We start from the raw sequence: 60,948 nt of genomic DNA, 5'->3' as shown, positions 1-60,948 counted from the left end.
TCAGAGAGGAGGAAGTGGTCACATTTGATCTTTAAACAGCAGGATAGGTTTGACTGTTGTGTTCATGAACTGCAGTGTGAAATAATATCATGACAAGTTACAGTGAGAACATTTTAAGTGATGTGTCGAGCAGCTTTCATCTGGTGGTGTGAAAGGATAAAGCACTATGAGGATCAGAGCCAGGCTTTTACATAAAACTGTAGTTTCTCTTGGAAAAAAAATACTATTGCGTGTTTTTTTGTGCAATTTTTTTGTTAGATTAGATTATTATTTTCCAGCTCACAGAAGGCAAATACGATGGTAGATCATAAACAAATCAAACAAACGAAAACAATTAACATTATTATATTTTGTCAGCTGCAACACATTTTTAAATACAAAATCCCCAAAGTAATTTTATGTACAGGTGTTCATGCATCTGTTTTACATGTGTTAATCATCTTGTGTTTAAATATTTTTATGCTACACACTATGTAATGTGTGATACAATATGTGTAAATGTCAGAATAATGAACGTGTTTTTTTTATTAATTGGTTTGACGTGTTTACGTACACGTGTGACGCAGCAGCAGCGTTAGTTCCGGGTCAGAAAAAAAAACGTTCAGCGTCCTTGGCACGCGCTCGATCCTGCGCTGCATGACGTTAGCCGCTAACTGACAGCTAACGTCGGTTTGCTGCGCAGATTGTTGGAGTCGCAGCTACACTGAAACTTTTTCTGAGGCAGTTAATCGGGCTAATCTATCACCACAGAAGAAAAAACACCGGACCAATATCGGTGGAGCGAAATCTGCAAAGTTTGGGCGGTTGGGATAACGTTAGCGCCGCCGGTTGCTGTGTGTGTGTTTTGGCGAGGTTAGCTAACATTTTGTAGAAACTCGGCCGCCGCCATCGTCTTGACTTTCAGAAGAAGACTCGGCAGCAGCTCCTGAAATAAAACAGGTGAGTTATCGTGTGTCGAGTCTTTATGAGCTGATGTGAATGTATAAATGTGAACTGTCACGCTGATTTGTCCTCAATTTTATTTGGCACAGTCAATGTCAACTGCCGAGCCATGTTCACGTTAAAATGGCGTCATGGTCGAAGTACGTTAACGTCAACGTTGTTGCTAATTAAGGTGGCTAACGTTAGCATCTTTTTTTCTTTAGTCGTGTATACATCTGGATAAAATGATCGCTCACATTAAACAAAACCATTGTCTCTGTTGTAACAAGTGATTTTGCTAACACAGAACTGTGCTGCGGATTTCAAAATTCTGTGCAAGTTACTCTTACTCTCTACTTAATTTCACATCTGGGGACTTCAGAGACTGAAGACCAGTTTCATTTATATTTTCGCAGTAAAGTAAATGTGTAGTTAAGGATTGTGGTGTAACGTTATGTCCGTTGTAAAGATATTCCTCTTATATTTAATTTCTACAAATCAAATTTTAAGAAGTGAAAATGGCTTAAGACTGGCTAAAGCTTTTCTCCAGAATGTTATAGTGTGTTGGGGTATGTAACCTGGGAGTATCGTCTTTTTTCAACATACACTATATTACCAAAAGTATTCGCTCACCCATTCAAATGATCAGAATCAGGTGTTCTAATCACTTGGCCTGGCCCCAGGTGTATAAATTCAAGCACTCAGGCATGCAGACTGTGAAACAAGACATTTGTGAAAGAATGGGCCGCTCTCAGGAGCTCAGTGAATTCCAGCGTGGAACTGTCATAGGATGCCACTTGTGCAACAAATCCAGTCGTGAAATTTCCTCGCTCCTAAATATTCCACAGTCAACTGTCAGCTCTATTATAACAAAATGGAAGCGTTTGGGAACAACAGCAACTCAGCCACGAAGTGGTAGGCCACGTAAAGTGACGGAGAGGGGTCAGCGGATGCTGAAGCGCATAGTGCAAAGAGGTCGCCGACTTTCTGCACAGTCAATTGCTAGAGAGCTACAAACTTCATGTGACCTTCAGATTAGCCCAAGTACAGTACGCAGAGAGCTTCATGGAATGGGTTTCCATGGCCGAGCAGCTGCAGCCAAGCCACACATCACCAAGTGCAATGCAAGGCGTCGGATGCAATGGTGTAAAGCACGCCGTCACTGGCCTCTAGAGCAGTGGAGACGCGTTCTCTGGAGTGATGAATCACGCTTTTCCATCTGGCAATCTGATGGACGAGTCTGGGTTTGGAGGTTGCCAGGAGAACGGTACATTTCAGATTGCATTGTGCCAACTGTGAAATTTGGTGGAGGAGGAATTATGGTATGGGGTTGTTTTTCAGGAGCTGGGCTTGGCCCCTTAGTTCCAGTGAAAGGAACATTGAATGCTTCAGGATACCAAAACATTTTGGACAATTCCATGCTCCCAACCTTGTGGGAACAGTTTGGAGCGGGCCCCTTCCTCTTCCAACATGACTGTGCACCAGTGCACAAAGCAAGGTCCATAAAGACGTGGATGACAGAGTCTGGTGTGGATGAACTTGACTGGCCTGCACAGAGTCCTGACCTGAACCCGATAGAACACCTTTGGGATGAATTAGAGCGGAGACTGAGAGCCAGGCCTTCTCGACCAACATCAGTGTGTGACCTCACCAATGCGCTTTTGGAAGAATGGTCAAAAATTCCTATAAACACTCTCCTCAACCTTGTGGACAGTCTTCCCAGAAGAGTTGAAGCTGTAATAGCTGCAAAAGGTGGACCGACATCATATTGAATTCTATGAGTTAGGAATGGGATGGCACTTCAGTTCATAGAATGAGTAAAGGCAGGTGAGCGAATACTTTTGGTAATATAGTGTAGGTAAAGCCAAACAAATGTTAGGTGTTTTTCTCTGATGGTGTGGCTCGTTGCGTCACAGGGCAAGCTGGAATATAAAGCTGTGAACCCACTGTCGGATAAAAAAATACAAAAACAAACGGCCTATTACTGTTGACATAGGTCAAAATATTATGGACTTGGCTGATTATCTGAGCCGTTAATTCAAATTCTTCAGATGATCAGAATCTGTATTTTTCTATTTATGTATCATGTTTTAATCTGACAGCTGACAAATTAATAATTATAAAAAGAAGTGCTATTTTGCTGTGATGCAGCATGTCATCTGCAAAATAATTAACTAAGTTTATCAAACATATGTAGCTCTACTTTATTTTTAACATTACTCATTAACAACATTATATACAACATTAAACAATCATCCTCAGGCTCCTGAGAAAGATGGTGAAGGTTCTCACCTGTTTCTTACTTAAAGTTGTTACTGTTACAGTCCAACATGGAAGCACACAGCGGATGATGCCATAAAAATTAAAAGTTGTATATGCTAATAAAATCACACATCGAGCGTTTACATTTGAATGATTAGTAACTTTATCCTGAGTCTCAAACATATCCTTTTATGAAGCGTGGAGGTTCATTTCTGTAGTTTTACCTGCATTCAAGACTATTGTAATACCTTCAGCAGTGTTTTGCCAAAATAAGCAATTTTAAGTCAGCATCTTGGGCATAACATAAGTTTTATTGATCATGTTTATTAAAAATATTTTGTCAGAGGAATCTGTAATAAAATGTGTTGCAGCCCTAATCATGATTAGTCTTCGAGAGGTTCTGGAAGTGAGGGACAATGTTGTGTTTAAAGCCCCCTTCAGTCAGGTATTCTTCTGTCCAATGGGCAGGGGTGTTTCTTAACCAAAGAGCGGGGGCTTGGTTAATAGTCATACGCCGTGATTACCATCGCAAACACACAGGCGTTTTAGCAAGATCAAGCGATTATGATAACATTGATATTAGCAATAATAAGCAGCATGAATATCAGCAGGGATGTGATCAAAATGTGACCTGAACTGTGTGTTCACAGCCACTACAGAACTTCTGCTAAACTTTCCCTAACACCAGTCTGCTATGAACACTTGAAATACATTAGAGTGGGGCTTTAATGTTTTCTTTGTTTGTGTGTGTGTTGTTTTTTTTCCCAGATAACATCCAGTGTGTTGATGAGAGATGATACCTCACAGGTAGCTTGACTTCATGAAACTGCCAAAATGTCCTCAATCAAAGGATTGCCTACACGAGGATCAGATGTAACTATTCTCATAACAAAGGTTAACTTGCATCCCCTTTGTGTCCTTGTGGAGTTCTGGGGAAAATTTAGCCAGGAGAGGAAAGCAGATTATGAGTCCTTGGCCAAAGACATTCAGTCTCCTGGAAACGCATTTCAGGAGCTTGAAGGAAATCCTGGTGATGAGTGCTTGGTCCAGATAGATGGTACTTGGTACCGGTCTCGCATAGTCTCGAGGAATGGTTCAAAATACAGTGTGTTCCTCATTGACAAAGGGGTGTCAAATACTACCATCACAAGTAAGCTGGCATGGGGTGAGAAGAAGCATTTCCAACTGCCACCTGAGGTGGAATTTTGTGTGCTAGCTAATGTGTTACCCGCGTCACCTGAGAACAGATGGTCTCCTGTGGCTCTTGAGTTTCTGAGATCTCTCTCTGGAAAATCTGTGAAGGCACATGTGCAAGATGTACTGGTACCACACAGAACATTTATCCTGCACATTCCTTGCATATCTAAACAAATGTATGAGATGGGAATTGCCAAGATGTCTCCAGACATGTTCCAAGACTTTGTTCTCATGTCGCTGCAGTCACAAAGTGGAGTCGGAGTGTCTCAAGACAGAGGTGGTGAGCGACTGCAGAAGAAGGAGCTCTTCCTGTACCCAGAGCTGCCAGCAGGAACCGTGGAGAAAGTCATAGTCACAGATGTGACAAACCCACAGAGGATTTTTTGCCAGTTGAAGGTGTTCTCACAAGAGCTGAAGAAACTCTCTGAACAAATCACACAGTGCTGTGAGGGCAGAATTACCACTTGCATTGTTGGTCCAGAAATGATTGGGTTTCCGTGTGCTGCAAGAGGAAGTGATGGCAGGTGGTACCGCTCTGTACTACAACAGGTTCTCCCAACTAACAAAATGGTGGAAGTTTTGAACGTTGACTATGGAACCAAACAATTTGTTCAAGTGGAGCATATTAGACCACTGGCTGCAGAGTTCTTCAGGCTGCCTGTTGTGACTTACGTCTGCTCCCTCCATGGAATCATTGACAAAGGGGTTGGATGGACAAGCAGTCAGATTGACTATCTCAGGAACCTTCTTCTGTACAAGACAGTGATTGCCAAATTTGAGTACCAAAGCATCTCTGAGGGTGTTCAGTATGTCACACTGTACAGTGATGATATCAAAAACATTAACAAGTTGTTTGGGTCTAAGGAGAACTGTTCGCTGGAGTGTGAAAAAACACTTGCAGATTATGCCATCTGTAACACTTCATACAGCCATCAGCATCCAGCGCAGCAGGAGGCAAATCAAAAAAAGATGTTAACTCCTGCACAAACTGTAGGGGAAGTAGCAGGGCAAGGAAGAGTGAAGACGTTGCCAGCTGAAGACCTCCCTCTCAGCTCCTCTCATGTGTCGGTTGTTCAGCATGTTTCTGATCCATCAGAGTTTTGGATCCAAACAGAGAACTATGCAAACGAATTGGATGAACTCATGGATAGTATCTACCATTTGTATAAAGACTCGGAGAATAAACATTTGGTGAAAAATCCAACAGTTGGGCTCTACTGCGCTGCCAATTCAGAGGATGGTAATTTCTACAGAGCAACTGTGGCTGATGTTGGTAAGACACAAATTAAGGTGTTCTTTGTTGATTATGGAAACACTGAAGTGGTTGACAAAAATAACATCAAGGCCCTTCCTGACGAGTTCAAAAAGCTGCCATGTCTTGCACTGAAATGCTCCCTGGCTGGCATCAGGCCAAAAGATGGGAGATGGAGTCAAAGTGCCTGTGAATTTTTCATCAAAGCAGTCACAGAAAAAACACTAAATGTACGTGTGACGGCCAAACATGAGGAGGGCTACTTTGTCCAACTAACAGATCCTAAAGCACAAGGAGAGAAAGATCTCAGTACACTGATGTGTAGTTCTGGCTTTGCTGAACCTGCTGAAACACAAAGACAACCCAAAGCCAAAATGACCACACAACCAGCTTTTCTGCCTCCCACACAGCTTCCTGGTGCCAGACTATCAGGTGTATCTAGGAACAAAGGAATGTGCCACATCCTAAACCCAGTTGGCCCTGCCAGTAATGAACGGAGAACTCCTACTTTCAAGGAGCAGATGTTTTCCATCGGAAGTGTCCTTGATGTTAATGTGTCCTACATTGAAAGCCCAAATGATTTTTGGTGCCAACTAGTTCAAAATACAGGACACTACAAGTTGCTCATGCATAAAATACAGGCTCACTATGCAGGCAGCGAGTTTCAACCTCTTGTTGAAACAGCCTGTGTTGCTCGCCACCCAAATAATGGAATGTGGTACAGAGCCCTTGTAATTCACAGACATGAAACACCTCATGTGGATGTGTTGTTTGTTGACTACGGCCAGATGGAGACAGTCTCACTCTATGATCTGAGGAGAATTCACCCTGAATTTCTCGAACTGCAAGGCCAGGCTTTTCGATGCAGTCTGTTGAACCCCATTGACCCCTCGTCTGCCAAAACTAAGTGGAATGAAGAAGCAACGTCACGGTTCCACAGCTTTGTGGAAACTGCTGCATCCAACCTTGTGATTTTGAAGTGCACAATATATGCTGTTATGTACAGTGAGCAGAAGATTGTTTTCAACATTGTGGATCTAGAGACTCCCTTTGAGAGCATCTCTGCCAGTATGGTCAGTCTGGTCAAAAGTGCACCGCCCAAGGTAGGCGCTGGGTCATCTTTCCGTTTGGACACGTACTACTACTCAACGCACAACGTCAAAACTGGAACAGAGGAACAGGTCATGGTGACATGTGTAAACAATGTCAATCAGTTCTACTGCCACCTCGAGAGGAACGCTGATGTGACAAAAGATCTCAAAATCAAAGTGAACAATCTCTGCCTGCAGCTTGAGAATGTTAAGCTTCCAACAGTCCTTGGAACTCTGTGTTTTGCAAGGTACACTGATGGTCAGTGGTACAGGGGACAAATCAAGGCCACAAAGCCAGCTATTCTGGTTCATTTTGTGGATTATGGTGACACTCTTGAGGTGGAAAAATGTGACTTGCTTCCAGTTCCCAGAGAGGCTAATGACATAATGGCTGTGCCTGTACAAGCACTCGTGTGTGGTCTCTCTGATGTCCCTGCCAGTGTTCAGAGTGAGGTCAACAGCTGGTTTGAGACAAATGCCACAGAGTGTAAATTCCGAGCCCTTGTAGTCGCTCGAGAACCGGATGGGAAACTCTTGGTTGAGCTGTATGATGGGAACACTCAGATTAATTCAAAAATCAAGAAGATGTTCCAGATTGAGATGCACTCAGAAGAGCAGGTTGTTTGCCAGAGTTGGAGAAGACCTGAAGCATCTGACAGCCATGCAAGAAAAACTCCAAAAACTGTGGCAAAACAAGCTGTAGAGATGGAAGATAACACTCAGACCATCAAGAAAAATGTCTCTGCTCCCAAACCAAGACATCAAGTGAGGGATGCCAATGTGAATCTGCAGTCTGCACCAAAGCCTTTGCGCCACGTTTGTGAAAATGGTCAGAGGGTCAAAGGTGCTTGGTTACAGCCTTACAGACCTCCAAACCAAAGGCAGTCATGTGAAAGCAAACCAAGCAATAAGGAGAATGGTTCTGAGCTGGCAGGTGCCCTCATCAAACCAGAAAAAGAGAGCCCTTTGTCAGAAACTAAACAAATCAGTAAGTCCAAATCGCCTGGCAAAGAATGTGTGAAGAACAATGATGCTGATAAACTCCCTCAACTGGCAGACCTGCCCTCAAAATCTATCACATCAGGTATGGCAGCAGATGTTTATGTCTCACATTGCAACAGCCCACTGAGTTTCTACGTCCAGCTTGTCAGAGAGGAGGATGAACTGTTCTCCCTTGCTGAAAAGCTTAATGACCCTGAATCCACCCCCAAAGAAGACATCAAAGATGTGCATGAAGGTGACCTTGTTCAAGCAGAGTTCCTTGATGATTCCTCATGGTACCGAGCAGTTGTAAGAGAAATTCTCAGCAATGCAATGGCTCTTGTTGAGTTTATTGATTTTGGAAATACAGCAGTGATGCCAATTTCCAAGATAGGCAGACTCGATTTGGATTTCTTGAAACTTCCGATGTACAGCACACACTGTATGCTGAGTGATGCTGCAGCTCTTGGAAAAGGGAAAGTGCTTGATCCAGAAGTGATGTCAGCTTTCAGAGAAGACATTGGTGGTAATGGAGAAAAGGTGCTCAAATGCCGGTTCATCAGGCAGACAGGATCTGTGTGGGAAGTAAGTGTTAAAGACAGTGGTGTGAATATCAAGTGTAAAGTACCTGCTAGATGTTCAACTGATGAATCTGAAATCACTTCAGAGAAACTTGCACAAGATAAGGAAACACCTGCCCAGCACTCTGACATCAGGAGAGTACCAGAGAACTCACAGTCATCACTCTTGAGCTCATGTTCTCGATGTTACCACCCGCAAGAGTTTTCAGAGGGACAAAAGGTAGAGGTCTACATCACAACTGTCAATGATGCTCAGACATTTTGGTGTCAGCTTGCAGATGCAGAAGAGCTTGATAAGTTAACATCAAGTGTCTCAGAAGTTGGGGATGCAGCTGATCACAAACCTATCATCCCAGGCTCTCTCTCCCCTGGCTGCCCATGTATCGCTCTTTTTGCAGATGATCATCTGTGGTACCGTGCAGAGGTCATCGACAAAGATGGAGACGAGTTGTCAGTTCTCTTTGTAGACTATGGAAACCAGTCCCAAGTCAATGTTACAGATGTGAGGGAAATGCCTACCAACCTGATGGAAACTCGTCAACAGGCATTTTTGTGTGAGCTTGAAGGCTTTGATGCTTCACATGGATCCTGGGACAGCGGTGCAGTAGATGAGTTGTCAGCACTTACAACAGACAAAGTGTTAGAGCTGACTGTCACTAGAGTAACAAGAGAAGAAGGAAAAATCAAATACGTTGTTCAAATGCAGTGTGAGGGCCAGGTGATAAATGAGGCACTGAAAACCTGGTGGAAGAGCTCTGCAATAGAAAACAAACCTGGTGATCTCGGACCCACCACTTTATGCGAAACATCGTCTTTGAAAGAGACCGCACCACCCAAGGATCAGCTAGACTCTGAATGTCAAGAAGAGGTTACTGCTGTTGTTGGTGATCACCCTCAGAGACAAGGCAGTGAAAAGCAGGGCGCTGGCGAACTTGTTGACACTCAAACAACAGATGACATCCACAAACCAGCAAGTAGTGTAGAGCACAGTAAAAGCTCTGAAGATAATCTTCATTCTGAGTCTTTTGTGGAGTCCCAAGAAGAAAAGAAGGATCAGATTTTGTCAGAATGTGTGACCACTGAACCTCAAATAGAGAGAATGACAGAGAGCCTACGAGAAACTGCTTTTAATGAAGGGGTGAAAATAGTTGGCACTACAATGGTCCCTCAAACCAAACCTAAAGACACTGTGCCTTGTGATAGTGATGAGACCAAGCTACCACCACCACCCAGTAACCAAAGTGACCAAGGTATTTTAACCTTGAGTTGTGACGAGAGTGAGTTGGAAACTGACAAAGGCACCGAAGAGGAAGGTGCCTCAGAGATGGACACTAGTGGGCCACATGCCTCAAGTTCTCCCTTGGATGAGAACCCTACAGAAGCCAAAGATGAGTCCAAGATCGCAACGACTGGCTTGGAGTCTTTACCTGGAGAGATAAAGGCCTGCAGCATGGATACCAGCCTGGACAAGATGACTGTATCTGGTAAGCAACATATTTTATTTTCTTCTTTTTCTTTGTTTCTAGAGAGTAGAAAATATTATGCATTTTTTCTTCATCAAATGAGAAGCTAAAGTGAATATATATATATATATATATATATATATATATATATATATATATATATATATATATATATATATATATATATATATATATATATATATATATAGTAAATGTGGAAATTGAAAATTATAATTATCATTCATGTACTCTATCTGCTTTTAATATTTGGTCGAATCACAACTGATGGTCACCTGTTAAGTTGTAGTCAGTAATTTAGCAAGCTAATAATTTTGTGTTTGTTGGTTTTTGTCGTTGCATAGATCCACATGAGCAGGGAGACGACAGTGAGGTTGCACTTGTAAGGGATAAGCCTCCTAGCGTGACAACAACAGTGAAAATGGTAAATGTGGCTCAGTGACGTTATGCTAACAAATAGTACTGCATCTACACACTGCTACCTCTGACTTGAGTTCAAATGGGTAGACTTGAAGAATTCTGATAGAGTATTTTGTTCTGAAGGTTCCCCGTGAAGCTGTCTGTCCCAGGGAAAGCTTGGATCTGGAAACAACTGATACCAAATCTGAAGACTTGTACATGTACATGTACAAGGTACATAAACATTTACCTAAGAATAAATACTTGATGGATGCATGTTATCAAAGTTTTTGAGGTATTTTGTCAAGATTTTAGTTGCATGGAGATGAGAGCTGCAACTCATCTCCAGACAAGACATGTATTGACATTTGGCCTTTTTGTGCTCCATGTTTCAGATCATATATGATCTGACAGAACAGGAAACTGAAGCTGGAGATGGTGTCCCAGGGGAAGAGGTGCCATGTGTTACTGCACACGTGGAGGTATTCTCATTGAAATGTAGTATCTCCGTAGAACACATTTGGAAAAACCTGTAATGGAGTAGAATACTTGCAAGGACAAAATATTTTAGTTCCCTGATTTTACTTTCATATTTTGTTATATTTTAGATTCTGACTGAATTGGAGCTGCCTTTCTCTGAGCTTTCAACATCTGGTGAGGAATTCTTACTTTTAACTACACAACACACGTGTACTTTGGCTACAGAATGATCTGTAAAAGGGAATATTTTTAAGGGTTAGGGTATTTAGACAGTTGGGGAAAATCATTTTAAGTCCCACTCCGCAAATGTTGGTGGAAATTCATTTGTTGGGCTAAAATAAGGGTAAAATGTCACACTGTGTTCTTCAGTGACTGTATTTTGATGATGGAGTGTGATTGTCTTCGTAGATTCTGTGACACAGCAGGGAGTGGAGGCAGGAGATGCTGTCCCAAAGGAAGAGGTGCTGTGTGCTGCCACACATGTTGAGGTGATGTTATGGAAATGCAGTGTTGTGGATGATGGATTTGCCAATAGTAACATAAAAGTGAGCAGAGTGTAAAACTGTGTGTGACAGTTTCACATCATTCATTGATTGACACTCTGCATTAGGCCCTCAGGTCAGTGATGGATAATCTGCTTTGTTTTTAGAATGACGTGATGGATGAAGGGGACAACTTGGCTTGTCATGAGGATACATATACAGGTTTGATGACGTCAAGTTGTTGTTGTCTGAGTTGTTGATCTAATGTATAATGTGAAATATTTCAGTCTCATTCTCTCATGCCAGTCAAAGAGGCTTCTTGGTCATCAGGGAAACACTTTGTGTATCTACATGATCTGTTCTTGTGTTTCTGCAGCCCTGCATGCTGACACTGACACAACACACAGTGAGCTACACACCTGCACAACTCCCGCTAAAGAATTGGTAAATTATTTCAATTCACAGAAATCTCAACCTTGAACTGCATAGCTTGTCATGTCTGACATGTGAATTTTGTCTTAATTGCTGCTCAGGTTGACGAGGATGAAAGTGTGGCCTGTTTGACTGATGTCTGCTCAGGTATAATTCTCCAGTGACCAGGCGTGTGCCAGGCATGCAGCATGATTACCAGTTAATCTTATCACAGCTCATATTGTGTTATCAGTTACTTCTGCTCTGTGCGCTGCAGATGTAATCGAGCCAAGTGAAGACAGCAATTTCGCCAGTGCAAGAGATGATGGTCTCAGCAGTGGGACTTCAGAGGAAATGGTAAATTGCTTCACATTTAGTTTCTACATATGAGGACATGCATCTGCGTGCATAGTGTGATGCAGGTTGTGGTGTTATTGAAGTGCAGCTCAGGTTGGGTAAAACACAGAACTCTTTTAAACGTATGAGGCTATTCAGAGGTGAATACTGTCTGACCTTCAAATAATAAACGTGGCCAGTTACAGAGACACTGAGGGGCGGGTTATATTTCATTCAACCGATCCTGACTGACGCTTCTCTTCGTCCTCTCTGCCAGTGTGCTGGTTTTGTTTGTAAAGTGCTACACACAATACTATTACTGTGAATGTGTCTAAAGTTGTTTTTCTTTCTAAAGTTGTGCAATGTCTTAAATTGTCAGGACCAAAATGAATCCCTTCTTCCTCATGTGGAGCACAAACAGTTAGTTGGTGAGTTGTTTCTAATACAACATACTTGACATAATATGCCAATGGATGTGCAATAATAAATATCACAAGGAAGTTATTCTAAAAGAAAGTGTTATTTACCCCTGGACATTTCCACAGACCTTTTCTTGCTCATAATAAATGTTAAGCTTGACGAGTCTCTTGTTTATTTATCTCATCATGTTCTCACATCATGTTCAAGGATGTGCAGCAGATCAGAGCAGTATTTCACTGAACAAACTTTTTCACTTCCATGTTCCTTGTGAATCATTTGCATTTGTTATAGTCTATTTAGAAACATGTCAACATACAGTATGATGTTTGTGTCACCTGCCTCTGTGTGTGCAGCGCTGCCATCTGACGCTGAGCCACAAGCCTGCACAGTTTGCTGTCCAGATTTGGTAATGAGATCAATTAACACAGTGTTGAAATTAAAACCAGAACATCATATCACTGATGAGTGAATGCTGTCTTTGTTGCTTTTCAGGATAACCTGGTGGAAGAGGTCACCTGTCTAGTCAGACAGATCAGTCTGACAGACTCCTGCAAAGGTAACACTGTAATAAGCCGGCCATGCATTCCAAATGTTGTTATAACTAATGACCAATAAAACATTTGACTCTGCTGGTTCATGAGCCTGCTGGTACTGATTCCTCCTTATGCTTTCAGACCCACAAGAATCTGAAACAGAGGACAGTGAGCAGCTGGTGCACACAGAGGAGGTAATTGTGTGAGGAAGGAGCCTTTTGATGGTTGGGTTCATTCTTGTATAACCACAGGGTTAAAATGTCCACGTGTGCATAGATAACTTTGATTATTTAAGGTTTAAATAAGTGTATGTAGCTTTAGACTCGTAGACATTACATGGTGTTAATAAGGCACTCAGGGTGTACTAGACATGAGGCCTGTGTTGGATGCTTGAAGTGTCTCAGTTCTCCAAACATGTTTACAGGAGTCCAGCAGCGGTGAGCTTGATGAAGAAATATCATTTTCTGCCGATGACAGTTTTGGTAAGTTAATTATTGAATGTTGTTATAATTATGTCAGTGCAGTTAAAACAAACTTGATGCTTACAGTTTTATCATGAAGCAGTTGTGGTATATATATATATATATATATATCAGAGTTGAAGACTTTGTTATCAGTCTTGAGCACATCTTTAACTTTGATCACACAGCTGTCATGAAAATGTTCAGATTTCCTGTCAGCTAATCGAAAGCAGTGTTTCCTCTTGTTTGTTCTAATCTTCACCACTTGTTTTGTTTCCTTTGCAGGATTTTATCCGCACTGTGATATGTGTTGCATGCAAAACCAAGTTACCAAAACAGTATTTTTTTTGTTCTTCCTTTATAGAGGCTCAGCTGACGAAGATAACTCATCTCTCTCTGATCATTAATGATGGCCCTGCTGACATCCTGCCTGTTGAGCAGCAGCCAGAGGAGTAAACACTTTTCTGTTTCCTTCATATGTCTTTATCTGATACATCACATTGAAATGCATCAACTGCATTTGCCTTTAGTTAAATCAAACAGGCTCCAGTTCAGTTTGTTTCTCTTTGTGTTTGTTCTCAAAGTCTGCAGTGGCAGTTTTGTTTTGTTGGGTTGGACCTGCAGGTCATCGTTATCTTTTGACCCAAGAATTTCATTGTTCTACAAGCATCTTGTTAAAAGTGCCTTCATACAGTGATGCTTGTCAATATGTGCCTGCCCAGTGTTACTTGGGGCACTGTTGTGTTACAGATGATCTGTGGTGATAAAACGCCTCATAATTCTTTGATAAATACTGAATCTTTATTTCATAGTAACGCTGATTTGAACAGTTGTCAGGCAACATTCAGCAGTTTTCAAGAAATCTTTCTGTATTTTGTGTGGATACATGCATGTGTTGAAGATATCTTTATGTTGGCAAAATAAATATTGTTGCAGATCTGTAAAGATGAGTTATGGTTTGTTACCCCGTGTTAAAGGTCTTTGGGAGTATTACTGCACATGTAAATAAAGTAACATAATGCCTTTTGTGACTGCAGAGGAAGCAACATGTGATAGATTAATTGCCTCCAGTTGCATTGTGGGTAATAAATGGGTGCCAGGTTTTGAAAAACAGTCCAGTGGTCTAACCATCTCTGCACTCCAGATATCACCACTTATATTCCACATAAACATTCTCTTTTCAAAATCAAGTGCCTTCATTACCCATAATGCAGCTTGGCCACTGAGTGACATCTCTGGAGCCACAAAAAGCTCAATACTACTGTTCAGCTTAATGATGTCAAACAGCTGTTGGCAGTCTGCCTCTGAGGTTTACACAAGTATGTCCGAAGCTCCCAGCATTAAAGGATGAGTTCATGAGTCATTATCTACTCAGCCTCATGCAGATAGGAAGACTGAGGAATTCCATAAACATTTTTGGAGCTTTACAACAAAACGGCGTTGCAGCACTATCCTCAGCAACCACATCGGATTCAGACTTTTTAAATATTTCCAAAAATAACAAAATCCACACAGCTCATGCAGCAATATGTAGTCTCTGTAAGCCCTGAGATCCCAAACTTTAACTCTGATGCTGATGCTTTTATCTTAACGGCTACAGTGAAGGATTTGGGGCTCATTGATCACGCTGGACGAGCTGCATCTCTCCAGAAATGTTTTGTGGACTATGAATCGTCACCTCAGTGTGAAGGTAAGTAGACAAAGAATTTTGGGTGAACTGTTCCTTTTAAGGGGTTTACAACTTTGTAAACAGAACCAGGAGGAGCCAATCACCAGAATAATTTGGGACACAATGAACTTGTATACAAACCCCATTTATTGGATTTCTGTTGTGTACAAATGGCAGATGTGTATAAAAGTAGAAGGCTGTGACATGATACTGACCCTGGAGGAACAGAGCTGTGAGTTATGGCATGTTAGAACATTTTAGTGTTTGTATTCTCTTAAAGACGCTGATTTGCTTATGTCGCTGTCCTCTGTTCAATCAGGATGGATACATTTAGTTCACTATCTCAGCTAATAATTAACTAAAATCAGGAGTCTTCAATGCAGAGCTCGTCGATTGGATACGATTCTCATTACAGGCCTCATCACGTAATAACACTGCAATCATAGTGGAACTCACCTCTGCTGGAAAGCTGCATATATATCCAAAGACATGTACAGTATTTGTGTGAAATAACATTATAATCTCAGCTGGCTTTATATACACTCAAAGAGGAAAATTATTAAAAGAGTGTCTTGAAGAAATTGCTGGTAAAAGTGAAGATTCACTAACAGTGAAAAGAGGAAGTGTTCAACTGCTCGTACGCAACATTCAGGCCTCATGAAACAAACGCTGGTCCGCTGAGAGCGCTCTCGCTGTCGAGAAAAACAAATCCTTCCTGCTGGTGAGGTAGAGATTATCTTCGATCTATTAATACACCAAAAATGATATCCTGAAGAGCCAGCTGGCCCTGGCTTCACATTCTGGGACCGTTCCACTGAGTCCCGTGCATCAGGTGGAACCATGCAGCTGACGGCCAGACAGTCACAGGGAGATTTCTGCAGCATGAGGCAGTTCAGATGGAGGACTGAAGCACGGTAACATTAGTTCCTGGAATGAGGTTTTCATCTTGCCCGTCAATCAGAGGGTCCCATTGGTTAAAGTTCGCCTCCAGACCTGCAAAATCCAAACAAGAATTAATGATCATTTAGTACACAGAATATAAAGAAAGTCTAAGAAATGACTGGCAGGGATGGTGAAAGCTCCTTACCGAGGTGACGCTGCAGAAAGGCTAGTGTTGCTTTGTTGGAGAGGTCTATGGCGATCTCAGGGTCGATCTCTCCCTTCAACTTCATCAGCTTCCCGATCCAGTTGCCCGTCAGGAAGGTGAAGTCTGGGAAACTCTGGTGGACTGTCCCTCTGATGAAGGACAGCAGTTCAAAGAAAACGACACAGATTTGTACAAAACCCACAAAACTACACTGACTTCATTTTCACCTAACGTCAGTGCTGCCTTTGTACCTGATAGTGATCATCTTCCTCTGTATGCTGGCAGAGTCCAGCTTCTTCATGCGGCTGATGTTCCCCGCCCACTGGAACTTCTCCGAGTTGATGAAGAAGATTGGCTGCTTCACCCGTGGAAAGATCTCATCGTCTAAAGGGAACATCCAGGCGTCCAGCGCCACACCACACCTGATGGAGGAGAGTTAAGGTGATGTTATTGCAAAATACAAAGAGGAAACACGTTACTTCAATAACTAGAGCCGAGATTGTGCACTGGTTAAAATCTTGCTGAGTTTTCGTGTTTGATGTGTTTCTGTTTGACTGCATGTCTTCGCTTTTAATTTAGAATTAAAAATAACACACAGTACTTGTTCTCTTGTATCATATCCCTGCTTCTACTCAACAAGCAGACACGTTGTTTGATGGATGTACATTATAAATCCTTACGTACTTGAATTTAACCTCTTTGCACAGAGCTTCAATCACAGTTGCTCCCCCAAAGGAATGCCCCACGGCTGCTATCCTACACAGATCCATGGAGTTCTGTTGGCCAGGAGACAGGAGGAAGTGCCGTTAAAGAAGAGAAAACAATTAAATGCATGGTATGTAATTTCTGCTGCTCGGGGTCTCCCAGCCAATACAATGAAAACAGGAGATGTAATTTGATGACGTGAAGCAGCGTGGGATCATGGGAGTTGTCCAAGTCTCTGTATTTCAGCGTGACTCCACAGACTGCTGTTCTGTGTTGGTTCAAACCACTTCAAAATGCTGTTTGGGTTTTCATTTGGGATTTTGCGGTCCACGCTGCCTATAATTAATCTGGGTATGCAAAAAACTGGATTTGGGCTCGTTGTAACATATCTGTCGGTTCCCGTCAATAACAGCGGCATGCGACCACATGAAATACACCGTTACCTTGATTAAATTAGGATTAGGATGCTTCATCAACACCCACATATCCCGCAGAGTTGAGTCTTTTGCAGTGGCACATACAGTGAAATAAATATTAGTCTTACCGATTTAATAAAACATTTATATTCAGACATCCAACTTATATATTCAGCCCACTGAAACTTGTTATCTGAAGAAATTAATAAAACTGCAAAAATAATATACCTCAAACCTGAAACATTAAATGGTTGACTATAATAACCTTTTTGTCAGACTGAAACGTACAGGATTCCTGTATGTTGGATACATGTAGTTAATCATAAAGCTATGGACTTAAATATTTTGGTATTTCACTGAGGTGATTCCCAAAGAGCTCAACATTTTTGTTATTTGCCTTAAAAACCGGTCCACCCACTCCTATGAGACGACTCTGGTTCATGGCGAGTTGTTTCTTCTTCGCTTGTGTGACAGTATCTAGAGTAAAGAACTTAAACATGCCGAATCTTGCGACACATCTGTCAGGTTCCAGCTTGTATAACCAGCGTTATCTGTGCGGCACAAACTTCCTGTAATCTTTACAGTTTCTTTTTTCATCGGTTTGTTAAAACTTGTGTGCTGCTGCCTTGTTAACTGATTTTCATTTCAACAGTAACTCACAAATTCTATAAAACTGAACAAAAAAAACGCAACAAAGTCCATGAACAGGTCACCTCCAACGTCGTCCAGTCAAACTTTGTCTGCAGAACATTTTGCACTGGTATCCCTGAGTTGATCTGAGTGAGTCTGTCCAAAGCCAGAATGCATTCATCTGCTCTCTGCTTCACCTGATGAAACCAAACATTCACACAGGTTAGGAGAAAATGAAAAAGCACATACGGCAAACACTGCTACAGCTTCACATAAAACAAAGCCTGATAAATACGAGCACAGATAAAAAGTTCTACTGTGACATGCATCACATAAATTATCAAAGAGGAGGCTGAAGGAACAAGGATGTGGTTTGATTCGATAGAGTGACGCAGCACTTTGGTTATTGTGTGTAAAGTTCAGATGTTGTGCAATCCAGCTGCTGGAAGACTTCCAAACACGCAGACATGTGGAAAAATTGTCTTGTAATAGTGAGAAGCAAGTCACGCAGATTTTAGCTTCCCAGGTCGAGCAGATAAAGACCTCTTACCTGTTTATTGCGGAGGGGGAATTCACTCTCCCCGTGCTGCAACACTCTGTAGTAAATCCACTCTCTGACCATGCTGTCTTGGGCTGAGGCCGATGTTTTAGGCACGTTATCATTCGCCTTCTCTGACTCGGTCTTCTCACGAAAATAATATGTAGCTGAGGCTGACTCGTCTCTGCATAGAAAAGATGTATGCATGATTACGATAACAGGAAAAATCTTTGATATTTAAATCTTTTTAAAATCTTTTCAACATTTTTTCTTAAGACATTTTTACTCTCTCCAAATTTTCACTCCAAACTTTACTTAATCAACTTTGAGATGTGATTGGAGGTTTTCTCTTAGAGGCAGTTAGCTCAGCTCAGAACAAAAAAAATGCATATTTTTCCTCCTGTAGTGCTGACTAAGCGAATTAAGATATCTAACGTCACAGCTCAGCTGAGGATGACGGCTCTTTTTTTGACATCCCACATGGCCACGAGCCTCTGGTCCATCAGGAGGAGCAGGCTTCCTCCTGTGCAGTAACACAGTCTGCAGGTGGTTTACATTAGAAAGAAAATGAAATGAAACTGCTCACAACCAGGTCTGTGGATGGTTGAGTAACTGAGTCATGATTTTCTGGAAAGAAATGTTGCTGACGAGTTTTTCCAGTGTATTTTATTTCATGCTTTCAGCACCACAAGCTGAGTGAAGGCAGACTCAACAGTCAACATCTCCAAAACTCAGCCACTCACACAGAAACTAGATGGATAAAAAGCCCTCGAGCAGGTAAGAGGATACATATGTATTTTGATTTTGGGTTTTGATATCCCTTTAAACGAAAGTGAATCAAAGTTTAAAGTAAATTAAAGATGACTATAACTACAATGTGGCTTATGGAACGTCTTCTTTCACATGATTAAGAAATGAGGAAAGTTTCTGGGTTGCAGATTGATGGTGGATTCTTTTCTCTGACTGCTTTGGTTTGTTTTTGCTCACAGGCTTAGCAAACTAATTTGGCAGTGTGACAAAAGCAGCGCCGGCTGAGCGGCGTGACTGACCTCTGACCGTCAGTGCAGGCATGTGAACAACGTCACAGCACACGCTGTTTTTTCTGTGGCTTCAGCCGTTAACCAGCTGCTAAAACCGAGTGAAATACCACTTCAGTCCACATGAGTGACGGACTAACTGTGGCCATTATGTTCATCTCCATATGGTCCCCCTATGGTCTCTATACTGAAAAGAAATGTGATGACCTGGTTCGTACTATTGTCTGCACACCCTTTCCTCTCCTACTCCACAGATAAACAGACCGCCGCCTGCAGAAGAGACTGCCCTGTGGTTTTGTTTGCTTGACTCACGTTCAACTAGAATTTCCTCCGACTGACACGCGAGTTTCACATTTTCAGTGTGCGTATCGCCAGCTCACAGTCTGAATATAGTTCAAATCCCTGAAGACTCCAGACATCTGTTTGAATTACTGATTGATAATACATCTATCATCAGAGTCCCTTCACCTCGTCTACAGTCAAATTCAAGCACTTTTCAGGCATTTTTAAGCAGCTTGTGGCAGATTACATGATAATACACATATATACACTCAAAGCAATTCTTTCACTTCCTCACATTGAAACCGATATATATTTCATTATAGCCTTTTACAGGGCGAAAAACAAAAGAGAAAGTTTCATGTTTGAATATGAGTCACCTGTTTCTAAGTAGACTAAACATCTTCTTGTTAAAAGCTATGAAGTTTTAATTCCAAACACTGTGTCTAAAATTTCAGCACTTTTCGAACTTGTGCTTTTTTAAGGATTTCCAACATCTCTCTGAAGCTTGTATGACCTTTATTTATGTGCTATGAGTTGACAAAATAAATCCTGACATCATGACGATATCGAGAAGTATGTTTACTAAATAATAAAAACAAATCCTGCACACATACCTGTGTTCCACAGACGCCACAATGAAGCCCCGAGAGGCCAATTCTGCACATATAGCTGAATACAAAGTCCTGGAAAACACCAAGAGGAAATAAATGGGCCCATTTATAGAGACAGACAAGAATGAGTAAATGCTCCAGCAGCGTTCAGACTGAGTGTGCACCTACCTAAAGGCTCCCAGGCCATGAGAGAAAATAACTACAGGACATTTTCCATTTGATTTAAACGGAGCGTCCAAGTAGGCTGGGATCTTAAAGGACCCTGAAATAAACAAATGATACAAGAACAAGCTTTTTAAAAAGGCGAAGACAACATTAACTTGCAGAGTTGAAACTTAGCACAGTAAGATCATTTTTAATAATAATAATAATAATAATAATAATAATAATAATAATAATGATGAGGGACATGAGTTCTGTTTTTAATCGAGGTATTCTTGCTTGGTAATGAAGCAAAAGTACACATTTATACACAACAGTAACACAACATACTACACTGCGTGGCGCAACATGTTTCGAAACCAATTTAGAGAAAATATTGATATTTTCAGCGGTATTATAAACATTCATAAACAACACTTGCTTCCTGAAAAGAGACAGTTTGACATACACGTGTTTAAAAGAGTTGTGAAGTGTTTGCATACTGTTTGACTGACTCAAGTTAAATTACCAAAGAGGTAGTTGAAAATCCGTTCACTTAGAGTCCTGTTGATTTTCATGAAGTCTGCCAGACCGTTAAAATACTCCTTGCATGGGACCCAGTCTGGTTTTTCTGCCTTCTCAGTCTCTTGGCAGGGATAATAAAGCCGGAAGAAGCTTCCCTGTGAACAAGAAGCTCACGCAAGTCAGCACCTCTATCTGTCCAAAGATATAAGACATACACTGTGTGCACATATCCTCTGTAATAATGTGGTTCTGCTGGTACCTGTGCCGTGTGGTCCATCATGAAGTCAGTGCACCCCACAGCGTTGGGGCCCTTGGCGGGAGGGATCCCAAGGTGATTACTGCAGGCGTTCCCCATGGTTAAGAAACCAAGCGTGTATCTCCTCTGGTCTGTTCAACACAGGGACACTTACTGGATGAAGCACTCAAGTCAGCATAAACAGGAAGCAGTGACGGGGAGGACAGTCATGACACAGATAACATGACTGGACACAAAAAATAGACACTCACACTTTGTGTGTGCACATCCTAATGTGACCAAGTTATGAATACAGTTGAACAATATTAAAAATAAAAAAGCCAAATGCATTGTTTTCCTTTACAATAAGAGTATTCTACCTATTTAATATGTAAGAAATGACGTAATGTAAATGTAAAAAAGACCTAGAGTTATTTTTGACTCCTGTTTTGAATGTTTAAGAACAGAGTAACAGAGGAGTCATGGAGCAGAGGACGACATTGGCTCAGCTCGAGCAGTTATTACGATATGTGGCCGTTGGCTAACTTCCCCAGACGTCACCTGAATCCGAGCCAAGCTTCACTTTTCCATGAAGCCACCGTCACTAAACTTTCCAGGTGTTTTGTCCTCACGTTAACCTTTAGATGTAGAGGACGTATATGTGTGTGTGTGTGTAATATCAACCATGTCGGTGGTAAACGCGGTGTCTCAGCCCCTACCTGTCCTTGCCCACTCGTAAATCCTTTTGACTAACAACTGTACAAATCCTCCATGAGAAAACATCGACCTCAGCCGCTGGAAAGGCGAACTAACCTCGGTATCCTCTGGTTAGCCGTTAGCCACAAAAACACCAATATAAGTTTTTAATAAAGAAAACGAGGCCTACCGGAGATACAGACGGAGCGGTGTGCCAACGTCACTACATCAGTTTCGCAACATTACCACGTTACTTATTTAACTTTGTCGAGATTAATCTCCCGGTATGAGTCACTCGGGAGTGGTTTGACAGGTCGATAGTGCTGCTGGAGTTAGTTAGCTAGCTGCCGCTAGCATGGGAGGCGGCTAAACCAGAGTGGTGAGCGGGGACGGTTGCCTCACGGTCCTGCAGCAGTCACCCCGCTATCTTAAAACTGAGTTAAACTAAACACAATGTCATTTAACTGTTACAGTAATATACCACGTTGAGCCTTTATTACCACGATGATAACAGTGATAAAAATAATGATAATAATTACACAAAAGCCCCGTTGATGAAACTGCGTGAACTCATAAATCTACGGCTCTGGTTCGCTGCAGCTTCCTGTGGGCACGTGCATTTGTTGACACCAACCGTCTTTGCCGTGATTTATATTTGTTGGATGTTGTGTGAGACGCTGTGTGCTGCTCGGGACAGTCGCTGACACGCTGATTCGTGTTGTCCCGCTCAGTGTTTGGCACTTTTGACGCGCCTGTGTTAACTTTCTAACCGGCACTCCGCGTCAGCAGGGGGCGGTGCAGGCAGGAAGTGACGTAACACAACAAGCGGAAGTGAGCCCCCACAAACACTGATGCAGGATGCAGGGTTAGCAAAGCCGGCTAACCACAGCTAGCTCATCACTCGTTAACTATTGTTGAAAATGAAATTGGTGAGTAAAAGTGTGTTAGCATTATTAATATAACCAAGTCAACTCCAGCGGGCTATGATAACGCATTATTTAAAGGTTCAGAGTACGTGTAGCTATAGCTTCTCTGTTAGCTTAGCAGCTAATATGTGTTGCTCTTGTCTGGACCCCTGTTGCTAACGTTACCTAGTCAGTTAACTGCCAACTATTTGATATATAACGTCCATAAAGTCTATACAATACTGATTTAATTGGTTGTTATGATAAATTAATCACTCAATTCTTATAGTGAGACTGAGTGTGCGTCTTTTTACACACACCTACAGGCTGACAGCATCTCTTGCCTGGACTGAATATAATGTCATGATATTATAATAGTAATAATAAACTTTATTGATAAAGCACTTTTCAAAAAGAGAGTTTATAAATTGCTTTGACAATCAAGCAAAGCAGGAAAGTCAGGAAGACAATATAGTATTGAATAAGCACTCCAAAAATCATGACAAACACAAGATATTACAGTAAAATGATGTTAAAATAAAAGGCAACATCACATGAAGAGAATAGAGAGAGGACAGACAAGAGAAACTAGATAAATAAGATAAAACAGATGATGATTAATCTGCTACTGCTGTATCTGTCATGTAATATGTTGTTGTCCCAGTTGTTTTCTACTTTTGTCATTGATGACTCCATCGTGTCTTTCAGTACTGTCTGTCTGGCCATCCAACATTGCCTTGCAATGTCCTCAAGTTCAAATCCACCACTATCATGTTGGACTGTGGGCTGGACACCACCTCCGTCCTCAACTTCCTGCCCCTTCCTCTGGTGCACAGGTGAGTTTCTGACACCAGGGCCGGTGCTGACTTTTTTTCAGTCCATCATTGAATTTGTGGTAGAGTTCTCATTATTCTGAATCGTGATGCATGTTTCTGTTTTTGTGCCGTTTCAGCCCGAGACTCTCTAAACTACCTGGCTGGGTCTCTAAGGATGGAACATTAAACTTGGAAAAGGTACGGCAAACAATTTTTGTTGCGGGTCAAGTTTAGTTATCTGTCCATGTCATTAAAGTGCAACTGTACTACGGTTTATCTGTGACATGTAGCTACAAAGGATAATAAAACTATTTGTTTCTCTCTTTCCAGGAGCTGAAGGAATGTGCAGGACGTGTGTTTGTGGACTCACAGCCAGAGTTCTGTCTCCCTGAGGTAAACCATGCAGCCCCAACACAAGCAGTGGATTTAATTAAGACACATTTCTTTGTCTGAAGACACCAATCACATGCTGACTTTGCTTTGTTTAGAATACAATACACATTTGATCGGACTATACTTAATTTCATTTTTATTTTGGTCACAGAAAGAGCTGCTGGATCTGTCTACCATTGATGTCATCCTGATCTCTAACTACCACTGTATGATGGCCCTGCCCTACATCACTGAACACACAGGCTTCACTGGGACAGTGTACGCTACAGAGCCCACCCTGCAGATCGGCAGGTAGGAAGATCCAAGGGATGAAAACTTCACCATATTGTTTTTATCATAATTTAGAAAAAAATATCCAGTAATTTTAACACTGCATGTGTCATTTTTATCATAATTATGTAAGAAGAAATAGAGGTTGAAAGCCAACCGTGCTTTGTTGTGTTTGAACAGTAATGTGTCATTGCAGAACAATAAATCCCAGCTGAGGTGAATCTGTTATTGTGAATCTGAAGACTTTGGTTTCAGATATGTGAGAAGTGCTGAGATGGTTTGCTGTTTTTTCCTCAGACTGTTGATGGAGGAACTGGTGAACTTCATGGAAAGAGTTCCCAAAGCCCAGTCTGCCACCTGCTGGAAGAACAAAGAAATACAAAGGTAGATAAACTGAACAGTGTCTGTGGGTGATTGTTGACATCTCATACCATCTTGTATAAAATTGAATGCCATGTTTTTCAGTCTTGCTTACATACATAATACATACTTACACAACATAAAACAATATGATATGAATGAAACCTTGATTGTATTATGTCAGGATTCTCCCTGGGCCACTGAAGGATGCAGTAGAGGTGTGGACGTGGAAGCGGTGCTACAGCATGCAGGAGGTGAACTCTGCCCTTAGCAAAGTTCAGCTTGTAGGATACTCACAGAAAGTGGTAAGAGCCTCTTTCTTTCTACATTGTCTGCACAGTCATACACCAGTGTGCCATGAGGGCAGGAGGAATTATTCAGCCTGTACAAACTACTAACATAAATGTACTTGTCCACTTTCTGCGGTTTTATTGAGTGACAACTTCTTTCTTCCTCCAGGAGTTGTTTGGAGCTGTGCAGGTCTCCCCCTTAAGCTCTGGTTACTCATTGGGCAGCTCCAACTGGATCATCCAGTCTCATTATGAGAAAGTTTCATATGTGTCAGGTTCATCCCTCCTCACCACACATCCACAGGTGGGTCAGGAGTCCTAATGTGGAACACAATGGCCCGAGAAAACGGTGCAGTGATCAAGAGTGTGATGGTTAGGAATGTAAAATGCTTTGACAAAACAACCTCTTTTGTTCTTTCAAAACTATAATGGACAGTGAACAACGGATAAATCGCCAACATTTCTTTTAACATTTGAGTCATTTAGAAGGTAATGCAGTATTGTCAGTGTTTGTCCGGCTCGTGGTTTTAGAAGATCATGACAGGCCCTGAAGAAAAAGCTTGTGTGTCGCCAGTTTTGGAAAGAAATCTCTGAGAGAACTAGAAATGACAGAGAGACTGATTGTCTCTTGATAATAATGAATTCACTGGAACGTTTTCACAGGGTTGTTGAAAATCTTAAGTAGCTCTTGTTCCTCTTCTTCTCTTCTCTCAGCCGATGGACCAAAGCTCCCTGAAGAACAGTGATGTTCTGATTCTGACAGGTCTCACCCAGATGCCCACCGCCAACCCAGACGGCATGCTGGGAGAATTCTGCAGCAACCTCGGTAGGTTTACTGGGTAAAGTTAATGTCTGGAATCTTAAGTTTTATAATGTTGAAATATTTGTCATACTTCTCTTCTGTCTCTGGAGTCTTTGTTGATTCTGAGTGTTTTAATGTTGGTTGTTAATGAACCTGTGCCTTCTTCAGCCATGACGATCCGAGCCGGAGGCAATGTGCTGGTGCCATGCTACTCCTCAGGCGTGATATACGATCTGCTGGAGTGTCTGTACCAGTTCATAGAGAGCGCCAACCTGGGGACCACGCCCTTCTACTTCATCTCACCTGTTGCCAACAGCTCGCTGGAGTTCTCTCAGATCTTCGCTGAGTGGTGAGCAGCTGTTATTTACAAGAACAAAACTAGAAATGAAAAAGCAGGAAATTATATATCTGAAATATTTGTAACAGTGATATTTTTCTTCAGCATGATGTTGGGATCATCTGATTAAATTTGTGGTTTTAATCTGTTTTTCTGGTTGTAGGCTTTGCCATAACAAGCAATCAAAGGTGTATCTTCCAGAGCCTCCATTCCCTCATGCAGAGGTGAGTTCTGCTGCTGTGTTTCCTACTCGTGAAGAGCAGTGCTACGTCTCAGAGAAAGTTGATACAGAAGTTATTTATCTGCTGAGCACTGAAGTGACCTTGCAAGTCTGTAAAAAACTTGAAAAAGGTTTCTGTAATGAAGTTTGGGCTGCAATGAATAATTTAGCTGTATTCGGAGCATGTATACCGTTCATGTGGTCTCTTCTCGTGGTCTGAGAATTTCCTTGAGCTCCAGTCGCTCCCAGCGGACTCTGCTCTGAAGATGGAAACAGTATTGTTGACATTTCTCTTCTGGTGTTGTTGTTTCAGCTGATCCAGACCAACAAGCTGAAGCACTACCCCAGTATTCATGGAGACTTCAGCAGTGAGTTCCGTCAGCCATGTGTAGTATTCACTGGTCACCCGTCTCTGCGCTTTGGTGACGTGGTTCACTTCATGGAGCTGTGGGGCAAGTCCAGCCTCAACACCATCATCTTCACCGGTAACTTCAGCTGTATTACAAGCTTCTTATTTTACACTCCAGGAATGCAAAGGTGTTTTCCAGCCAAAGTGATGTTTCTAAAAGTCTCCATGACTTTTCTTTCTCACCACCAGAGCCAGACTTTTCTTACCTGGATGCTTTGGCTCCTTACCAGCCGCTGGCGATGAAGTGTGTTTACTGTCCCATTGATACACGGCTCAATTTCCACCAGGTGTCAAAACTGCTGAAGGAAGTCCAGGTACGGTCTTTACTGTTAGCACTCAATACGAGAAATAAGGGATTACACCTACCTGAACCGATTTTTATAACCATAATGTGGTTTAAAGTGGGACTGTGCTGGTTTTTATTGCCAAATAGAGCAAGATAAATACTGGAACTCTATCAGTTTGTGGAGTGCAGAAATTGCAGCCTCACAGGTTTTTTGTTCCCATGTGGACAATTGTGCAATAAGCCAATAAACACTTAGTCAGTTGGAATCCTGTGGGTAAAAAACAGAGGATGGAAGCAATTTGACAAGCTAAAAGGCCAAGGCACATACAGAAAAACAGAACTGTGTTAGAGCAGCATGTCGGGGAATGTTGCAGAATACATAACAAATCCTAGAATGCTACAGGGACAACAAACTGATGGTTTGATTGTAAATGATCCAGTTGACCCTGTAATTCTTGTATGATACAAATGATAGCTATGAGGATTCCCCAGTTTGTCATATTATGAGAAATTCTCACTGTTTTTCTCCAAAACATTCCTGCATAGAGCTATAAAAAGGGGAAGATGTAAACCTGTAGTAATGATCAGAGGGACCAGGATTAAAAAACATTGTCTTGTTCAGCACTTAAACCTCCGTTCAACGATGTGTGCAGCAAGCCTGGTTAAAACTGAGAAATAATTAAAGTCATCTGACTCTCAGTCCACCTCTTTGGTACAGACTGGAACATATCAGCAGATATTTGACAAACCCAACAGACTTTAATCATCCCCTGATTTTTTTGGATTCCCTCTAGCTCTCCCTTCACGTCCAAAACGTCTCTAACTGAACACTGAAAACATTCCCATCAGCCTTGGCTGACAATACCCTTTTAGCATGATGTCCACCATCTCTCTCCTGATGTGATGCAGACTTTCAGTTTCATTTCCAAAACACTGACAGTAACTATTAAGAGGCAACCACATATCAAGTGACAGCATGAGTCATGGGACTTCACAGTTTCACAAGCTGCATCAGTCAGACACTTCAGTCTATAAACCCTCCTTCTGTCATTCCTGCTGTAACATCAGTTAACATCAGGCTTCATCGACAACATGTTAAAAGCTTCTCAAAGGACTGTTTCACCTATCAGGAGTTGACCCCTGTCTCTTGTCTCCCCCCTCCTGCAGCCCCTCCATGTGGTGTGTCCGGAGCAGTACACCCAGCCTCCCGTGACCCAGTCCCACCGCTCTGATCTGATGCTGGAGCTGCAGCCTCCTCCCATGCCCTACAGACGCTGCTCTGTACTCAACTTGCCCTTCAGACGCTGCTACGAGCGCGTCTACATACTGCCTGAGGTGAGTCGCATCAGGACAGCTTGAACTCATGTGGCTATGAATATATATTATTCAACTTGTGGGGTTAAAAGGAACCTGACAGACTCCGCTGACAGTGTTGAATGAAAGATAAACTCTGTCCCCGAGGTAACAGATGGTGAGCGCAGACTTTAAACTCTCTCGTGTGTGGGTAGACGACAGTAGCATATGGTGTAGAAAAAGCTGTCACAATTACGGAGAGGAATGCATTACGGTGATAGTCCAACTCCTCAGAAACCAGGTGGCTGATTTTCATGTCTAAGAGCCACATTCTTGTGTTCCTAGCTGGCCAACTCCCTGGTGCCCTCTGAGATTAAACCTGGCGTCTCCCTCGCAACAGTGTCTGCAGTCCTGCACTCCAAAGACAACAAACACACGCTGCAGGTGAGCGTGTGTGTCTGTCATGTGAATTTACAGCTTTGTACATTTGGACACAATTGGCATAACTTTGCCAAACATCGATGTTTTTTCCTCTCCTGTGTTGCCAGTCGGTTCCCAAACCCCCTCCAGTGCCCCCCAGCAAGAAGAGGAAGCGGGTGATAGAGGAGCCTCCAGTGGTGCTGGCCCCCAAACCCCTGCTGAGTGGAGCAGTGCCTCTGGAAGCTTTCCTGGCCACTCTGCAGAAGGTGTGACATCTGTGTGTTTTTATAACAGCCAGCAGTTTAAATTAATTTCTGTACTTGACACCGCGCCCTCATTTAACTGTGGCTGTAGTATTCCCAGAGGAGATGATGGCACCCTTGAATCTCATCGTATCTGATGTTACAGTCTCCTCACGCATAACGTTATTGGGATTAGTAGTTTTTTTTTTTTTATAGCGGAGGCTGGGGATTTAAAATAATAAATCTAAAGTAGGACATTTTAGATTGAATTTAAAGCATGGGCAAACATTGTAATAAGAAGCGATAACACACAAAGTTGAACCAGCTCCAACAGAGACCAGGACATTTTACCTGTGGCCTAAAGAAGGAGAATCTCCCACTTCTGCATCCACACCTGAATGACATGCAGAAAAACACATCTGTACGACCCTGACAGTGCGTTTCTCTCCTCCTCCCCCGCAGCACGGCATCACAGAGGTGAAGGTGGAGGAGACGGCGGATGGACACATCCTGCACCTGCAGGCCGAGGACACGCTGATTCAGCTGGAGGAGGACGGGACGCACATCGTCTGTGACAACAACGAGCCGCTGCGCACCACACTGAGAGACCTGGTGCTCCGCTTCCTGCAGAAGCTCTGACCTGAATCCTCTCCACGCCTCCTTATTGTTGGTTTTTTAACAGTATTCTGCTTTACTGGACTGCGGATAGCAACAGAGATGATGGTGGAAGGGGAGGACGTGACAAAGAGCTGTGAAACGGACTGTCTCCATGTATTTAACACTGCAACTTTTACAGTTTCTCTACTGTAAAGTCCAGTTATATTTTGTAAAAAAAAAAAGTATTTTGTATTAAAAGTTTTTTCCAAACATGTTCAGGATGATCTCATCACTGCAACTGCTTTATTAAGGAAACTAATACAGTAAAATGTAAAAGGAAAAAACCCAAAGATCATCAGTCATGAGTTGGGTTTTCCAAAGGAGGAAGTGAGAAAAGAAATTCAACGAAAAATGTCAAAGCTGTTTAACTGGAACGTCGTCTGGGTCATTTGACTTTCACGTAATCCAATCTTTTTTTTTTTTAAATGGGTCTAAGACGGCTTTTAGTAATCCAGACATAACAAATGGAATCAAATGTCAGTTTTATTAGATGTCCTAATATTATTACAAAATGTGCATCTATATCTGACACTGTAAGAGAAACACAGGTGATCTGGTATCTTTAATTTTGGCTTGTTCATGTGATTCCTGAAAACTGCTTTTCCTGCTGACAGGTCATCATGTCAGCTGCATCCATCAAACCACACGTCTGCAGAGGTTTTATGATCGGTAGCTTGGAAAAAGTGTAAAGAGCTGCAACAATTCATCAGATAGTTGTCAACTAGGCAACTATTTTAATTTAAGGGGAATGATTTAAACTTCATAAACATATTCTGTTTCTTTTCTCTGACACTAAACTGAATGTGTTTGGATTGTGGACAGGACAAAGCAAAGGAATTAATATAGTAATAGTTAAGATAATTTTTCGGGATTTGAACTTGTGTATGTCGACTAAACATTTTTTTTTGTTGTATTACCTTAAATTTGATTAAACACTTGCGTAAAAGATGTGGCAGGCAGGATATTTAACAAAACGTTGTCTAAAATGACACTTATGCACTGAAACAACAAATGTCATAGGGAATTTATTAGTTACCCGAGTCATCTTTTACTGCATTTTAATACCTGAAAACAATGTTTCATATCGTCTCATATCACATAATATAAATGCCAGTACCAATATATCAACTTTGAGCGGCTGTCACAGAAAAGAAGCTCTGAGTCGCTTGTTGTGTGTCTCACAAAATATTTAATGGTTGCAGGGTTTACATGCAGCTAAAATACATTTAATAATATGCTTTCAATGTACAAAATCTTACAGTGTACTACGTGACCATTGCTTTGATAATACAACTGTGTGCAGCAGGAAGAACATCTAGGACTGATAAACGTCAGAGGGCTCAGTGAGAACACTCCACACAGAAACACTCCCCCACCGCTCCAAAAAAAACCAAAACACCTCCCTCAGTGACACACTGAATATCGCACATTTGGACCGACACTACAAGGTTTTAAATAGAACTGCTGCCGTCGGTCCAGATGTGCTGTATATCGGTCAACTTCAGGGGGAAAAAAAAAGGTATCAAGGTATGATTGTTGCGTTTCAGCGGGTGTACACATTAAAACAGAGAGGACACATCCAGAGTGAAACGTGGTTTCTGGCAGGCAGAACGAAGAGAGGACGATCAAAGAAGTATTAACAGTGTGTGTGTGTGTGTGTGTGTGTGTGTGTGTCACAAGGTCAGTGAGGTGCTGTCCATGTCTGTAGTCACCTCCACTACAGAGACACATCGACATGAGACATGTATTTGAGCCAGATATTAAACTAAAACACATCATTAAACCTTCAGTGTGGTCCTCTCTTTGTTCTTCCTCCTTGTATAGTAACAGGCAGGCAGCACAACGAGAAGCTTGATGATGACATGTTTTCTGTGTGTGACCCAGGCAGCATTATAAAGCTCTCGATTAGCCTTAGTGCACCTTGAGGCTCATGTGGTCTTAAACAGGCTGTAATTTGGAGAAAAAGGTGGGCAGTAGAGGTAGCAGGGCTTTTTTTTTTTAGAAAAAAAAAATACAATACAAAACAAAACATAAAACACAGAAGGGGGACTTGAGCGTCTCCCTCTGGCAGTAGAAGTCCAACCGTGCTGTGAGTCGATGGCGTTACAGCTGGATGTTAATTACTGTATTTATCACAAAAAGCTTGTGATGACAACAACCATGCTGGTATGAATTGTAATTGTTTTTTTGTTTTTTTTTACTGTATGTTTTTCAGGATCAAGATAGTTATAGAAAAGTACTCAAAGTGTAGAAACTGGAGGGCAAAGATCAAACTTTATAGATATTAAAGCTATGATCAGTGGATCAAATGATGACGTGTGTGATGCGATTGATGTTGCTCGTACTGACGAACACACTTCACTGTTTTGGTTCAGTTGTTTTTTGCTACAGGAGGCAGCTGCTGTCTGAGTGTGTGTGAGTGTGTGTGTGTGTGTGTGTGTGTGATACCCGGCCCGGACAGAGAAAGTTTGTGAGCTGATGGAGACCCAGAGAGAGCTGGAAGAAGTCTCATGTGTCCAGAAACAACTCATATTGAAGCTAAGCTGCAGAGTTTGTCATATAGGTCAGTGTTGTTTTTGCAACTGGTTTGCGCTGCCCCTGTCACTGCACCTTTAAAGAGAAGATGAGAAATGTGGGTGGAGGGTTTTGTGAAACTGTTTTTTCTTCATTAAAGCCCTCACTTGTCAGGCACGTGATTTGTGCAAACTCTGAGGACCTGAATGGAGTATTAGCAGAGGCTCTGTGTCGCTCTTCAAGCTGCTTAAGATATGACACATAAAAATCCGTGGCTCAGGATACAGTGCTGCCACCAAAACTGCCTACACCTGTCACTTTCATTAGCCTTATTGGCGAGCCGGAAAGGCGAATCAATTTAGCAAAAAGTCTACCCGGAGAGTTGATGTTATCTGTGATCGTCTGAGTGGGGGATTCAACCTGAAGAATGTGTTCTCTGTCTCGTCAGCTGTTTTGAAGTTTATCGTGTTCCGCTACTTGGACTCTTTCTCAGTGTCCAGCAGTGCAGAGCTGATGCCCAGCTTCTTTAATTCGTCCACCAGATCTCCATTCTGGTGCATCTGGAGCAGGATGTCACAGCCTCCAACGAACTCGCCGTTGAAGTACACCTGAGGGATCGTGGGCCAGTTTGAAAACTCCTTGACTCCTGTTGAAGACGGATAGCGTCGGTGTCAGAATCAGATTTAAACTAACGCCAATACTATCTCAACTAACTAAGTTAATTTCAGGTTCAAGCCAGTTAGAAGTCACGTACAACTACAGAAAGACAAACTCCTGTGATGGCAAATTGGAAGAACAGACAGTAGGGGACAGGTTGTGCAGTAAGCTGACCTGGACAAAGGTGTGCAGAGTGAGGCTGTCACAATACCACAACCTTGATACTAGGGGTGTAATAACATATAGATCCAGATCGATATGTTGACCAGATCATCTAATAGCATTAATGCAAAGTGAAAACATCGATTGATATCACCCGGCCCGAGGCTTTATGGGGCCCTAAGCAGAATTTGATTTGGGGTTGATTCACTTGTTAACTGGAAAGTAAGAAAATAAACCTGCAGAACAATAAATTTACAGTCAACAACATGACTGTTGAAATATGAAATACAGTCAACTACAAATAAGTCCATTAAAGCAATGACAAAAGAGCTCTTCCTCCTGTTGGTTCACTTACTGCTGTGTGAAACTACAAGAAGGAATGAAGTGTTCTTTTTCTGCTCTTCTCAGTCTGCAGACACTAAATCAAAGCAGCATGGTGATAATTCATCTAATTAAGGTCAAATATCTGGATTGCTGCTCTTTGACAACACTACACCTGGTCCCAAACCTAATTGGATCCCGGGTTAATTAAACTGTGAGTCGGTGTGTACCTCCTCTGCATGACGTCAGTGTGTCATGACTTGGCATTATTACACTGCTGTTGCAAAACAAGCCTCAATTAACAAAATCCCCGTAAAAAGGTCAGCGCTGACGTAACACCACAGAGCATTTCCTCCTTCCTTCACGCCATTATTCAAAAACACAATGTTGGTGTTGGCTGTGTTAAAGACCAGGCTGATGGTGGAAACGTTGGGCCGTCGGGACCACACCCTCCGGTCCTGCTGCTGGGAGCTGATAAAACTCCCCTCGGAGAACTGGACCCGGCCCTTAAAGAAAGGCTGATAGTCTGAATGTGCCAATAACACAAGAAGTGTGTCAGCTGAAAGAGGCTAACGAATGCTACAAGCTAACAGTGTCCTAACCGCCGCTGTCAGTCATGAAGAAGTTTACAAAGTTAGAGTGAGAGGCGGCCACTTGTTGTTGTCATGAGCAGGTTTAATCTCGGCTTACTGACCCTGTCTGAGGTCCTGGTCCTCCAGCACGTTGTACGCAGCGTAGTCGTCCACCCCGTGCATCCGCAAGATCTGAACCACGGCGTTACTGAAGCCACACATTGGCTGAGCCGGTGTCCCCTTCATGAACACCACCACCTTGTCCTTCTTCACCATCTCACCAAGGTCTTTCTGGACGCCCGCCGCCGCGCACAGGAGCCGGGCCGAGGCCGAGCACACGCGTCCGTCGGCTTGTCTCGGCAGATACACCGCCACCCCCGACCGGAGACAGCTCGCAGTCGATCTGATTAAACTGTTCATGGTCTTTGGCAAGCTATAACTTGATGTGAAGGAAAAGAGAAGTGTCGTAGAAGTGAACAAGCCTGCTCCTTTACGACCCGGAGTCAAACTGGTCCGATAACACACGCTACGCTGCCGGGAAGGGGGCGGGTCCTGGACTGTGATTGGACAGCTGCGCGCGCACACATTCTAGTCTGGTTTGCTATTGGTCGACGCCAACCGCCCATTACATTAGTTACACAAGAAATTGTAATCAAACACACGAATTAAAAAAAAAAAAAAAAACAAAACTAATATTGACACAACCATTGTGACCTCGCCGCTGTTTTGTCTTTAATAAGAATTTATAATAGAAATTGTGAAAAATAAAAAAAATCTTTCCGTCTTCAAGAAGCCGTTAACAACTTCCGGGTCGACTTAAACGGAGCGGAAATAGGCCCATGGGAAAAAGACGACGACCGTTTGAAAGATGGCGGCGCACACGCAAAAGAATAACAAGCTGGGGAAACCTGGAGGAAAAGAGGCTCAGCCTCTAATAATCGCCAAAACTCCGGCGGAGGAACAACGTCTGAAGCTGGAGAGGTTGATGCGGAACCCGGATAAACCCGCTCCCATCCCGGACCGGCCCAAAGAATGGAACCCGCGGGCTCCGCCGGAGTTCGTCCGAGATGTGATGGGGTCCAGCGCCGGAGCAGGCAGCGGCGAGTTCCACGTTTACCGGCACCTCCGCCGCAGAGAGTACCAGAGGCAGGACTTTCTCGACAAGATCGCGGAGAAACAAAACGAGGACCTGACATATCTGGACAAGGTGGAGCAGAACAGACGGGACGCCGATGAGAGGACGGCAAAACGCAGGAAGAAGCGGGAAAAGTTGAAGCAGAAGAAGCAGCAGGCTAAGAAGGCAAAGATGGAGGCGAAAAAGGATAAAGAAGAAGACAAGAGCTCCGAAAGCAGTGATGAAAAAGAGGACGAGGAGGAGGAGAGAGAGGCTGATGATGACGCCGAGGCTCCGAGCTTCATCATGGGGAGGAAGTGACGCCCTCCGCCTCCAGGGCTGGCTGCTGGCTTCTTACTGATGGTGACAACATGGGGGTCTGATCATGGGGCCTTTGGGGACATGGACACCAGAATCACAGAGCAGCCTCTGGGTAAAACATTTGGACACAGTTTTAAGAGCCCCGCACAAGAGAAACGTCCTTTTCCTCCATTGTTCTGATACCAGAATAACACAGTCAGCTTAGTTTAACAGGCAGGAAACCTCCATGGGTGTAAGCAGATATTAGTGGTCAGGAGACATGTTGAGGCTGTCCAGTGTTTTCATTCTGCTGTCCTTAATCATGTTGTAATATCTGTGATTCTCACGTTTCAGTGAGCAGCCCAGGTGTCGTCTGCAGTGGCAACATATTCCAGTTTTCCAATTTTTCCAGAATTTTCACTTGATTAAATTCCTGGGAATGTTCTCAGTTTCATGTCATCTTTTAAGTGTTTTAATAAAAGCGAGAACATACACAGACATCCAGTTGTTAATGCAGTTTGTTCACATTAAGGATCGTGACATTGCTTTTTCGTGTTCGTTCATTGAGTGTGTGTGTGTGTGTATGTGTGTGTATTTCGATCAGCCTTTGCAGCCTTGTCCAGCTGCTCCCTGCAAGGACTGTTGCATGTGAGCACAACAAGGTGGCAGAAAGCAACTCAAAGAATGAAAAGGCGTGACTTCTGGAGGCTCAGGAGTGTCACGTGCGATGTTCCTTGGACAGTTTCCTGCCTTCCACGGCGGTGATGGCCTCGCTCTGTAGCCATCACCTTTCTTGAGGCAGGCAGAGTAAAAACCTTGACAGCCTGATATTGTTTGAAACAGGTGAAGCTCTTCCTGTCAGACACTTTCAGCTGTCACAAAAAAAAAAAATCACATAATCTTTCACCTGCTTGGATCAATTTCTGCAATAAATTAACTTTTTTAAAATGGCTTTCACTCTTTTTTTTATTGTGGAAAGGTTCCCTCAAGAACAAACGAGACCTCTGCTTCAGTTATTGGGCCTTCTTGTGCTAATTTAATTTTATGATTGTTTAATGTCCGCCTCCATCAGCTGGTGCTGAAATAATTTATAAATGACACGTGTAATACAGTTCTCTAATAAGTGATTCTGTTCACTGATGGAAGAATTCTCTCATTAAAGATTCATGGAGGTTGCCTGCTGAGGTCTGATGAGCAGCGCTACAGAACTAATAAAATGTGGGTCGCTGCATAAAGTGTGGACTGTCTTCACGGCTTCACTGCCCCATATTGAGATTCAAGATGAGGGTTTAGCTCCCCACAGATATTCAGAAGTGATTAAAAAACTTTGCCCTGCGTGTTCTTTAATAAATGCTGCATTTTGTAAAGTGAGCCCATTACGTGTCATACATTTTTCAAAATAAAGGGAAGGTTACTGACACCGTAAGCAGTTTTTTTAAAGCTGCAGAAGAAAATAAAAGCACATGTAAAAAAGTATCAAACATAATTTCACCAATGAGAATCTTCAGTAACACACTGCATATTATCGTAATACAGCATTTTATGAAACCCACCTGCAGGCGAGAAGGAAAGATGCCAGCAGCTGATTGAGAACTAAAGGATTTAAAGGATAATTCCCACTTTTTCAATGTTTATGAGTCACCAAATTGAAAAAAAAAAGCCATGTCACTCTCCAAATATATTAAAACTGTTACAAATTAGCATCATCAGGGGCCATGTTGGCCCAGAGGGCTTTTTGAATGCATTAAAACATGTACTGTTTTTCTCGCAGCTCTGTTTATTAGTTGTCATAATTAAAAAAGAAGCATTATATATATATACACAACTGTCCAGGTCGAGTTGAAAGATAAAGTTACTGTGTGTTTGAGTTGTAAAATCCAGTTTTGTGCAGTGTTTTGGCTTCAGATTGTAAATGATAAAAAAAGAAGAAAATTCAGTCGAGTCACAAATCGTTTCTGGAGCTTCACAACAAAACAGCTGAAGCAGCCGGAGACTCGATATAATAAGAGAACGACGGAAAAAAACAAAACATGAAATGTCTCAATACAGCTCGGCTGGCGTTATCAAAATCTCCAGAAGCCCTGAGAACCTACAATGATTTTAAAAACGCATTATTTACATCCACTTCAGACCAGTTGCATGCTAGCACTTTTAGCTTAGCAGGTACCCTGAGAACTTTGACTTGAAGAAGGGCGTGAATAACCTCTTTTCAAATCTCTTTAGGATCTCAGGGGTTCTGGAGGCATAGGTAACCTTGATTTTCTTCCTGTTGTCTCCATCTACTTCAGTCCTTTAGGAGAATGCTGCAATGCTGTTTTGTGGTGAAGCTCCAGAATTTACATGGTGGACAGCAGATAACGAGTACATTTTCAGTTTTAGGACGACCTTATCCTTGGCTGACTGAAGTCTGGTTTTCTGTCCCTTCGTGTCCTGTGATTTCTCTGCTGTCACTATTTAATGAAAGCATAAAATACAAGTTAAAACGAGTCTGTCTCTTAAACCCCTGCTGTAGATAACACATGTGTTTTTTTATGTGCAGATGCTGTAAAGTGCCCTCAGTAAAACCTTTGCACCATCTGCTCATTCCTGAGTGGGTCAGACTTTTCATTCCTGGAGTCTGAGCTGAAACTACTTCAGCCAGTGAATCACTCTGATGAGATTTATTACAGGCCTCTGCAGAAAAGAACCTAACACAGCGATCCCGGCTGATTCCTCCATTTTAACGGTTAAGGACTCCATGCGACGGCCCCCTCTGACAGGACTTCATGAACCGCACCCTGCCAATAGGATTTAGGCTGAGCTGTGTTGAGGGAGTGGAAGAGCTGATCAACACCTCAGAGGGAGGTTTCTGTCTGGGTCTCAGCGTGTTCAGGCAAGACACGCTGCTTCCACTTTGCATTTTCTTCGTCCTCATTCTGTAAGGAAACCTCAGCGCGCCACTCATTACTTCAAGTCTTTGACATTTTGAATTGTTCTCCTATCTGATCTGCACAATGTCTCAGTGGAAGTGAGACGGAAGTTAAATGAGAATGCCAGACGAGGCCAACAGGGACTCACCAAAGAAATCAGTGGGAGAGATCAGTGATCAACATGAGCAGCCTCAAGGTACTGTTACAAGAAACACGCTCTCATGCTGATGGCTATCACTGACCTTCAGTGTAGTAATGATGTTAAATAACTCTTCAAGGACTCTTGAACACTAAAACTCTGTGAAGGACAACATTTATCCGTCTTTTCAGTTGTTTTCCAGGCGGGCGTCTCTGAGACTTAGCACTGTGGCATCCGATTGCCCAATCAAACACAATTTCATCAGTAGTTGATGATTAAGTCCTGAAATATTCTCGAACATGAAACATGTTTCATATAAAATATCTTTAAAGACAGATTTGCTCAACTTCTTATAATGCAGTCTTTTTGGGATTAACAGTTTCCCCCCGTTCCACCTCGCTCCTCCTGCTTATCGTACTCCAAACAAACCTCCCATGTGCTGTTTCTTTATAAGCATGTGCAAGCTTATAATAATATTCAGTGTTCAATTGTGAAACTGCTGCATTTTCTGTGCCAAGTCCCTGTTTTCTTTCTCCCCAGACGAGAGGAAAGCAGCGCAGACGAGGACCTTCACCAGATGGATGAATGTGTTCCTGCAGAGAGTGAGGCACAAATCAATACGGTCTCACCCAAACTTTTATTCTTTAGCTCATGAATGCAATCACCGGTAAGCTCTCCGATTTGTTATCCTCCCAGAGTGATCCTCCAGTCGCGGTGCACGACCTGTTCACAGACATTCAGGACGGCAGAATACTCATGGCTCTGCTGGAGGAGCTGTCTGGCTGCAAACTAGTAAGATCAATGATGCCATGAGAAGTACAAAACACTGTTCAGTTATCTAAATGTCTCTGGTGTGTTTCAGTTCAGTTCATTAACTTTGCACCATATTTTTGAGCCCATAGGATCCACAGAATTAATCCAAAACAGTCTGATGTCTGCTGAAGTTTGATATGACTCTCACATCTGCATGAAGTGAGTTAGCTTAGCTTAGCAAAAAGACTGGAGGCAAGGAGGATCCACCTACATGCACCGACAAAACTTTGCCAATAAAAATAACTTTTTTTTTGTTTTGGTCAGAACTGAACTAGCGGTTTACCTGTTTCCTGTCTTTACCAAGGTCAAGCTAACCAGCTGCTGGCTGTAGCTTCAGTTGTACCGTACATGAGAGTGGTATCAGTCTTCTCATCCAACACTCAGCATGTTTCCTAAAAAGTCGAACTTTTCCCTTAAAACATTCCTTTTGTGATGTCTGAATTTAGCTTTACAGGTTCAGGTCGTCTTCTCACCGTCTCTTCAGACTCAACAACATTTCCAAGGCTCTGTCTTTCCTGGATGACAGACATGTGAGTGTGTCAGCTTTTACGTTAATGAAGTGATATTGTTTTGACACGTAGAACATTTGTGTACCTTCAAATCAGGAAAATCTTGATTGCCGGTGACGTCTCCTCCCCGTGTTCCCTCAGGTGAAGCTGGTTGGCATCGATGCCTCTGGTATTGCTGATGGCGTCCCGTCTGTTGTTCTGAATCTCATCTGGAACATCATCCTCTACTTCCAGGCAGGTTTCTTTTCCCCCATCATCCATCACACTCATGTGTCAAGGTATTACAATAGTTCATGCCCATTTGTTTGTCTTTGTCTCTGACCTTACAAACACTCCTGCTGTTTTACTCCAACTCAGGTAAAGGCTGCGACGAGAGGCCTCCAGAGGCATTTGTCTTGCAGCCTTTCTTCCTTATCAATGAGCAGTTACCCCTCCTCCACTGACCTCTCACCCCCGCCAAATGACATTGGCAGCTACTCCTGCAGCACCCTGCCAAGCAAAGGCAGGAAGGCTGCCAGGAAGCCAAAGTACCATGGGAAAGCAATCAAGACTCTGCTGCAGTGGGTCCAAAGATGCACATCAAAGTGAGTCCGAGAAAAGATCCAAACGCTTACAAAATAACTGTCGTCCATGAATCATCTCTAACCTAATCATGCACTCGCAAAACCACAACGAGTGAAGCTGTTTGAGTTGGCTGTGTTGAGGTTATGTTTTTTTTTTCTTTTCTTTCTTCTTCTTTAATTTGCAGGTTTGGGGTGGATGTGCATGACTTTGGGAAGAGCTGGAGGAGTGGGCTGGCATTCTTAGCAATGATTAAGTCCATAAATCCAGCCTTGGTTGACCTGAGGGAGAGCATGCATCGAGAGCCGAGTGAAAACCTCCAGCTGGCTTTCTCGATAGCCCATCATGGCTTGGATATAGCACCTCTGCTGGAGCCTGAAGGTAAAAGCTGACAGAATACAAAGTGTCTTTCGCCTCTTGACAAAAACAGTAGAAACCGCTGCACCCATGCAAAGTAGGTGCTCCAATCCCAGCATGGGGTAAAGATATAATATATCACAGGGTTGTCGGAGTGAATTGAAGCACTTTAGATTTTAGACGCTGATCTGGCCAAAAACAGGCAGCAAAGGTTGTTTTTGTGTGTGTGATTCCAGTTCGTTTGTGTCTTGGTTATCACACGATGTTTTATCTGGCTCTTCCAACAGCAGGATGTTCTTCTTAACAACATTTTAACCTGCTAACATGTGAAAGCTGCCGATTCTTCTCTCCACAGATGTGTCATGCACCACGCCAGATGAGCAGTCCATCATCACCTATGTGTCTATGTTCCTCAGGCATTGTTCTGGGCTAGATGAGGTCAGTATCTGTGCTGTTGTTTTCCAGTAGAGTTGCATGAAAAAGGTGATTCCACTCTCACATCAGTTGAAACTGCTGGCCTCCAGCATGTGTAAAATCAGCTGTTCTCTGAAGTTATGTGCAGGACCACTTCTTGGGTGGGTGCAGTAATGACGGAACGTTTAGTCCCGATTAAAACAATATCTTGATTTGAAGGTCCAATTTGTAAGATAGTTGAATTTTGCTTCAAACTACTTGTCTAATTTGGCTGACAGTTGTATCGATCTTCTCAACAAAACAATTCATCCACAAACACTCTGAATCACAGATATTTCCTTCTGGACTTTATTTGCAGACATATCAAGTAACTACCTCTCAAAATGCTTTTAAATTACAGGATCGTACAGACACTGAAGTTCCTTATATCCCAAATTTTGGATCACTTGAGTCAGTGAACTTGAGGCAGACGTCTGCAGATGACCCAGAAGCACAAGCTTTGCTGAGAAGCTTTGAGAGGAGCAGTGAGCAGCTCCTGTGGAAGCAGTGGGCTAGGAGACCGTCAGGGAGCCTCCGAGCCACCTCACCTCACACCAGTTCCTCTGACCTCTCCTCCAGCGGCAGTGACATCTTTTCATCCTGTCGTAGCCAAAGCATGACGGAACTATCCGTGGGCAGCGCTGCCATCTCTCCGTTTAACAAAAAGAAAAACGGGTCTCGAGGCATTTTAAAGCCACCCAGTCCGCTGGACGCGAGGGTAGTCAGCCAGGATATTCGATCATGGTTGGAGAAAGCGTCTGCGGATCAGGACTACAACAAGCCAAGAGTAGATGAAAGTCACTTTTCTCTGAGCTCCGAGGAAGGAATCTACAGCTTGTCAGCGCTGGACTCAGATGAGGAGGAGGCCTACAGCTACATCCTGGATCTGAATAAAGAGGTTTGCCAACCGTATAATCAGCCGAAAAGACAAGTACCCAGGGTTGAAGAGGAAACAGCGGAGGAAATGTTCCTGAATGGACAGCAGACGGATGAGTCTGAACATCTGGAAGTATTTGAGATGTTAAACAGCAATGGATGTAAACATCAAGACGGCTCACTTGCACAACATGTTGAATCAGACGACGGCGCTCAGTCAGCGGTTCACATGAAGCCTGATTGGGACGAGGATGAAATCAGTTCCAGAGAGATGGCAAACACCGGAGCTGTGTTTGACTCTGAGCCAGAGGGACAGGAAGAGGAGAGAGTTGTCAGCGGACAGAGTAATGATGAGGGTGATTACAGTGAGGAAGAGAGGAAGACGGAGAAGACAGAAAGTGCCAAATTGGAGACACATGGATTGGATGAAACGGAGACTCGGGTGGATGAATCCGAGGAAACAAAGCGTTTTGAAGTGGCTAGTTGGGAGGAAGAGCTTGAGGAAGAAACAAAAAGAGGGCTGTTTGAAAAATGTGGACAAGTGAGTGAGAAGCGAGTGACAGGCGGAGAGGAAGAGGAAGCCAATTTGATGATGTTTGAGGAAGGGCAGGGAAGAAAGTTTGGAAAAGAAAAAGATGAAGAGGGTAACGTAGCGGAGGAAGAGATGGAGAGTGTTAGCGAGGATGTAAATGAAGTGAGAGGAGCCGGAGCAACGACAATTAACACAGGAGGAGAAAACGAGAGCAAAGTCAGTGACTCCAAAAGAGAAGATTTGAAATGCACAGGTGAGGACGAAGAAGAACGCGATGATGAAGTGGACGTGGAGGCGACAGAGAAGAAAGATGGAGATGTTGAGACGACACGTGAACTGACGTCAGATCGTTCTGGTGAAACGACCTCCAGAAATCACTCGACCGGAGACGTTGACGTCCACGGTGGTGACGCCAGTTTCACACCTGCCAGCAGAGCAACTTCTCAGTCATCCAGGTAGGTCATATAATCTGTGATTTATGAGTTACAGAGACGATCGACCAGGTTAGGTTGGTTTATTATCCCTATTGAACCAAACTTGAATTAAATAAATGTGTCACGGACTGGACCTGATGGATGGAGCTGCAAAAAAAGTAATCAGGTCGAGATTTTAAGCTGTGAAGAACGATCCTGTGTGTGTCTCTGCAACTACAACTTCTGTTTGAATAATCTAGGTAACAACTTGAAATGTTTGTTCAGATGTGTAACTGCGTCCCAGTAAATCAAGTTGGCAAACAGCATAAACTGAATTACGATTTCAGTATGAATCTCCTGGAGGAACGATGCAGCTGCAGCTCCAAATCTCTCAACATAAAAAAAAACAAACTAAACCATCACCTCTGCCAACTTTATGCTAATTAAACTGAATCAGAACAAAATGTACTTCTATTTTCTGAGGCTAATGTAATCCTGTTACTCCTGGAGATAGAAACACACTGTGCTCATCTTCCACTGATCAAAGAGTAAACCATCATAGATAATGACTTCATATCTGCGCTTGGTTCGATTGCTTTAACCCATCTTCTGTTTCCTCACAGTAGCTTTGGATGTAAAGCGTCTGACTTCGGCGCTCTTGTGTTTTTATCTTCCTTCCAGCAGAGAGGAGGGATTCAGCGCTCCGTCTCCAGCAGCCTCTTGTGTCATCACCCCGTCAGAGCTGGAAACGCTGCTGTCGCTGTGGATTCTGCTCTACTGCTACTTCATCCTCCCTCAGATGAGCCTCTGAGTCCAGCTCCCCCTCCTGCACATCACCCCCTTTTTTTTTCTTAATAAGATACACTTATTAGCTCCGTTTTCCACAAAATGAGCCGAGCAGGGACACTTAGCGCCGGCTTGACTCTTTATCTGTGTCACAATAATTTCCCTCAAGGCAACTTTTAATGATTCTGTTTGCTTTTTTTTTTTTGCTGCCAGGAGAAATATTTTATTTCAGATAAACACAGACTGCTGTTGGTCTTATTAATATGCATTTTCCTCAGCCGCTTGGTCTCTTACAGCACACAGATTATCAGACATGTGGAGAGTGAGGTGTGTTTTGCTGAGTGAGTGTCCGTAAAGCTTCTTTCATTTGGAGGGTAACAACCACATGGTGGCATCGCAGCATCACAACAGCAGCTTCCCTTACTGCTCTCTGTTGACTGCTGGGAAAAAAAAAATCCCTCATGACCTGCTGTTTTAGTTAGAAGCTGTATTGACATGGGGGAGATTAAGCCGAGAGTATTTAATGAGCACTTCTGACATGTCGTAGTCTCTCGCTGTGTCACTTGTGGCCGAGAATGTGTCGCGCTTCATTGTTTCCCCAGCAGACACGATCAAGTTCAAGCTAATCAACCGTGCAGTCGTTCTCATGACGCTTTGCTGACTGTGATGTAAATAATAAATCAGATACTTGTTCTGTGATTCTTTCAGTACTTTCCACGAGAGGTGTCATCCGTATAAATATTGTATTTCTACGTGACATGTTAGGAAAAAACCAACAAAACTGCTGCAGAACTGAAGTATGCATCAGTTGCGTAAGTGTTCAAAATCCATGTTGACCAGAAGGTATTAAGGGGGGGATGAGAATACTCTGTCCTCACTGTCCTACACACACACACACACACACACACACACACACACACACACACACACACAGAGCTGCTGGATTTCTATGAAACTCGACATGCTGCCATTGTTTGCGTGGAACTCGACCCAGGGGTCAGAAAGCTCAGCCCTGGAGATCGATATATACTTTCAACACCCCCGCCGCCCCCGCACAAAGCCACAAGAACAACACTTCCCCAAAGCTGGAGTTTGGCCGGTCCTACGTGAGATCAACCTGCGGCATCTCTGAATCAGGCCAAGCCAGCATGGCGAGAGAAGGAGCGATGGCGTCTGTTACGTACAGCTTCGCGTGTCTAACAGTGCTGGCATCGCTGGCGGCTCGCGCAGCAGATGGCTCGGCTCTACCAAAGCCTGAGAAACGCTTCGGTGGGATGGAACGAGAGGTCATTCAGCAGCGGCAGCTCAACACATCTGCCCTAAACACAGCCTTGGCCTTTGAACCTTACCATGACCTGGCCACCAGAACCACTGCTGCGCCTGGGGTCCAGCAGCTGCAGCAGAGCAACATCTTGTTCTCGCCCTTGGGCCTGGCATCAGCTCTGGCCCTGCTGTCCCGCGTTTCTGGGTCTGAGAGTCGGATCCAGGCCCTGGAGGCGCTGGGGCTGGGAGCCAACTCGACAGAGCGGAGCGTGGAGGCCACCATATCTGCTCTTACAGAGCTGCAGCACAGACTCGCTCCCCAGGAGGGTGGGGGTGGTGGTGGAGTGCAGAGGGCAGAGTCTGAGGCTGGAGCTGCAGCAGGGGTGGAACCAGGAGATGCTGGAAACAGAGCTGATGTAGATGATGCACCAGAGAACAGGATGGAGGATCAGCTGAGACTGTGGAGCGACCTTCATATTAATGGAAAATCTTCTCTAGACTACGACAGTTTTCTATCCAGGCCTCAGCAGACCGGACCCTCCGCCGCCAACACCAGCTTTAAGACGCTGATGAAAGACCTTGAAGGATCTGACAAACTTGAACTTAACAATTTTGTGTATTTCAAAGGTAGCTTCTCGTTGTTCGGGTGATAACAGTTGCTGTTTTCGGTGCATGAATATTCAGAGTCCCTGTGAGGGTGAACACTCTTTTTTCATTTTGCTTTCATTGCTTTGCAAAACATCCACCTTCAAAAACACATTTAAGCGAATGCTTAAAAGAAAATGAATTGTGGCTTAATTAGAAAAAGTCTGCACACTTTGGATCCGTGCAGCACCGCCCGCTGCACAGCATACTGAGCACCTGCTCCTTCATCAGTCATCCTTTATGAAGAGCAGATGCTCACTTGTGAAAGTTGGTGGTGTGACTTAACACAGCGGCTGCTTTCAGTCGGTGTTCAACCTCTTTGCAATCAGTTTTGTTTCATATATCACCCGTAACCTTTCCCTTTTTTATCGATGACACATTAATCAGGTCGTCAGCCGTTCGAGCGGCGCCACACGGTGCCTCGGAGCTTCCAGCTGAATGCTACGACCAGCGTGGAGGTGGCCATGATGTTCAGGGACGACTCGTCCGAGGCCATGATGCTGTACGACACCAACTGCTCGGCCACGGTGGTGCGGCTGGCCCAGTCGGAGCGCCTGGCCTCGCTGCTCCTGCTTCCTAAGGCCGAGCTGCAGCCGCTGGAGGACTGCCTCTCCGACAGCCGCATGAGCTTCTGGCTGAGCAACCTGAAGCCGGGGTAGGTGGGGAATCTGAACTGAACGCGTCACGCTTCCCTCTCGCTCGCAGATTTCCTCGACTACTCTCACAGACTTCTGGTGAATATGAAACAACTCAACTTTTGTCATTTTGCATCCCTATTTGAATTTCATCAAGTTCTTTTACAGAAGTGAATTCACAAATAGGAAGAAGCCAGGAGGAACTGTGATTGTAAAGCTAGAGAGACAAAATTATAATGAGAGGTTCGCCCTAAAAACAATTAATTACACCCAAATATTGGATTTACCCCCCTGGTGGCTTCCAGCGATGCAGATTGTGTTTTTGTGTCCTGTTTACGAGACATCTGTCTCTGAGATTTCTGTTCCCGATGCCTGAGTTAATGGCGTCTGATGGAATTTAATTCTTTGGGCTCACAGCAATGAACATTTTCACAATTTTCAAAAGGCAGTAAATACTTTATGATACTTTGTGAAGACCACATTCACACGGTGGCCATTTTCCTCTGACATCATCACGCTCGGGGTGAGAAGCTCAGGTGTCACACAGCTGTGTTCCAGGTGGCATGTTGTGAAAGTGAAGAGGGAGAAAATGGAACATTAACCCATATTCAAGGTTAAACAGTATATTGCTAAATCATTAGCTTCCCTTAGATAACAGCTAACGTTAGCCTTCAGCTGCTTCCTAGTTAGCAGTATCTAGTTGTGGATACAAACATACGTTACTTCAAATTTTATAACAACATGATGATGATCAGGTTGATGTCAAATAATATGAATCACTGTTAAGATCTGAGGACGACAGAAGCTCGGAGAGGGAAGTGGGAAAAAATAAGGAACATCAGCAGATTATGACTTTAATTTACAGCCATAAATCTTAAACATCGGAGAGAAAACTGAGATCAGAAGTAGAAAATGGATCACTGGAATTGTTTTTTTCTACTTCTGCACAGTTACATTTTGCATCCTAACGATACAAAGCAACACGTGCTGGCTCCTAATCTGTGGTCGATTATTAAAAATCAGTTTTGGCCCTTAAAGAGAAACCATATGTGGAACTACATGCTTCAAACCTTCATGTTAGTTTAACAGCATGTAAGACAGAATTGACTCCCACAGAATCGGGTTTAACAATAAACGGTGCAGAATTGAAGAAGCCTCTTGGATGAGAGGTGAAGCTGGAACAAGTCCAGCTGCAGTGAGAAGTCGTATTTATTGCCGTTCTGTTTTTGGGGTTCATGTGTTCGTGAACATACGTCACCCAGAGGTTAGCATGTACAGTATCTGCCCTGTTTGAAGAGTGTGTGTTCGACCCTGAGCGTACAGAACAGCGTATTGATCCGTGTCGGTGGCGCAGAGCGACAGCCTCTCACCGGTTCCGCCTGCAGTCACCCTGCGTCCTGCCGTCTGTGATGAATGATGCTGAGCAGCTCCTAAGTCAGCAGTAATTACTGCTCTCTATACATCAGCCAGCGAAGGCCTGGAGTACGGCTCGCACAAGTCGCAACAAGACAACTTTTCCAGCAAATCCATTCACACATTGATTGTTGTTTTTTCGCAGGCGGGCAGAAATCCTTTTCCCCAAGTTCCAGCTAAGGAAATCCTACAGTTTCGAAGGCCTCCTGAGGACCGCCGGGGTGTCATCACTTTTCTCCGACTCAGCAGACTTCTCAGCGATATCGTCGAAGAAGACGCTGAAACTTGTCAAGGTTCAGAGAGAACGAGCGTATTCTTTTTTTCTTTGTTAGACTGGAGTAATACAAAAACTACCTGAAGACACGAGCACTTTAGAAATTCATATTCAGTGGATGTGCTGACTATATATTTTTTCCTTGTCTCTTTGTCTTTAACATGTGCGTTCACTCTTTTATCCAGCCCGGCTCTGTTCTCTCACCACTCCTGTGTTTTTCTGTGGTTTCACTCGTTAGGCCCTTCATGAAGTCAAGCTGGAGGTGGAGGAGTCCAAGTCGGAGGACGGGGAGAGACCCGACATCATGCTGGACTTCTCCGTCCCCCCGAGAATTACCTTCAACAGACCGTTCGTGTTCATAATCTACGACGACGTCACGGGGCTCGTGCTGCTCATCGGGAGGATGATGGATCCCACAGACGTGTAGACGACGTGTTACGCTCACCTTGTTGCTGCAGAGTGTTTTTGTTTCACCTCCACTTTTTACAAACACTGCAGGATGATTTATACTTCGTTCCTCCATCCTCACAGAAATGATGAAAAGACATTTAAATGGCAGTAATTTATCCGTGTGACTGAATCGCTGCTATTCTTGCAAAAAAAACCAAAACAACATAAAACACTTTTCTCTTCCATTACAAAAGCATTTTCTCCTTTGTCATTTTTTTTCCCCCACACCCTGCAACCCATTTCCTCCCGTAACATCTCTTTATTGTCTTATGCAATTTTCAGAAATGGCTTTTGCGAGAACATCCAGGCTTATTCGCCGAGACAACAAAGAGAAACTCATCAAACTGTGTTACGTTTTCACACTGCGGTGGAGTTTAGTGGCGCCTCGAGATTAGCTCATTTTTACCTCAGCATCAGACAGCCTTGTGGAGATGTCACCATGATATTTAGCACAATGAGGAGATGATGAATGGAGGAGAGTTTGATGAATAGAACAACAGATCTATCACAAGTAACAGAAATGTCAGCCTATTAATCAAGAAGTGTCCGGCTGCTTTTTCGAAATCTCCAATAGGAAAAGTGGAGGGTCCCTGGAGGTGAGGCGCATTACTGCTTTTTTTATTTATTTTCTTTTATAGATCTTGTGATTCTGAAACTGACATTTCAAAAGTCACGGCCACCCGACGGAGAGCGACTGGAAAACAGTTAATTCACACATGACAAAGAAAGGATGGTGAGGGTGAAGAGACTGCCACAGGACGACTGCTGGCCTTATGTTCTTGAGATAAGGTGGCTGACACGAGCTAGAAGAGGCTCGGCGGACTGAAACATTAGCTACCGTCGCTCTCTGTTAGCGGAGCGGAGAGGAGAGCGGCACCTTCCACTTGTCTCGAAAAATTCTGACCCGAGTCCTTCGCGAAGAGCTTCAACACATCGTCCACGTTCTCGTATCGGCAGCTGGTGAAAGTCTCCTGCGTGTCACGTTACAATCCGCTCACATACGGCCGATAAAAAAAGATTTTAATACGAGCACGTTCTTACTCGTAATGAGGTTCAGTTAAGTCGAAGACAAAGACTCATCTGCTCACGCGTTTATTTGCAAACTATTCCAGCTCAAACTTTCCGACTTGTAGATCAACAGTTTATTTACAGCCTGTACTAACGTTCTCACCTTTGCCGTTTGCATTTATGGCTCAAAAACAAAGTGGTGTTTATTTTTGAAGTTAATCTTATCAAAGTATCAAACTTGTTTTAGCCACAGAGCTGATTTATATATTGCTAACATTAGCCGACAGAAAGACTCCTGCAGGTGATGTGATACAGAGATTAAATAAACCAAGAGACACATGGTGTATTTGAAGATATCTCATAATTTCTGCAATTAAAGACGAATTTATGAGCTGCATTTGAAAAGACATGTCAACTCGATTGTTTACGAGCGACTCGTTCCATCGCTTTCGTCTGAACTCCAGGTTAATGATCTTTTAATCGTATCCTCGATTGTGAGGCACTTGGTTTCTGTTGCAGCCTGAGCACTATCTGTATTAATCATTGCTCATCCTTCTGACGTTTAATAATGACGACTGCCGTATCGCTGCCGATGATAGCTTACAGGTACACGTCGTGAATTAATGGTGCGAACGCTATAAATAGCCGCGGCTGTCAGCTGCTCTCCGCTCCGATGCAACGCTCGGTTCTTCTTCGCTGTTTTTCTCTGTGAAACGTCTAACGAGTGGTGCAGCAGGCAGAAACATCATTACGTTGTTCAAGAGTGTTTCTACATCAATTTATAGATAATGTGCCGGCAGTGATTGAGAGTTTTGGTTGCTTTTTTTTTGTGTCAGCTGAATTCAACATTAGGAAATGGCTCGTGCTCCTCCAGTATTAACATTATCTTTGTGTCTGGCTGCTCTACGACGGCCATCTTTTCATCAGTGGACATCCAGAAACAGCTGAACACTTCCGATTGTGTTTGGTTGAAATGTTGCGCGAGCTTTGCAAACACATCGAAGCAGAATTAACGTAAAAGATGCTAAAAACAAAAGCTAACTAAACAAATGATGCACGTATGTGTTTCATAAAAATCTAATCTGACTCGTATTTTTGGCAGATTGAGGTTTACTGATAAATGAAATACTTTAGTTTTTATGTAGTATTTGTTCAGAACATTTGCATTAGTACAGTTTCAGTCACACTTCCTGCTTGATGTTCGATGGTTGTATAAGAGGACGAAGGACATCTGCCGAGATCGACGTCTTGAAGCACTCGAGTGGCGACTCGAGTGGTTGTGTTTTCTCTCGCCATACAAGATGTGAATGGATGCTAGCATTATGGGATGTCCTTGGTGGTCGCTAAAGAACAACCTCTAGATGACCAAACTCGGTTTAATTTCTTTCAATCAGTTCATCCTTGGACGATGCAGCCGCTGCTTCAGAAAGAATTCATCTTTGTGTCCTTAGTTCTGGCCTTGGTTGCAATACACCATTTCAAATGGATCTTTCATACTGTCTGATGTAGATTATACTATAAATTGAATTATATCATTCTTGGGTGTAGCAACAGTGATGCCTGCAGACACAGAGGCTGAAAGATGCTTCCTTTTAAATTCCATCTACATTTTTTTGTTGTTTTTTCTTTCCTGAACTGCCAAAAAAACTTTCCAAATTGATCTCTCATATAACGTTTTCATAGAGTTTCACACACACACGTACATATTTTTATTGTCAAGGTTTCTCTCTATGCAAACATGCAGAAGAATGACATCTTCACTAACACAAACTTTCAGCGGTGATTTCTGGTGTGTCATTTGTTTTCTTGGTGCAAAACAAACACATTTTTCTGTGCAGCTCATTATCTCAGCGGTGGCTCCTCAGCCAGGTTGTTCTGAGGGAGCTGGTTGCATCAGTAAAGATAGTGCGGCCTCAGGACAGACGATCGGGGCTGGTCTTAGTTAATGTTTCACCAAACTGTCAGCTGACTCTCAGAGCTCCTGTATATAATGAGGAAGCTTCTGTGCAAACTGTCTGCAGCAAAGAGGACTTCGGAGGTAAGCGTGGCTCTTTATTCAAATGCACAATTATTTCTTGTAGATGATATTAAACTTTAGGTGGATTAGACTTTGACTCAGTCTGGAAGTTATGGAGTCATCAGCTACTGTCTTTTCATTCAGTTGAAAAAAATAAAGGTTGGTTTTATAAATATCATCTGCTGTGTCTGAGCCCAGCTGACGCCTCTTGTTTCCCGGACAGGCTGTAAAGATGCGTAGTATCTTTGCTAGTTGTGCACTCGTAGCGCTGCTGCTGGCTGCAGCCTGGGCAGATCACCACGGCCACGACAACCACAGCCACGACCACAGCCACGACCACAGCCATGAGGGAGAAATGACCTGCCACATATTGTCCCCTCCCAATGCCGACTTCGCCTTCGCCCTCTACAAAAGTCTGAATGCCAATGCTGCTGCTGGGAAGAACATCTTCTTCTCCCCGCTGGGCATCTCCACCGCTCTGTCCATGCTGTCTGCGGGGGCCAGTGGTCAAACCCACCGGCAGCTGTTCTCCGGCTTGGGCTACAGCGCTCACACCCAGGCAAAGGTCAACGAAGCTTACCAGCATCTTTTCCACATGCTCGGCCACAGCCAGCAGGAACAGAAGCTGGATGTCGGTAACGCCGCCGCGGTGCGCACTGGCTTCAACCCTCTGGCAAAGTTCCTGAAGGATGTCAAGGACTTCTACTCCGGTGAGATCTTCAACGTCGACTTTACCAAACCGACCGAGGCTGCAGCAGAGATCAACAGATTCATTGCAAGCAAAACACAGGACAAGATTCAAGATATGGTGAAGGACCTGAGCCCTGAAATGGCCTTGGTGCTGATCAACTACGTCTACTTCAGAGGTAGGACACATACCAATACAGAGAAACCTGTGCACCCTGGGTAGTAAAAATCTGTATAAATCTGACAATTTCAGCCCCTAACACAACATAATAAAACCAGGATAATTTGAGCTGACGTGTAGTAACTGCGTTGCTTTCTTCCACCGTGGTTGCGTCACACAGGACAGTGGGAGAAACCCTTTGACGGAAACCAGACACACAAAGCCGAGTTCACTGTGGACGAAAACACCAAGGTCCAGGTGGACATGATGAAGAGGACCGGCCGCTACGACTTCTATCAGGACGCAGAAAACCACACCTCCGTCATCATGCTGCCCTACAAGGGTAACACCTCCATGGTGATCATCCTGCCTGAGGAAGGCAAGATGGCCGAGGTGGAGAGCAGCATCCACAAGGAGCAGATCCATCACTGGCACGACTCGCTCTCAAGGAAGTAAGAGATGAGTTTGATTTTCTTTTCAATCTTTCCAACTCCTGGTTGTACAGTATGTCGTTGACTAGTGTCCGATCAGATGCTCGTCCTGCTGGTTCCCCCGGATCAGGAGTGTTTGGCATTCAGTAAAGCTAAAGTAGCTCCAGATTCGAGTGAGTCTGACCTTGTTGATCTTCTCTTTCTCAGTTCTGTGGATCTGTTCCTGCCCAAGTTCTCCATCTCTGCTGAAGCCTCTCTGGACAGCATGCTGAAAGAAATGGGGATAACTGACGCTTTCGGAGACAACGCCGATCTCTCCGGCATATCTGCCGAGGTCCCGCTCAAAGTCTCAAAGGTAGGAAAAAAAAAAAAGCAAACACGACCTCCACGCACTCGCATGTTTCACAGAGCTAACGGGACACTGACTCCCTCCTCAGGTGTCCCACCAGGCCGTGCTGAGCGTGGATGAAACGGGAACAGAGGCGGCGGCAGCCACCACCATCGAGATCATGCCCATGAGCATGCCCGAGGTCATGAGACTCGACCGACCCTTCTTGGTCGTCATCTGCGAGCACTCGACCAAGAGCATCCTCTTCATGGGCAAGATCAACAACCCGGCAGCCGTGTAAAAGATGCCAAGGGAAATGAATGTTACGTGTACACGCTGCAGCTTCAGTAGCTTCAGGACATTCGCTAATTTCTTTTTACCTCAGCATCCGAAACCCTAAACCCGAGCCTGTCCAGGTGTTTAAATGTCTTAATGCATCATATTCTACGGTCTGCAGCACATCACACAAACACGAGCAGATACGTCACCAGAAGCATCTGTTAACACTTCGAGCCAACGTGTTGTTTTTTTTTTCCATTGCTGTCTAAACATTGTGAAATAAAAGATTGTCGTGAACAACCGGCATCTGATGTTTTCTTACTCATTTCTAGCTAATCGTCTGTTTAGTTCACAGGATGGAGTTAAATGTGAGTTGTGAATAAGTCTGTGTAGTGTTTCCCATTAATCACCTGGACCTCGGTAGTCTCCCACAGCCACAGTTTTCTAACGGATGTAAATATTTTCCACTTCTCACGATAGAAAAACACTTTCACACATCTGTTTCACATGACGTGTGTGGAGGAGAGAAGATCGAAAGGTGCAGACAGACTCTGTTTCACTTGGTAAAATACATTAATTTACATATTTCAGTCCAAGAACTTCATCACTGTTATGTTAAATGTTAACAGGAAGTGTGTATGATCATCTTCCAGCAGTAATTTTAAAACAAGACGATGACTCGAGTCTCTCAGTGACGGTTTAGTTACGTCTCTGCACTGATGCCGGACAGAGAGCGCTGGTCTGGCTGGACTGATTGCAGGAGATTCAGATCACCTGTCTGCAGGTGAAGACAGACTGACTCCTGACTGAGGAGTGGAGGCAGCTTGGGGAGTTTCTCTCTCAGCCAATCAGGGTGTGACGACGCCCTTTTTGTGAAGGCTTAAGAAAGGTGGAGAAGAGACACTCAGGTGGCTCTGATACTGATTCTGAATCTGTCCCTGACTCACAGAAACTCTGCTCTGTTGAGGCCCGGTTGTGTTTTCTTGAGAGGAAACTGTGTTCAGTCTTGAAACCTGAAGCCTCTACACACCTTGATTATCCCTGATGGAGCTTTTGTTTATTAGTTTATTGTCCAGGTCGCTGACATCAGGGCGCCCCCCCCCAGAGTTACATGTGTTCTGTTTGTTTTTATGTAGGTTGTTCTGGTCTGTAGGCATTTCACCGCCACACAGTTGTTCACCGCATTGATGCATTTAAATTTTCTTCCAGACCCACAAAACCCTGATGGAAACACTCGAGTGTGTGTTTCCCTCCATGGCTGCTGATTTCTGGTGCATCATTGGATTTCTGCATTTGTGGGATGATTACTGTACGCTCATACACATTTAATGCAACTCCCCGACCGCACCAGTGGCTCTTTTGTGTCAAGCGAGCTGTGTTGCATCAGTAACGAAAGTCTTGCCAGATATTCTCTTGGTTCAGGACAGAAAAAAAAAAATAAAGGAGGACGGTCCTCGTGAATATTTAATAGATCTGTCCGCTCTCGGTGGAATGTGATGGTGAAGTTTCTGTCGAATGCAGCCAAGAAGAAATTAACGATGATATTTTGAATGCTTCATGTAATATTTGAGAATTTGGACTTTAAATTGGAATTATGTGTCTATAAGTGGGGATCACACTGTGTGACAGAGCAGATGTGTGCTGCTGTTTAGAAGGTATCAATATACGATCATTGTTATGAAGGTGTTGCAGCCGGGCAGCACCACCAGAACCACCCAGAACAAAGTCAAGAGGGAGAGTTGATCTGCCACATGCTCTCCTCTACCTGGACTGACTTTTCTTTTGCCTTCTACAAAAGCCTAAAGATTGTGTTAGAGAGAACATTTTGTACCTGCCACTGGGCGTCTGAAACTCACACTGAGCTCCTTTAAACCAGGTTCAGGTCCATGAAACCTGCTGGGCCGAAGCCAGGAGCATCAACATGTGAATCTCTGCCGGCGACATGAACTCTGGCTTCGATTCAGTGGAGAAGTTCCTGAAGGAAGTCGAGCACGAGTCACTCTGAGATATTCACCATCAAGCGCAGCACATTAACGCAACGTAGCATCAGCGAAGATGTGAAATAGACAAATCAGTGTTAAATTATTGAGAGACGGATACGAAATTAGTTGAAATAACAGTTAACATTAATGAGTTTATGGTGTTTCCTGTAAATGATCTGGACCGTGGCGCTCTGACACATGATTTTACACCTCATAGCGTTAAAGATCTCTTCATATTTTGCATCTTTCTGAGCATCGTGTTCTTTGGTCTGTGTTTTACCTGTCAGGGCCGTCCTGTGACGCTGTGCCAGACAAACTTGAGACTGAAATACAGCACAAATGGTTTATTTTGTTTGATAAATGCTGACTGGTGACAGTATTTATGAACTGCAGCTTTGGAAAAGAAAACGTCATTGTGTGAAAATGTATTCACATGCACAAACACGATGGAACCTGCTTTTTTTTCCAGCGGTCATTTTTAAACAACTCAATGATTAACTTGTCTCTTGGTCCAGGTTTAGTTACAACTCCTGGACTAAAACAAGATGGAGAGCCGTGCATTGATATGGACTAAAGGCTGTAATCTTGTGCAAACATTGTAAAGCCAAAGCCATAAAATATTGTGGGAACTAAACAAACTACCAGGCAGCAGAGCCGAAACTCAGTGTTACATTATTTCCTACATTTACATGTTCAGCAGTCGTGCAACACATCGATGCATTTACCTTTTTTAAAATGTGCCAAATTCTGTAACAGGCCACCAACCGTAGTGTCCCGACTGTTCCCCTTTCCCTCAATGACCACTGACTTCTGCTACATGTAGTAATTACTGTAAACTGATACACATTTAATGCATCTCCCCTTCAATGCCAGTGAGTCTTTACCAACAATATGTCGAGTGTTGCATCAGTAAAGATTATCTTGGCACAGGACAGAAGGGGAAAAAAAAGCGGACGGTCCTTGTGAATCTTTAATAGGACTGTCTGATCGAAGACATTAATGATAAGCACGACTCGTCACTGGAACAGACTTGTATACGTTTTGTCGATGTCTGATGCTGTTTAAAAGTAACATGGTGTCATTAGACGACTCTGTTTTTTAACTAATCGCAGGGTCACCAAACGATCTGAGACTGTTTCTCTCTCATTTCTTTTTCCGTCCCAGAAATGTTACCAGCTAAAACCACTTACAAGCGCTTACAAGTAGGTGCGTAGATGTGAAACTGAAGAGGCTGCAGCAACAAATCTGTGAGTTTACAGGAGGGACGTAACACCAGAGACGAGCCAGCAAGACAGTTTTCAGGTAAACAGACAGGTTTGGACAGGTGGCTCCTCAAACATGATGAGTGGTGACATCTTCACCTGAGAAATGCACCTGAAGCTCCTTTAAGCAGGTCAAAGCCAGTATATTTATACACCGCTTTCAAATAGTTTATTCTTTATTTGGAAGTCTATTAACCTGCGTATCAACCCTCCTGAGTATCGGCTGTGTGAGTGATTTACGATGCTCGGTGGGAAAATCCTTCAAAAGTGCCTCCTTGAATGCTGCTGTTGGAGATGAAACACGATAAAGTTCTCTTCTCCTTCCAGTGGATGAAAATACGTGGTGAAGTGCCGGAGTGCCCGACCGCAAACAGCTGCCGAGTCCGCCACCGACCCGATCGTGTGTCGAGTGAGCTGTGTTACAGCGAAGTGAAGATAACTTTGACAGAAACGTCTGCAGCACAAGGCAGGAAAAGCTGCCGTCTGTAAATTGTTAATAAATCTGTCAGCCGCCACTCGTCGATCTGCTGGATATATATCGACGGAAATTGTGTCAAACTGCAGCAAAGAGGGCCATTAATGGTTAAAACAAACAAGTAATGAGTTCATGATGAGTTTAACTCAGACAGGCTGCAGCTGAGCTGTGTAATACAGCGAGTCTGACACCGATGCTGCTCTCTTCCTGCCAAGATCCTCCATCTCTGCCTCCCTGGACAGCACACTGGAAGAAATGGACAGAAGCAAGGTTTTTTTTTTTGTGGACGTCTCTGATTTGTTTGGCAGGTCTGACAAGGTCAAACTCGAAAGGTAGGAGAAGCAGAAATATCTTCCTCGGTCTGACTGAGCGCTCCAGCGGCTGCTGAGAAAACTGCCTTCAGCTTCCACGTTTTTCAAACTGACTGACTGCCACCTCGTCTTTCCCTCCGCAGGCGTCCCACAAGGCCGCGCTCAGAGTCACCGAGAGGGGAACAGCAGCAGCGCCCCGTCAGCCTCGTGCCGCTAGTATCCCTCAATTCACCATCAGCTATTATTATCGACAGACGCCGCCTGGTTTCCATCCTGAGAACTCCACTGGGAGCGTCTTCTTCACAGGGGGAACAGCGACACCGTAAAAAACACCTACAGGCATCGAATTCATACAACAAGGTGCTTCTCTTTGTGTTCGTCTCTGCAGAGGAGCTGTAATGTCTCAGAACGAGGTGTCATTAATGAACATTTTGTAGAAGGAGAGCGACGATCCACCGATTCATCAATTAACGTTGATAGATGATTAATGAAGCTGGAGGGCATTAAGTGTGTGTGTGTGTGTGTGTGTGTGTGTGTGTGTGTGTGTCTTTGATGTAAAGTCGTTGTTTACTAATTAAAATACTGTAAACTGAAAAAGTGGAACTGAAGAAGTATTGATGTAGTAAACTTGCAAGTAAACTACTCGTGCATCATTTCAGTGTCCTTCGTACACGACGTATTCCTGGAAATACTACCAGATAAAATGAAGTAACAGTACTCACCTCAGTGTTAAATGTACGTACTAGCTTTGGGTTTTGTCTCCAGATTGTGGTGAGCAGTTTTCACTGTGTTCTGATGTTTTATAGCCCAAAGAATCGTATCTCCTGATGAAAATTCAAGTGGCAGCCTGGTGAGAAACAGTTTGAGTGTTTCTGCTTGTAAGAATGTGAGGTTTTGTCTTTTTTTATACTGAGGAGAAAATACAGCGGGACCCTGAGAGAGACAGTGATTTTCATTTCTCAGTTCATCGGCCAACAATGCGTGGAGTCTTCCCTGTCAGTGTTAGCTGGTATCTGCTGCAGCCGCGTGGGTCAGCTGGAGGAAGACGGTCGGCGTCGGACAGCAGAGAGACGAAGTGCGACCTGCTGGTCATCAGCCTCACATGACTCGTCGGCCCTTTGACCTGTCAACAGAAGAGTTGCTGCAGGAGCGTTTACACAATCGGTACACATACACTTTGTCTCCCCAGTCCACACACACACACACGCACACAATGACACGCACACAATGACACAAACCCACCCACCCACACACAAGCTGAGTGTGCAGCTCTTTAGAAGTGTTAATATCGTACTGTTGAGCAGCAGTGAAATCTGTCAGTAGCTCAGTTTGCACGATCATTTTTGAGCCGATTCCTGTTTTTATTTAATAAAAATGGCCAATATGACATGTTAGAGGACTATACCAGTATTAAACTATTACTACGTTTCAAAGAATCAACCACTACAGTGAACACCAGGTTACATTTCTTTACAGCCAGAGTGACCGGAGGAAGGCACAGCGGACGGTCTCAGGCCCGATCCGACCCAGCAAGAGCCTTTTCACACTCTTTTCACCTGGCAGGTGGTTCAGGATCATCCAAATCTGAACCAGCAGCTTCAGAGAGAGTTTTATCTGCAAGTAATCAGGCTGCTGCTGACACCGACACGTTCAATCACATCACACACACAGTAAACGGCTCTTTATTCCAACAGTAATCCTGTTACAGAGTGTTTTGGTCTGCAGTCAGAGAGAGAAGACACTTCCTGGTATCCCTGTCTACTTTATCCAATCGGGACAGAGGACGGTCCGCTGCACATTCAGGTGGTGATGTAGAGCAGAGGAGAGAGGATGTTTCTAAAACCAGCATGGAGCCAAAGACTTAAAACGAGCACAGGTGATGCTTCCACCGCTCACCTGTCTCAGTCCTCCTGTGTCGGCGTGATATTTTTCTCTTCACCACTTATGAGAAGTCCAAATCTGTTGAAACTGTCGTGAATCTCACTCTGAAGTCAGCGGCTGATTTGTTTCCCGGTTCGGCTGTGATGAAAACAGATGACTGAGCATCAGCTGGCTGCGGAGGTAACAGGCTTCTTTTCAAAAAAAGCACTTTAAGAGGTTTTTGCTTCCTCTCTTATAACTCTTGCAACTTTAATTTTTTTTTTTGGCATGTTAAAAAAAATCACAGCTGTGCTCTAAGTCCAGCCTGAGGGAGGGTCTTTACCGGGCTTATGTGCCGGTTCAGTCTCGTTGTCAACTGGCTGAAGATACTTTTAATAATAAATTAAAAGTAATCAGCAGAGAGCAGATTTGACCTTAAGCAGCATTAAGTCAGATCTGCAACAGACTCAAACATGCGCTGACATCATCATCATCTCTGGCAGTTTAACCCCAGTTACACATGGCAGCTAATTGTATAAAAGCAGAGAGCGTGGCAGCAGCAGAGACCTGCTAGAAAACGCGATGTATAACACAGCAGCCCTGGAGCATGCTGGGAGGCTTTCCTACACAAGCACCTCCCAGGACGCTGCAAAACAAAGTGTTGCTGTGGAGGAAACAGACGGCTGGTGCGTATTTACAAAGGTGTAGATGTTCAGAGTCACCAGTGAGAAAGTTGAATACTCCTCTCTGCATATCATTACAGCTTCACTACAGTGAATGTAACTTACAAAAGTATTTTTTTTTTTATCACAAAGCATCTCTTTGAGTTCAGTTATATAGGCAAAGTTGAATGTGCGCAGCAGTGAGGCCTCCTCGCTCCGAACATCACAAACCCAACGTGATTCCTAAAGACACGTTCATTAGTGTCGAGCTCGTCGACTCGCCCTCGTCTGCTCGTGAGAATCTCTCAGATCTCCCTGCTTTGCTTATTACTCCTGCATAAAGAAGATCAAATGCAGGGTACGCATGCAAATCGAGACATGATGTGACACGTTGTGAAGTGGGCATCTATAATGCATACGCCATCAAGACGAGGAAGCGCCTAACGCCCGCCGTTATTTTTGGTCGACTGTTCTCGTGCGGCTCGCTGGGTCGGAGGTGGCGGGAGGAGGAGCCTCACCGCTGCCACGATGACTGACAGGCGGGCAGCAGAGAGAGGGGCATTAAAAATGAACCGATGACCAGGACTTCTGTTTTTTGTCATCACACGCTGCATATTGCAGCGTTTAAACAAATGTGTGGGATTCAGAACAGGTACAGCTGCAAACTGTAAGAGGAACGAGTGAGTGTGTTCACACAGCAGCTGTTGTCCGGTGTGATAACTGAGATGTTCCCGACCTCAAAACAAAGCTGATCAGTCGTTGTAGCTTCACTTTAAACTGCTATAATCAATATTTTTGCATTAACAGAAGTTCAGACTGCAATAAAATGCCTCTGAAAGTGATAATCAGCACATTAACTCTGCATTTCTCCTCAGTATTAAGGTGCATTTTAGCGTCTTTCAGTCCATTTGTTTTGGAAATTTTACTCTTTTGGTTCACTGGCAGTTTCCAGATGTGAACAGCTGTTCAAAGGCCTCAAAACAAATCTGATACCAGCTCCTGTGACTTGACTTAAAGCTGCTCTAGTATAATATGATCAATACAGTTTACATTAGGTGAGTGATTAGGTTTACATAAAGAGAGATAATTATCCTCTCAGTTCGCTGCAGCTCTGCAGAGGTCAGACGTCTTTTAGCTCATTGTTTAGTTTTTTTACAAAGTCAGCGTTGTGCTTACAGCCTGTCTGAGTTAAAGGATAAGTTCCCACCAAAATAAAAATCCAGTCATTATCGACTCCCCTCCGCGCTGATGGAAAGATC

General features: G+C 43.5%; 8 protein-coding genes, 1 long non-coding RNA gene and 1 other non-coding gene across 16 annotated transcripts; 8 read left to right on the top strand and 2 right to left on the bottom strand.

The window, feature by feature from the left end:
• Positions 1 to 589: 589 nt before the first annotated feature.
• tdrd6 (tudor domain containing 6) lies at positions 590 to 14,233 on the top strand. Of its 2 annotated transcripts, none has more exons than XM_037086173.1 (17): positions 590 to 939; positions 3,952 to 9,769; positions 10,111 to 10,190; positions 10,310 to 10,399; positions 10,561 to 10,647; positions 10,774 to 10,819; positions 11,054 to 11,106; positions 11,295 to 11,349; positions 11,504 to 11,571; positions 11,661 to 11,706; positions 11,816 to 11,895; positions 12,254 to 12,302; positions 12,648 to 12,700; positions 12,787 to 12,850; positions 12,969 to 13,021; positions 13,252 to 13,309; positions 13,653 to 14,233. In XM_037086173.1, the coding sequence occupies exons 2-17, from the start codon at positions 4,018 to 4,020 to the stop codon at positions 13,742 to 13,744; spliced, it is 6,726 nt and encodes a 2,241-aa protein (XP_036942068.1). In that variant the 5' UTR covers positions 590 to 939; positions 3,952 to 4,017; the 3' UTR covers positions 13,745 to 14,233. The 2 variants fall into 2 exon arrangements, with proteins under 2 accessions (XP_036942068.1, XP_036942067.1); XM_037086172.1 differs by having other exon boundaries at positions 591 to 939; positions 11,054 to 11,133.
• Positions 14,234 to 15,083: 850 nt separating this feature from the next.
• Positions 15,084 to 22,601, bottom strand: pla2g7 (phospholipase A2, group VII (platelet-activating factor acetylhydrolase, plasma)). Of its 4 annotated transcripts, none has more exons than XM_037086180.1 (11): positions 22,495 to 22,601; positions 21,189 to 21,316; positions 20,934 to 21,084; positions 20,432 to 20,525; positions 20,267 to 20,335; positions 18,346 to 18,517; positions 17,879 to 17,992; positions 16,729 to 16,820; positions 16,296 to 16,466; positions 16,045 to 16,193; positions 15,084 to 15,950 (listed from the first exon to the last, which is right to left on the bottom strand). In XM_037086180.1, the coding sequence occupies exons 2-11, from the start codon at positions 21,282 to 21,284 to the stop codon at positions 15,850 to 15,852; spliced, it is 1,209 nt and encodes a 402-aa protein (XP_036942075.1). In that variant the 5' UTR covers positions 21,285 to 21,316; positions 22,495 to 22,601; the 3' UTR covers positions 15,084 to 15,849. The 4 variants fall into 4 exon arrangements, with proteins under 4 accessions (XP_036942075.1, XP_036942074.1, XP_036942072.1 ...); XM_037086179.1 differs by having other exon boundaries at positions 22,400 to 22,536; XM_037086177.1 differs by lacking the exon at positions 22,495 to 22,601 and adding an exon at positions 21,884 to 22,235.
• Positions 16,749 to 20,216, top strand: LOC119012403. Of its 2 annotated transcripts, XR_005072469.1 has the most exons (3): positions 16,749 to 16,879; positions 19,017 to 19,110; positions 19,323 to 20,216. It is a non-coding gene; the product is annotated as an uncharacterized LOC119012403 (long non-coding RNA). The 2 variants fall into 2 exon arrangements; XR_005072468.1 differs by having other exon boundaries at positions 19,017 to 20,216.
• ints9 (integrator complex subunit 9) lies at positions 22,551 to 29,774 on the top strand. Of its 2 annotated transcripts, none has more exons than XM_037086176.1 (17): positions 22,551 to 22,691; positions 23,474 to 23,601; positions 23,718 to 23,778; positions 23,911 to 23,973; positions 24,125 to 24,264; positions 24,541 to 24,627; positions 24,788 to 24,908; positions 25,063 to 25,197; positions 25,608 to 25,719; positions 25,864 to 26,044; positions 26,196 to 26,256; positions 26,566 to 26,737; positions 26,851 to 26,975; positions 28,115 to 28,282; positions 28,586 to 28,684; positions 28,789 to 28,926; positions 29,365 to 29,774. In XM_037086176.1, exons 2-17 carry the CDS (start codon positions 23,537 to 23,539, stop codon positions 29,539 to 29,541), a joined length of 1,905 nt encoding a protein of 634 aa, XP_036942071.1. In that variant the 5' UTR covers positions 22,551 to 22,691; positions 23,474 to 23,536; the 3' UTR covers positions 29,542 to 29,774. The 2 variants fall into 2 exon arrangements, with proteins under 2 accessions (XP_036942071.1, XP_036942070.1); XM_037086175.1 differs by having other exon boundaries at positions 22,650 to 22,789.
• A 954-nt stretch (positions 29,775 to 30,728) lies between these two features.
• Positions 30,729 to 34,357, bottom strand: glrx5 (glutaredoxin 5 homolog (S. cerevisiae)). Its single transcript, XM_037086183.1, has 2 exons — positions 33,908 to 34,357; positions 30,729 to 32,719 (listed from the first exon to the last, which is right to left on the bottom strand). The coding sequence occupies exons 1-2, from the start codon at positions 34,203 to 34,205 to the stop codon at positions 32,547 to 32,549; spliced, it is 471 nt and encodes a 156-aa protein (XP_036942078.1). The 5' UTR covers positions 34,206 to 34,357; the 3' UTR covers positions 30,729 to 32,546.
• Positions 34,358 to 34,480: 123 nt separating this feature from the next.
• On the top strand, positions 34,481 to 35,697 carry prkrip1 (PRKR interacting protein 1). Its single transcript, XM_037086181.1, has one exon. The coding sequence runs from the start codon at positions 34,654 to 34,656 to the stop codon at positions 35,218 to 35,220; it is 567 nt and encodes a 188-aa protein (XP_036942076.1). The 5' UTR covers positions 34,481 to 34,653; the 3' UTR covers positions 35,221 to 35,697.
• Positions 35,698 to 35,805: 108 nt separating this feature from the next.
• On the top strand, positions 35,806 to 36,082 carry LOC119013163. Its single transcript, XR_005072710.1, has one exon.
• On the top strand, positions 35,852 to 44,246 carry zgc:100997 (uncharacterized protein LOC445211 homolog). The gene is made up of 10 exons (XM_037086174.1): positions 35,852 to 38,304; positions 38,788 to 38,849; positions 38,944 to 39,039; positions 39,507 to 39,590; positions 39,711 to 39,803; positions 39,927 to 40,153; positions 40,318 to 40,511; positions 40,843 to 40,925; positions 41,302 to 42,803; positions 43,443 to 44,246. The coding sequence occupies exons 1-10, from the start codon at positions 38,223 to 38,225 to the stop codon at positions 43,570 to 43,572; spliced, it is 2,553 nt and encodes an 850-aa protein (XP_036942069.1). The 5' UTR covers positions 35,852 to 38,222; the 3' UTR covers positions 43,573 to 44,246.
• A 362-nt stretch (positions 44,247 to 44,608) lies between these two features.
• Positions 44,609 to 48,420, top strand: LOC119012602 (alpha-1-antiproteinase F-like). The gene is made up of 4 exons (XM_037086581.1): positions 44,609 to 45,437; positions 45,843 to 46,110; positions 47,649 to 47,796; positions 48,016 to 48,420. Exons 1-4 carry the CDS (start codon positions 44,696 to 44,698, stop codon positions 48,202 to 48,204), a joined length of 1,347 nt encoding a protein of 448 aa, XP_036942476.1. The 5' UTR covers positions 44,609 to 44,695; the 3' UTR covers positions 48,205 to 48,420.
• A 2,717-nt stretch (positions 48,421 to 51,137) lies between these two features.
• Positions 51,138 to 53,443, top strand: LOC119012495 (alpha-1-antitrypsin homolog). Its single transcript, XM_037086383.1, has 5 exons — positions 51,138 to 51,273; positions 51,476 to 52,118; positions 52,281 to 52,551; positions 52,738 to 52,885; positions 52,968 to 53,443. The coding sequence occupies exons 1-5, from the start codon at positions 51,226 to 51,228 to the stop codon at positions 53,157 to 53,159; spliced, it is 1,302 nt and encodes a 433-aa protein (XP_036942278.1). The 5' UTR covers positions 51,138 to 51,225; the 3' UTR covers positions 53,160 to 53,443.
• The last annotated feature ends 7,505 nt before the right edge of the window (positions 53,444 to 60,948 follow it).

The sequence above is a fragment of the Acanthopagrus latus genome, chromosome 22 (genome assembly GCF_904848185.1).
Source record: "Acanthopagrus latus isolate v.2019 chromosome 22, fAcaLat1.1, whole genome shotgun sequence".
Taxonomy (NCBI): domain Eukaryota; kingdom Metazoa; phylum Chordata; class Actinopteri; order Spariformes; family Sparidae; genus Acanthopagrus; species Acanthopagrus latus.
Note: the sequence above shows the minus strand (reverse complement) of the source record. Positions and strands in the feature narration are given on the sequence as shown.

Bases quoted from the DNA above. Each gene is read 5' to 3' on its own strand.
- LOC119012602 (XM_037086581.1), top strand. From the start codon at position 44,696: ATGGCGAGAGAAGGAGCGATGGCGTCTGTTACGTACAGCTTCGCGTGT. The intron at 45,438-45,842 runs GTAGCTTCTCGT...CACATTAATCAG, and splicing joins CAATTTTGTGTATTTCAAAG to GTCGTCAGCCGTTCGAGCGG. The intron at 47,797-48,015 runs GTTCAGAGAGAA...TTCACTCGTTAG, and splicing joins AGACGCTGAAACTTGTCAAG to GCCCTTCATGAAGTCAAGCT.
- prkrip1 (XM_037086181.1), top strand. From the start codon at position 34,654: ATGGCGGCGCACACGCAAAAGAATAACAAGCTGGGGAAACCTGGAGGA.
- glrx5 (XM_037086183.1), bottom strand. From the start codon at position 34,205: ATGAACAGTTTAATCAGATCGACTGCGAGCTGTCTCCGGTCGGGGGTG. The intron at 32,720-33,907 runs GTCAGTAAGCCG...CGTCTTCAACAG, and splicing joins GGACCAGGACCTCAGACAGG to GAGTCAAGGAGTTTTCAAAC.
- LOC119012495 (XM_037086383.1), top strand. From the start codon at position 51,226: ATGAGGAAGCTTCTGTGCAAACTGTCTGCAGCAAAGAGGACTTCGGAG. The intron at 51,274-51,475 runs GTAAGCGTGGCT...TTTCCCGGACAG, and splicing joins CAGCAAAGAGGACTTCGGAG to GCTGTAAAGATGCGTAGTAT. The intron at 52,552-52,737 runs GTAAGAGATGAG...TCTCTTTCTCAG, and splicing joins CACGACTCGCTCTCAAGGAA to TTCTGTGGATCTGTTCCTGC.
- ints9 (XM_037086175.1), top strand. The intron at 24,628-24,787 runs GTAGATAAACTG...GTATTATGTCAG, and splicing joins AAGAACAAAGAAATACAAAG to GATTCTCCCTGGGCCACTGA. The intron at 25,720-25,863 runs GTAGGTTTACTG...TGCCTTCTTCAG, and splicing joins AGAATTCTGCAGCAACCTCG to CCATGACGATCCGAGCCGGA.
- tdrd6 (XM_037086172.1), top strand. From the start codon at position 4,018: ATGTCCTCAATCAAAGGATTGCCTACACGAGGATCAGATGTAACTATT. The intron at 10,648-10,773 runs GTATTCTCATTG...GTTATATTTTAG, and splicing joins GTGTTACTGCACACGTGGAG to ATTCTGACTGAATTGGAGCT. The intron at 12,303-12,647 runs GTGAGTTGTTTC...CTGTGTGTGCAG, and splicing joins GGAGCACAAACAGTTAGTTG to CGCTGCCATCTGACGCTGAG.
- pla2g7 (XM_037086177.1), bottom strand. From the start codon at position 21,947: ATGTTTTCTCATGGAGGATTTGTACAGTTGTTAGTCAAAAGGATTTAC. The intron at 21,317-21,883 runs GTAGGGGCTGAG...TGTGTTGAACAG, and splicing joins TTACGAGTGGGCAAGGACAG to ACCAGAGGAGATACACGCTT. The intron at 20,526-20,933 runs GTAATTTAACTT...TGTTTATTTCAG, and splicing joins GATTTTCAACTACCTCTTTG to GGTCCTTTAAGATCCCAGCC.
- zgc:100997 (XM_037086174.1), top strand. From the start codon at position 38,223: ATGAGAATGCCAGACGAGGCCAACAGGGACTCACCAAAGAAATCAGTG. The intron at 38,305-38,787 runs GTACTGTTACAA...CTTTCTCCCCAG, and splicing joins TCAACATGAGCAGCCTCAAG to ACGAGAGGAAAGCAGCGCAG. The intron at 38,850-38,943 runs GTGAGGCACAAA...TTATCCTCCCAG, and splicing joins TGAATGTGTTCCTGCAGAGA to AGTGATCCTCCAGTCGCGGT.